This window comes from Thalassophryne amazonica, chromosome 11 (genome assembly GCF_902500255.1).
Source record: "Thalassophryne amazonica chromosome 11, fThaAma1.1, whole genome shotgun sequence".
NCBI classification, from domain to species: Eukaryota; Metazoa; Chordata; class Actinopteri; order Batrachoidiformes; family Batrachoididae; genus Thalassophryne; species Thalassophryne amazonica.
In genome coordinates, this window is record NC_047113.1 from 55,928,555 (window position 1) to 56,000,643 (window position 72,089).

Consider the following 72,089-nt stretch of genomic DNA (forward strand, 5'->3'; position numbering starts at 1 on the left):
TCACCATTAACTCTAATTTGTTTGTAGCCACTGAGATCATTTTGGGGCTTTTCTGTCATGATACAATCGAAACTTATCTTTTAATCCTTCCAGACATGCCTAAAACATCTATAAGCAACTCTTAGAGCTCCTTCACACATAATCGTAACAACAATCGTATACATGTAAAATTGTAGCTACCTCCAACGCCTCATACACCTGTTGCTACAACTATCTGTGCACACCAATGGCTGAAAGACAGAATGTGTGCTGTGAGAGCCCATTCAATCCCTCTCACGGCAGGTGTTGGCCAAATTCCAGGTGACAGACACGAACATCTAACACTGCTCGTTTGGCACTTTGAAAATGTATGGCCATTCATGCTGTCAGCACGAAACAGTCAGCAGACGATCACTTTCGAGCTGGCGGTGAAATTTGTCTCAGTGCTAATTTCTCGAAGACATGCGCAGTATCCAACAAGTGACAGGTGACAACATCCACAGGTGAAACAAAGCTGCATGAGTGCATCAGCATTAACCACCTTGTAATTATTTCATCCTCATGATGTACTCTTTTAATATGGCAAGATACATGGCAATAAGTAGCATGTGTTAGTTTTGAACTTTTGCATACACAATGTGGCTGGCATTGGATTAACAAAGTACTCACCCATGCAAAACATGGAACTGTATTTGTACCTCTTAATGCAATTTAATACATATTTGGAAAACTTTTCAATGACATTATGAATTGTGCAATTAAATGTAACCTCACTTGCTGAAACCCACAGCTTTGAGATGATGACATTCACAGTCCAGGTTTTGTTGTATATGCATACATAAACAATCATTTAAATCTGCTTTTCTAAGCATTTTTCAACATGCATCTCCCCCTTGCACGCTCAGATGCAGATAATATTTCCACACAAACAGACCTTATTGTACTATCAGCAAAAATCTTTTTCCCCTCAGATGCTCTGCGGCACAAATGCTTACAGAAAGTATGAAGTGATTGCATGGGCAGATGTCCAGATGAAACTATTACAGCTAAAACAGCCCAACCTTTCCATAGCACATGTGTCAAAATGGTTCTCCATCCTTTAGAACAGACGGACACACACATATGCACATAACCACGGGACAAACTGCATCCTCACACCTCCAAATGTGGTGACACTGCAGAATAAGGTCGAGAAAGATGACCCATAATTCATCACCCTGGACCTTGGACATCTGGTGCTGAGCACAACCTGAGAGAGGGGATGGTGCAGTATAACCATCACAGCACATGCATGTCTGTCTCTCCAGACTCTCGGAGCAATTGACTCATTAGCTCACTGTCGACTGTGTGAGTATGCATTATTCATGTGGTGGAAGGGCAAAGCAGGAAGGCTGTGGATGCACGTGCACATGTGCAGAGGAGGTGGCATAGGTTGTCAAGGGTCTCCTGAGAGGTTGAGACATGATGGACAAGGGAGAGGAAGGTTTGTTCATCAAGACATCAACAGATGGGCAGGCCGAGTGTCCACAGATGCACTTGTGTTGAAAACCTTCAGGAAACTAAAGGCATAACTGGTCCTTAAAGCTGCACTGAAGTCTGAACACACACACACACGCACACACATATATATATATATATATATATATATATATATATATATATATATATATATATATATATATATACGGGGTCTGTGAGAAAAGTATCTGACCTTTTTATTTTATGCAAAAAATATATGGATTTGATTCTTATGTTTTTACGTCAGCCAAGCTTGAACCTTCGTGCGCATGCATGAGTTTTTTCACGCCTGTCGGTTGCGTCATTCGCCTGTAGGCAGGCTTTGAGTGAGCACTGGTCCACCCCCTCATCGTTTTTTTTCATTGCGAGGAAATGGCGGATTGATTTGGGCTTTGTTCCATCAGAATTTTTTCAGAAACTGTTGGAGTGTCAGAGGACAAGTTGGGACATGCCTATCTCGGCTTTCAGTGGGTTACTAGTCGAGTGAGTATAAGAGAAATTGTGGAGAGGTGGGCATGTCCCAACTTGTCCTCTGACACTCCAAAACGGAGGTGTTCTTTGTGTCGCTCCATCAGCGAATCCGTCGTGACGCGCGAAGCCTCCGTGCGGCTTTCCATGACAAAATCTCTTGTTAAAAGTGAAATCTGCCGGAAAATGGCTGATGTCCAGCTCTTGTGATAACCAGAGAAATTGCACACGATGGTCCCGGATCCATACAGCCATCTGTTTAGAAATGAAATGGTCATTTCAGCCTGTCGATCGTGGCTTGGAGTGCGGCGCACCGTGCGCCATTGTGGGCCGTCCTTAAAGCAGTAGTAACATTCCTTAATCTCTGTGAAGCTCATAAAATTTTCACCGAAAGTCATGTGAATTTTCCGAATGGTTTCCAGCTGCCTGTCTCTAACAGTTTCTGAAAAAATTCTGATGGAACAAAGCCCAAATCATTCCGCCATTTCCTCACAATGAAAAAACGACGAGAGGGGTGGACCAGTGCTCACTCAAAGCCTGCCCACAGGCGAATGACGCAACCAACAGGCGTGAAAAAACTCATGCATGCGGCACGAAGGTTCAAGCTTGGCTGACGTAAAAACATATGAATCAAATCCATATATTTTTTGCATAAAATAAAAAGGTCGGATACTTTTCTCACAGACCTCGTATATGAGGGCTGTCCGTAAAGTATAGGTCCTTTTTATTTTTTTCAAAAACTATATGGATTTCATTCATATGTTTTTACGACACATCGAAGTGGACATGGTTCGAAAAATTAAGCTGGTTTTCAGTGAAAATTTTAACAGCTGGTGAGAGATTTTGAGGTGATTCTGTCGCTTTAAGGACTTCCCACGGAGCGAGACGTCGCGCAGCGCTCTCAGGCAGCGTCATCAGCCTGTTTCAAGCTTAAAACCTCCACATTTCAGGCTCTGTTGATCCAGGACGTCGTGAGAGAACAGAGAAGTTTCAGAAGAAGTCGGTTTCAGCATTTTATCCGGATATTCCACTGTTAAAGGAGATTTTTTTAATGAAAGACGTGCGGACGGGTCCGCGCGTCGGCTCGCAGCCGCCGCGACGCTCCGTCACAGGAAAAACACCTCTGTTGGAAGCCTTGAGGACAAGTTGGAACATCTCGAGCTGATAAACAATTTCTCATATACTCACTCCACTGAAAGCCATCAAAAGTCAACTGGATTTTAACAAATGGTTATCAACACGGAGGTGTTTTTCCTGTGCCGCCGCGCCGCGTCGGCTGCGTCCCAACGCGCGGACCCGTCCGCACGTCTTTCATTAAAAAAATCTCCTTTAACAGTGGAATATCCGGATAAAATGCTGAAACCGACTTCTTCTGAAACGTCTCTGTTCTCTCAAGACGTCCTGGATCAATAGAGCCTGAAATGTGGAGGTTTTAAGCTTGAAACAGGCTGATGACGCTGCCTGAGAGCGCAGCGCGACGTCTCGCACTGTGAAAAGTCCTTAAAGCGACAGAATCACCTCAAAATCTCTCACCAGCTGTTAAAAATTTCACTGAAAACCAGCTTAATTTTTCGAACCATGTCCACTTCGATGTGTCTCACAGGTTTAGAAAAAATTTTGATCAAACAAAGCGCCAGTCTCTCAGCAACTTCTCAGACAAAGGAATTCCGACGAGGGGCTGGACGACTCCTCCCACAAGGAGTGCTCACAGGCGAATGACGTCACCGACAGGCCTGGAAAAACTCATGCATGCGCACGAGGGTTCAAGCATGTCTGACGTAAAAACATATGAATGAAATCCATATAGTTTTTGAAAAAAATAAAAAGGACCTATACTTTACGGACAGCCCTCGTATATATATATATATATATATATATATATATATATATATATATATATATATATATATATATATATATATATATATATACAGTGAGGAAAATAAGTATTTGAACACCGTGCGATTTTGCAAGTTCTCCCACTTAGAAATCAGGGAGGGGTCTGAAATTTTCATCTTAAGTGCATATGTCCACTGTGAGAGACACAATCTAAAAAAAAAAAAAAAAAAAAAAAAAAAAAAAAAAAAATCTGGAAATCACAATGTATGATTTTTTTAAATAAAATATTTGTATTACTGCTGCAAATAAGTATTTGAACACCTGTGAAAATCAATGTTAATATTTGGTACAGTAGCCTTTGTTTGCAATTACAGAGGTCAAATGTTTCCTGTAGTTCTTGACCATGTTTTCACACACTGCAGCAGGGATTTTGGCCCACTCATCCATACAGATCTCCAAATCTTTCAGGTTTGGAGTTTCAGCTCCCTCCAAAGATTTTCTATTGAGTTCAGGTCTGGAGACTGGCCAGACCACTCCAGGACCTTGAAATACTTTTTACGGAGCCCCTCCTTAGTTGCCCTGGCTGTGTCATTGTCATGCTGGAAGACCCAGCCATGACCCATCTTCAATCCTCTTACTGAGGGAAGGAGGTTGTTTGCCAAAATCTCAAAATACATGACCCCATCCATCCTCCCTTCAGTACGGTGCAGTCGTCCTGTCCCGTTTGCAGAAGAGCACCCCCAGAGTATGATGTTTCCACCCCATGCTTTAAGGTTGGGATGGTTTTCTTGGGGTTGTTCTCATCCTCTAAATATGGTAAGTGGAGATGATTCCAAAAAGCTCTATTCTGGTCTCATTTGATCACATGACCTTCTCCCATGCCTCCTCTGGATCATCCAGATGGTCACTGGTGAACTTCAAACGGGCCTGGACATGCGCTGGCTTGAGCAGAGGGACCTTGCTGCCCTGCAGGATTTTAAACCATGACAGCATCATGTGTTACTAATGTAATCTTTGTGACTGTGGTCCCAGCTCTCTTCAGGTCATTGACCAGGTCTTCCTGTGTAGTTCTGAGCTTTCTCAGAATCATCCTTACCCCACAAAGTGAGATCTTGCATGGAATCCCAGACCGAGGGAGATTGACAGTCATCTTGTGTTTCTTCCACTTTCTAATAAATAATCATAACAGTTGTTGTCTTCTACCAAGCTGCTTGCCTGTTGTCCTGTAGTCCATCCCAGCCTTGTGCAAGTCTACAGTTTTGTCCCTGGTTTCCTTAGACAGCTCTTTGGTCTTGGCTATGGTGGACAGGTTGGAGTGTGATTGATTGAGTGTGTGAACAGGTGTCTTTTATACAGGTAACAAGTTCAAACAGGTGCAATTAATACAGGTAAAGAGTGCAGAATACGAGGGCTTCTTAAAGAAAATTAACAGGTCTGTGTGAGCCAGAATTCTTGCTGGTTGGTAGGTGGTCAAATACTTATTTGCAGCAGTAACATACAAAAAACAATTTTAAAAATCAGACATTGTGATTTCTGGATATTTTTTTTAGATTATGTCTCTCACAGTTTACATGCACCTAAGATGAAAATTTCAGACCCCTCCATGATTTCTAAGTGGGAGAACTTGCAAAATCGCAGGGTGTTCAAATACTTATTTTCCTCACTGTATATAGGCATCCGGTGTAAAACCTGTGCCAATTCAGCATGCAGATCCACCTTGGATTTGCTGTGGCCACCCTGAGTGCAAACAAGGGAGCAGCCGAAGGGACTTACTTACTTATATATATATATATATATATATATATACATTGGGTATGTGACAAATAAAGATTTTTCTAAGGAGTGATTTGATTGGACAGATTGAAAGGGGACAACAATTAGTGAACACAAAGAAGGTGAACAACTCCTACGCATTCTCACTCCCAACTTGTCACCTATTGACGTTTGTTCAGTATCGTGTCTTGTCATGTGGCGAGCTGGGTAGCAGGTTAACATACATGAATGAAATGTCTTTCTGATGACTCCTACATCACCAGGGAACATTTGTGATTGGGTTATGGATATGGTCATGGTTAGGGTTATGGCTAGGATTATGCAGCTCATCACATAGCGATGCAAAAGGGCTACCCAACTCATCACTTGGGTAACAGTTTAACATGCAGTAGCATAATGTAATGACTCCTGCATCACCAAGGAACATTTTACAGTGTTTGAGTTATGGTTTTTCTTTGCGTTATGGTTATGGTTAAGGTTACCCAATTCATCACATTGTGATGATTTGGGTTATGGTTATATTTAGGGTTACCCAACTCATCACATAATGACACTTGGTCATCTGCATCACTATGTGATGAGTTGAGAATGAGAAAATATTGAAACCACTCCTCTTTCATTGTTGGACCATCCATCCATTTTCTAAACTCACTTAACACATTTAAGGGATATGGGGTTGTTGGATTAGCCTCCTTCGTCTGAGCAAATTTACCCAATTTAATTAGCAATGTGCACTCAAACCGACCCCTAATGGATTGGCGACCATGGTGCAATTAACTGTGTCTGCCATTAAGACATCGCCCTGTAAGTCAAAGTTGTCTGAAGCATTTCCATTCACTGTGTATAGCATTGTGCCATTATTACCCACCAAATGACAACAAAAATGTTAACGTACGTATTTCTTGTTGTCATCTAATGTCTGTTTCTGTAGTTGACGGTGATGCCAATATGACATTCGGACAACCGTTTCCTACCTATAGCGTGAAACACAACATTAGCAATTGCATTTGTCTGTTCCTTCTTCACTCAAATGGCTGGATGTTTTGAAGTTTTGATGTCTGATATCCAGAGGAATCAGTGATAAATGATAATGTGAACACTCACATGATTGAAAGAGGTATCAGGAGCTGAAACTAGTTTGCACAAACTTCTGAACACTATACACTTTAAGAGCATTTGTTCTGGGACAACATGTGCTTGGTGTCTTGCCATTGGGCTTTGGTAAAAGCTGAATTTATCACAAAGCCCCTCCAGTATAGGAAGAGATGGATAGGAAGGTTTATTGTTTCTTTCCTCTGCAGTGCAAGTCCAGGAGAATAATGTGGATAATATCTTTTGAACGGACATCGTTCTCTTGTATTTGTGAGTTCTTAAGTATTGTTCGTAGATTGGTGGAGTCAAGTTTCTACCTGCAACAAAAACAGTTTGAACTTGTTCTCCAGTCTCAATACCAAATTACTTTCTAACTCAGTGTATGGTGCATGAGCCAAAAATTGCAGTACACAAAACAAATGAGTAAAGAAGAGAATGATGAGTGTTCACAGTTAACTTAGTTAACGACTGTAAGATTGAGTTTAAATCAGTGGTTTTCAAACTGTGAGGCACCTCCCCCCCAGGGAGTGCCAGAGTTTTTCGGTGAGAGGGGAGCACAAAAAAATAACTAAACACTGTTAACCACAAAAAGAAGGAGAAAAAAGGAAACAGAAAACATTGTTAGCTAACATGCCAGGAGCAAAATGGATACCTTTTTTGTGCATAAATCGGCCACTGAAAAGTTTGGGGCAACCAAAAAAAGAAGAAAGTAGAGGATGATCTTTGTTTGCTCCTCTCCGCAGTGCATCCCAGAGACTAAATCCCAGAGACTAAATATGTATTAAAGTTTAATTAATATTATTTATGTTAAAATGTGTTAGTTATGCTAAAGACATTTAAAAACAGAGATGTGTAAATATAAAAAAACGTTTAAAATATGACAAAAGGTAAAAATACAAGAATAGAAAGTTCTTTAAAAACACATTTAAAATGTTTGAAAAGGGTGTGAGAGAATAAAAGTTCTTCAAAAACATGTTTAAAATGTTTACATTGGCTGTAAAATTTGTAAATGTACAGACAGTTCCTTAAAAACACAAATGTGTTTAAGATGTGTAAAAGAATAAAAAGAAACCCACAAAGATGTATAAACTGTGTGTATGTGTGTCAGGGGTGCAGCTAATCATTTGTTCTCTGTGGGGGCTCATTCTCCCACAGTTTGAAAATCCCTGGTTTAAACTAACTGTTCTGAAACTGCACAGTGTATGAAATTAACATAGTTTAACAATTGAAATATGTAAATAAATATGTCTTGGCATGTCTACTATGACCCTGTTCAGACTGTGGTTGGCAAACCAGATTGAGCTGAATTCAGTCTGAATTGTTTTCTAGCCAGATAGCATCCAGACCTGTTTTTCAAATCCAGCTCATTCCACACACGCATCCAAACATAATCTGACTCAATATGATTTTGAGGCATGCATGTGTGTGTGCAGTGGTGGGCACAGTTCCACTAACTTTTTGTTAGCGGATTAGCTTTTCAGATAACTTTGAAAACCATCAACACACTAATTAACTTCTGCTAAATTTAGTTCTGATAACTTTTAGACCGCTTACATATTTTTGCAGGCATATTGAATAAAGCTTAATAGTTAAAAACTTTTGTAAAGTCTGAAATCAAAGATTTTAGTGCCTACTGGTTGCATGTTTTGTAGCAGACAGACAGCTATGAGTGGTAGAGCTCCATCCTCTGCAAGCAGAAAAGAGCTAACTACCAGAAAGGAAAATAGAGAAAAAAGATAATTTATTTTACACCATACAGACTTGCAATCATATCACACAAGTCATCACAGACAGTTTTGACTTATGGTTCAAATTTTAAACAAGAGACAAGTTATTGAAATTAACATCACCTCTGTCGTTTTATGAAGTGAAAATATCAGCTATATGTTTTAGTTTTAAAGTAATGCACTAATTTTGAAGGTTTTATCATTTACAGACATCAATGCTGCAATGCATTATGGGAAAATTTGTTTCCTGTCATTAGTGGTCGGTCAGTATAAAACACAAGTTACTGAAACGTGTGTGGTGGGTTTTACAAATAAATCTGCATTTGTAAATGTGTCATTTTTTTTCATTTGAGAAATAAAGGGCAATTTGAAAACTGAAAATTTTGTTTGTTAAGTGATTCAGCACTTTTAGCAAATGTGTGGCAAATGGCATCTACAGTAATTTTCAATTTCAATTTATTTTAATTTATATTGCGCCAAATCACAACAGAGTTGCCTCAAGGCGCTTCACACAAGTAAGGTCTAACCTTACTAACCCCCAGAGCAACAGTGGTAAGGAAAAACTCCCTCTGAGGAAGAAACCTCAAGCAGACCAGACTCAAAGGGGTGACCCTCTCCTTGGGCCATGCTACAGACATAAATTACAGAACAATTCACAGAAAGAATTCACAAAACGAATATACAGGAAATGCTGTTGGTGCACAGGACAGGAGGGTTTCCAGCACAAATACAACTCCCATCTCTGGATGGAGCTGCACCTTAAACAGAGAGAAAAAACAGAACCAGGCATCATCAGAAAGACAATAAATACAGTATAAATTGTCAGCATTAAACAACAAGAAAAAAACAAGAAATACTAAGTTGATTGCCGGCCACTAGCCCTAAGCTTCACTAAAAGACACAGTATTTAGGTAAAGTTGAGGGTGCGGCACGTTCAGTTTCCTAATAAATACACAGTAGATGGCAGTGTTCATGGCAGTGTGAATAGCAAAAAGTGCTGAATCACTTAAACAGAATTTTCAGTTTTCAAATTGCCTTTTTTTTTAACTTAAGTCACAGGGAGAGGAGTTACATCTACCACAGAGATCCTAAATTATGTAAAAAATTTTGGATAATTTGGACTTTGATAAATGCAGCCTGTATACTACTTAACTGAATTAGGGAATGTCTTACACAAGATGATGACGTATGAGTTCTGTCAGCTGCATATATCTTGGCATATCTCAAAAAGGTTTTCTTTAACCCTCTGGAGTCTTGGCTAATTTTGGGCATTTTTAACTACTTTTGGTTTTACATTCATAATTTACCTTAAAAAACTGTTTACCTGGCCTTGTTTGGTGTCATTTTTTTTCAGCACAACCTCACCTGTGTGACTTTACAGTTCTTTCACTCTGACATACTGCATTGAAATGGTGACCCAATATTCAACCGAAAACATAAAATTAGAGTCAGAAAAAAGTTAGGTTTTTTTTATTGTGAAAACCAGAAATATTTTTAATGAACCATTTTCACAACTTAGACTGTAAATATAAATTGTAAACGTCAAAAATATATGTAAAAATGTAGCATAAATAAAGTTATATGCAACAATTTAAATTAAAATGGAGGAAATGCTTCAAGTGTTTTTTGTGGCTATTTACATGCAATAAGATGCCATACAAATTATATTTGTGTCACTCAGAAAAACGATTCCTGTCCAATGCACATCATAAGCACCAAAAATTTGTTTGATATTCCACCTCAATATCTATGTGTGTTTTTCCCTAATTCCTTGTTTTTGTAGCATTTTTATTGGTATTGGTACAGACTGACCTGGCTGTGTTAGTGGCCAAAAAAAAAAAAAACTAACAAACAAACAAACAATAGAAAAAGGTGTCTTGGACTTTGGGGGGGGGGGGGTGCTTCTACCTGAACTCCTGTGTTCTCTGCCCCTGGAGCCTGCTGGGACAGTGTGCGTCTCCACCCTGTTGTGCTCCAGAAGAGCATGAGTCCTGGAGAAGATGGAATGAGAAGCGTGTGGTCCGATTCACTGTGCAGATCTGTGCGCACTGATCAGTGAATCTGCCTGCTCTCGTTCGTCCAGACCAGAACAATAAAGTCCACTTCATAATCAGATTGATCCCACACTGGTTCAGACTCTGATGATGCACTCCGCGCTTCGATCATCTTCATGCAGTTCAAAAAAGAGAGAGATTTGACGCGCTGTTCCAAGCAGCCTGATTACTTTGACACACTAAATAAATAAAAAACTACACCACACACTAACTACACACACTAAAACACTCCACTGAACACACTAAAACACACTCCAAGCATGGAAAATATCACAACTTTCAAAACTGTGTGCGTCTGCTTTTCGCTCCACATGAAACCACAATTTTCTTCTCTCAGCAAGTAAATTATGTGGATTGGGGATCAGTGTTTATTTGGTAATATATTTTACACCAGTGATACAGAAACATTTGTGTAGTTTTTTTACTTGTTTGCTGTTGCAGACAGAGACACGGAAGAAAACTCCCATTCGCAAAATGCGTGCGCACACACAAACACCCCACACTCACCAAAGTATAAGTATCTGCAATTCACCATTCATGGACTGCATTGTAAACAATTGTGTAAACTAAATGTTATCAGCCCTATTATTAAATAATTAATGGACTGCATTTATGGAAAACACTTTTCCAGATGATGGAGCCTCTCAGTGCACTTTATATATGCGCGCGCGCACACACACACACCTCTGGGATTACGGATCTTGCTCAAATGACAGTCACAAGTTTCCAGTCATCTACTCAAGCCTGCCTGTCTAACCTCCAGTCCACATCTTCCTTCATTACAACAGTACGGGGTCATCATTGTTGCATTTATTCTCCACATGTTCTCTACTGGGGACAGGACTCCAGGCAGGCCAATCCGGTATCCATATTCCCTTCTTCTGCAGCCTTTGTGCAGAATGTAGGTTTGCCTTGGTGAAAAATGCATGGACGCCCCTTGAAAAGATGTTGTCTTGAAGGCAACATATGCTGCTCTAAGCTCTAACTGTACTTTTCTCTATTAATGGTACCATCACATAAGTTTAAATTACGTTTGACAAAGGGACTGATACAACCCTATACCATGACAGACCTTGATTTTTGGACTTGTTGCTGATGACATTTTGGATGGTCCTTTTCATCCTTTGTTCAGAGCACAACACGTCCATTTCTTTCCAAAAAGATATGGAATATATATTTGTCTGACCACAGTACACATTTCCACTGTTCAATGGTCCAACCACTTCTGGATAATGTTAACATAAGGCTTCTTTTGGACAGTACAGTTTTAAATGGTTGTGGTTATGTCATGTGGTTATATCAGCTATTGATGATTGAAAGTGCTCCATGCAGTACTGCCTGAGGAATCAAAGATCACGGGTGTTCAGTTTAGGCTGGCACCCTTGACCTTTTAACACTAAAATTTCTCCAGTTTCCTCGAATCACTTAATTATGTTATACACTGAAAATGAAGAAACATGCATATCCCTTCCATCTTTCTTTGAGGAACATTAGTTTTAAAGAGTTCAGTAATTTTCTCACCTATTTGTTGACAAACTAGCAGTCATCTGTCCATCTTTCTCCCTCTCACAGTCTGAGCCTCAGAGACCAAGCATGGATACTGCTTTTGCACCAAATCATGATTACAATCACCTCTTGACATCACCTGTGTGAAAAAAAAAGATTTTTTTTTTTTTTTTTATATATATATACCTTAATCCTAAGCCTGAAGCCAATCTCAACTTTTCTGGAATGTGTTGCAGCCATAATTGCAGGAATGGATGTATATTAACAAATGAAATGAAGCTGACTGCACAAAACATGAAATATCTTTGATTCAAAATAAATGTAAGAATCACATTATTTTTTCAATCCATTCATGGCTAAAGAAGAATATGTATGCACATTTCTGACTTTGTGCACACACATGCACATGGTCTTGTGACTCCACACAAGCTTTTATGCTCTTGTGTGGAATTCCATCTATACATGGTGTATGTTAACCAGCAGGTCATTTATGCACCCACTCTTCAGCACATCACACATTTTATGCTCAGTTCTGTCACCATGTTTAATTGCTGATCAATGAGTTGATTGTTTAAATTTATAGAATGCCATTAGAATTTCAAGACTATTGAAATTTTATTTTCTTTGGAAAAGACGACGAAAAGACGTGGGATCAACAGTGACCAATTTTCTTTTATTACAGTGATAAAATGTCCTGATATATAAAAATTACATCACATTAGGGAGAGCTTGTGAGTTTGCACTTTAGAGATACAACTCTCTTGTGAGGGTAAAGCTAATTTCAGAGGCCTTTCTTGTTTGGGTATTTTACCGTGTGTGTGCACAATAACAGCACCCTGTTGGGGGTGGGAGGTGCACGATCATACAATCTTTACCCAGCACTTTCTGAATTACAAGGGACTTGTGCTGGTTGCACATGGCCCCATCCAAACAAATTAGTGGGTTAAAGGTTTTAAGACCAAAAGTAATTAACACTTAAATTAAAGTAACTGTGCCTGAGCTGTAATTACAATCGCTAAAACTGTAAACGTGATACCTGTTAAAACATCCACTGATTGTTGTTGAATCCCTGCATCAAATAGTCAGGTCCATAAGTATGTGGACAGTGACATAATTTTGTAAACTTTAATCTATAAATTAAACAATCCAGATGTGCTTATAGTGTAGACTTTTATCTTTCATTCAAAGGGTCTAACAAAAATATCACATGAACCGGTCAGGAATTACAGCCATTTTATATGCAGTCTCTACATTTTTAGAGGCTTAAGCAATTACAAATCATCACTTTTATAGCCAGTTTTCATAGGATCAAATAAGGAGATGGCTAAATGAACACTTCCCAACATGTCTTAGAGTTAATTTACACCAATTGTTAAGAAATACATGGTACTGTGTTGTAAATCTGCCTGGACTAATGTTGTAGGATCTGGAAATGTGAACATTAGTGATATTCTTTTTAGGGCTCAGACTATCAGGGAGAGTCAGAGTGCTGCTGGAAAAGAAAAAAGCTTAATTCTAGGCTTGACTTTCCCATACACCTTCTTGGCAAACTGTGGCTAAAATATGACATCTTAAAAAAAATGCGAAAATACCCAATGCTAAAATAACCTCGGCCATATGAGCATTGGGTTTTTATAATTTGCAATTGTTTAATTGGTATCACATAAAATTTATTTTACATTTATTGTTATTTACATTAATTATTAGAATCTTGTCTTGTAAATCCCTCCAGAGATGTTATCAGGTTACAAAAACAGCATTTCTAGTTTTAAAAAGTGTTTACTTCTTGTGAGCTTTCATATAATATATGACAAAGAGGTTGTATTTACACAGAAACAAAGCAGTTAGCAGCTAGCTAGACCAGGAAGTGACGTCGCCATGCTAACATCTGCTGGATGCCTTATAAATCACTCCACAGGTGTTTATTTCTCGCTAGCTTTTCCATAATATATGATAAAGGTGTTATATTTAGCCAAAAACAAAGCAAAGTTACCAGCTAGTGACATCACCACACTAACGTCCACAAGATCATACCATAAGAAAATAAGAACAGAATGCGACTTTTTAACCTCTTAAAATGTCTTTGAATTTGTCCAACGTCTGTGTCCCAAGAATTTTCCCTGTGAATTTGACAGCCCAGTCTCACGTTTTTATTTTCGTGCTCCCGTCACAAAATGATTCAAATTTTCGTGACAGGGTTTTTTAAACTCACTATTACTAACCCTACTCCTACCCTCAACCATAACCTAACTCTACTCCTTCCCCTAACTCTAACCATAAACCACCCCCAACCAGCCCGCTTCACTTTTAATTTCATGCAGACATCACACATTGTATTAGAATGAATTTGTACTGCCATGATGAAAATGAGGCGCTTTTTGTAACAATATCACAAACCAATAGATTAATGTATATTTTGTGCTGCTGAATCATGACATGCCATGAGACTAGGTTGGAATTTGAACACCATGGCAGTAATAAGACTGGACTTATGCCGAGCACAGACAGGCAGACAGATGGACAGACGGACGGAAGCAAAGCCTTCACAATGCCCGATGGGCATATTTGATGGCCAGGACACAGCAGGTTAAGGTGGGGAACATCACATCCAGCACACAGACAATCAACACTGGCACCCCTCATGGGTGTGTGCTCTCCCCACTGTGTTTCTCCCTCTATACAAAGTACTGCACCTCAGGGGACCCCTCTGTTCAACTCCTGAAGTTTGCAGACAATACCACCATCATTGGTCTCATCCAGGATGGTGATGAGGCTGCATACAGACAGGAGGTGGAACAGTTGGTCCTCTGTTGTGGTCAGAACAACCTGGAGCTGAACCCACTCAAGACTGTGGAGATGATAGTGGACTTCAGAGAAACCCACCATCACTGTGTCTACTGCGGACACTTTCCGGTTCCTGGGATCCATCATCTCCCGGGATCTGAAGCGGACCTCCCACATGGACTCCATCTGGAAAAAAGGCACAGCAGAGGATGTACTTCCTCAGACAGCTCAGTAACCTCAACCTACCCCAGGAACTGCTCATCGTCTTTTATACATCCATCATCCAGTCTGTCCTGTGCATTTCCATCTCCATTTGGTTTCCCTCTGCCTCCAAACATGACAGGCACAGACTTCAATGTGCTGTCAGGTCTGCTGAAAAAAATAAATAATTGGAGACAGCCTGCCCTCCATCCAGGACTTATTCTGGTCCAGGACCAGGAAGCGAGCTCTGCAGACTCCTCACACCCTGGACACACACTGTTTAAACTCCTCCCGAGTGGTCGACGTTACAGAGCTCTCTACATCAAAACAACAGACACAGGAATAGTTTCTTTCCACAGGCAATCACACTGATGAACAATTTAATCTGCCAAAAACTCACTAATTCACATATCTCATATACAACTTTAATCTGTTTGTCTGTTTCTCTTTTGCACACATTTTTTACTGCAGTTTATTTATTTTACTGTGAAGTACTGTTTAGTGCAGTGGTTTTCAAACGGTGAGTGCACCTCCCTGGGGGTCGCCAGAGTTCTTCGGGGGGGGGGGGGGGTATCATTACTGGTTCTTTTCGGGAGTCATTAAGAAATGATTCGATCCGATAGCATTATTGCTTAACGATTCCCTTATCGGTCCTTCAGAGTGGCCGTTGTTTTTGAGGGTGTTTTATTGGGAAAGTGATCATTTCTTTACACTGATTACAGACCCTGCAGTGGGTCTGTAATCAACTGCTTCTGTAACGGCTCCGCTTTGAACCTTGAAACAACGAAACAGTGCTTCTACCCGCTTCTTTGTTGGTTCATTGTTTTTCTGCTTTTCAGAAGTGACAAGTCCGCTTCTTAACCTCTCTCATAGCCATTTAAAAATGTCAATAGTGAGTCACTTTTGTGTGGATTAAAGTTACTAACTGGGACTCTTGTTGCAGTTAAGAGACGAGAATCGTCCTCCGTTCCGTTCGCACAGCTCCAGATGCTGCCCTAGTCTGGTCGGAATTAATAACTTTAAAGTGAATTACTGTTTAAATCAAATTACACCTCTTTTCAAACATAACACAGACAGACTAAAACTTTTTTTTCCCCTCCCAAAATCAGACGTCTTGCCTTCTTTATGAATTACATTGATGTTGACTTGCAGCACAGCCGGCTGCAAGAGCTCAGCTCATGTCTGAAAGGAAATGCTTTTGAGAAAAACTACAGATTTTGTTTTTTATTTATGTCCAGAGATCAAGGATCCAGTGACCAATTTCATATTTATTTACTTTAAGACTCAATAAAATGTTATTGACATAGAAAACCTGTAAAGCCTACTTTTAGTACACATAAAATTCACAGGTGGTATTGATAAGGGAATCGATAAAGAATCAGATTGATAAGCGGAATTGATAGATAAAATCTTACCAATACCATCCCTGTAAAATGTATTAGTTATGCCAAAGACATTTAAAAACACACAGAGATGTTTAAATGTTTTTTTTTTAAATGATGTTTAAAATATGACAAAAGATAAAATAGAAGAATAGAAAGTTCTTTAAAAACTCATGTTTAAAAGGCTGTAAAATGTGTAAATGCATAGACAGCTACTTAAAAACACAAAAAATACTTTTAAAATGGGTTTAAGATGTGTAAAATAATAAAAAGAAACACACGAAGATGTTAAAATTGTGTGTATGTGTGTTGGTGGGGAGGGATGGGGCAGATGTTCATTTGTTCTCTGAGGGTGGGGAGCTCAATCTCCAACACTTTGAAAACCCCTGGTTTAGTGAATATTCATGCATGCTCACCCAGAGAGAGTACAATTCAAACCGAAGTCAAATTCCTTGTATTGTTGTAGAATAAAGGCTATTCTGATTCTGTTTTTTGATGTTCGGAGGTTGCAGCTCGATTAAACCTGAGTTTACACTGCAAGTACATCTTGATCATTTCATTTCAACTCCACTGCAGCGGTGCACAGACAAAATTGCAAAAAGGGGAAAAAAAGACAAAAACCTGACTGTAAATGTGCCACACAGAGAGGTTATCAGCAGTGGCATTTTACATATTCTCATGATTTCTCAATCAAGGAGGTTGTGAGCAGATGAGATGCTGATATAAGATAAAGCCTGTAGATTTTGGCTCTTACCCCAGGACAAAGCGTCAGCTGTTGAACTCTGTCCAGCAGATTATGACACGACACCACGAGTCATGTTTGGCCTCATGGCCGGTCTTTGACATTTGCGGAATCGATAAGACTCACGGGGAACTACATTGTCTAACTTGACAGCGGACTGAGCAGGATGGTGTCTGCAAACAAAAGCTTGGGCAAAGAAATATCCTTTTGTTTGGCCCAACATCTCTTCTGCTGAATCATAGCGTTGATTTGTGTCAGCTGGCTCAGCTGAGCTCAAGGGTTTTATTAGCTTCTAATAGGTATGTCATTTGAAAATGACAAATCTGACAGCAATTTTACCCAGGGTATATGGAGCCACGGCTTTAATAGAGCCATTGGTCTGTTTGCACCAGACAAGACAGAATGCACAGGAGGTGCCACGTCTTTTGTCGTCTATTTTTCCCCCCACCGCTGACTTAAAGCAAACTGCAGTGCAGGAGCTTTGTTACGCCGCAAGGCAGATTGAAAGTGATTCTGTAATGGCACGTTGTGGAAAAGCAAAGTTCAGTACTTCTGTTGTAAGCCAGATCCTGCGCTTCTTTTATTCTCTCTAAGTCACTGACAGCATGTATGCATTGTGCTGCAGCTGTGCAGCTGAGTCACATAACAACAAGCACAAACACAAATTACGCCACTCCACAAGCAAGTTCTCCAAAGAGATGGCCTTTCAGTCTCAAATCTAACAGAAATCTCCACGTGTACCATATTTACTCCATTAAAGGCCTCCACCCTATTAAACGGCACCGCAAATTTTTTTAGCACATTGCATGTAGTGAAATTGTTAATTCCTGAGAGAACAGAGTAAAATGAAAATTAAATCTACCTAATTGCTATAAAATCTCATCACGTCTGCTCTGGTTTCCATGTTCCATATTTCAGACCCTTCCCTGTCATGTGAATGCCTGCAGTTTTTCTTTCCTGGAACCATTTTATCAGCTCCTCTTCAAAGTCCTGATAATGCACTTTCCTCCCCCCACCAGGCAGCCGTTTTACTGGACTAACCTAGCCTAACCAACCCTAGCCATTTTGGCCAGGGTTGCAAGCTTATCCTTGTTCCTACACCACTCCCAGACACGTTTCCTATTGACTAGGAAAATCTGAGCAGCATGGTGCTTCCCCTTCTCTTCTGTTTCTTTCATGACTTTTAGCTTGAATGCTGCCATCTAACTGTGTAGCAGCTACTGCATGTGAAAAGAGATTTGTTTTGAGCTTGCATTGCTTCTCTTGCATGCAGTATGCATGTCTATACATACCGTAAGGCCATATTGTGTACAGCATGCATGCAAGCATGCGCATGCAAACGATCATCTGTAAACACCCCTTCATAAAAACTGCAGGCCCCTGCGGCATTTAATAGAGTAAATGCAATATGTGAATTTGTTCTCTGATGTACAGAATTACATTTATTCTTCGACAATAAGAAGACACTGCAGCCATTTTAATGTTTAAACCTGTGTTTACGCACACGCTTTAATTTTCTATCTTTTTTTTTTTTTGGCTTGATCAGCTGCTGTGGATGGGTTCTACCATTATTATTCACTGTATTATTAAACTATATCTTTTTCTTCCTTGGCGGCAACAATCCATTCCCCCATGGGGATCATTAAAATTTGATCGAAAGTGAACTTAAAATCTATAATTTTAAATTATTCTTCCGCTATACAAGGCTGAGAAGAATCATCACTGTTGCAGCAGCAGCCTATAAAATAATCTACACAAAAATAATTATAATCTTGCTTCCATAATCTCTTTGGCACCACACCAGCACATAAAATTCATATTGCACACACTATTCTGCATGCTGGTTATTCATATTATCGGTTATGTTTAGCTGTGGACTGATTTTACCTTCCTATTAAAGTTCTTTGTATTATTCATCATCTTCAGTGCATTTTGCACTCTGCTACAATTACACGTCGCTTCTTGCAGCAAGCTCAAATATTAAAATTCATAAGTGGTTTCTTTTTTTAATGATGTGTCAGAAGAATCCTGCTTAACCAAATATTCTCCAAATCTCCACCCTGTCTTGTTCACTGTTGGCCATCCACGATGGCGCAGTGGAGTACATCTGCATTGCAGGGGGGCTCGACAGTCTGCCCTCTATTTCACATGTCACTGCTGAACACCTTTTACTCCCCACATCCGTCTGCAAGGTTTACCACATGGAAACCACAATGTGCTCAGATCTGGAGCAGCTCGCTCTGCAGATGCTTTTATTTGTCTCTTTTAAAGCGGTGATTGCTGCACATAAATGCACTTGTGGTCATGATACAGAAAAAAGGAAAACTGACCTCCAGACTGCGGTGTCTATCCTGGAGTCTGCAGGAGTTTTATAGGGTGGCAACAGTAAGCTTAAAGAAGATTGAAAAAAATCAAATTGCATATTGATGAAGTTATTACCTGAAAAAAAAAAAACAACTCATTACTGTGCATGTACATGGTTCAATGTTGCCTTCAAAAGAAACCAATATGCTGTCAGTGGTGGGGACAGCTAATGCAAAAATTAGCTTCCATAACTGAGTAGCAGTGGTGGGCACAGTTCAGCTAATCCGATAACCGAAAATTATCAAAGCTAATGTTTTTGCTAGCGGATTAGCTTGTCAGATAACTTTTAAAACATCATCGGACCAATTATCTTCCAATAAATTGAGTTCTGATAACTTTCAGTCTGATATCATTTTTTTCTGATGAGTAAAGCCTAAAATCAAACATTTTAATCCCTGTCGTGTGGAGATCAGTGGTTTTTGGCAGACTGGCTGTCACTTGCTGATGATGTCATCATTAAGCACAAAACATGATTGACCGGTCAACGCAGGGAGCATTGTGGGTAATGTAGTTCAGGTTCACTTTGGACGTTACACTGTTGCCATCCGCTCGACACAAAAACAAAACAGACTCATTTGAACATTATTTTATTTTATTTCTTTGTGGTTGACTGGATAATTTAATCACCAAGACTTGGTGGGAGAGAGGAGCTCTCACGACACAGCTGTGTACACTTTTCTTCACCATTTAGATACTGTTTGGATAAGCAGGATGGTTTATATGGATTGTTTCTTCAGATGAATCTCACTGAAACTAAGAGGTAAGAATTTATATTTACTACAGGTGTATTTTACTCTGCCAGTCAATGCATTCATGGATGTATTTCAGTTGTTTACACCACATGGTTTAAAGCGTGTGAAAAAAGTGGCAGCTTTTAGTTCATAAATGACGGTGTATCTAATACCGAGATAAACTGTGACCTTTAATACTGTGTTTTACTGCTTTTGAAAAATGATGACAGTGTTTGGGGTTTTATTTTTTACTTATTCATTTTTCATGTGTTCTTTGTGTTTGTGATCCTTGAATTTACCCAATTTGTTATTCAGGATTGCATAGCAAGGAACAGCACTCTGTAGAATAACCCTATAAAGAGGTGAAATTTTAATATGTTTAAGCGTAAATAGGGAGGTTCTGATTAGATGTCGATCAAGATATACAGTACATGAATAATTAAATGAACAAATGATATCAAGCAGTAATTTCCATTCAACATACCGTTTATTCACAGCACTGTATAAATATTAAGCAATAAATGACAGGAAAAATAACTTTAATATTCTATTTTATGTATTTACATTGACTTGACCTCTTGCTCCTCTAGGTGATGCCTCATGCAATGTAATTTTTGCTTAGTAGTGTATAGGCCACTCCCTCCAGAAATTTGTTATACCAGGATTTCAACAATTAATTCAACAGATAATTCAACCAGTGTACCTATATATTCCATAGATGTATCCATCTATCGCTTCCTATATGTACTATACATGTATAGAAGTTGAATTCTTTGTTAAATTAATTGTTGAAATTCCGGCATCGCAAATTCTCAGAGGGTCTGAAGCTCCAATAAGAACAAATATGTATATTTTGGGATTTCATAAATGTTTTTGACCATTAAAGTTTATACAAAAACATATGGAATGTAAGAGGTCCACTAATCATTTCAAAGTTCACTGAAAAGCTTATCTGCTAACAAATGTGTTAGCTTTGCTAATTAGCCTGATTAGCTAAACTGTCGCCACAACTGTCTGTTGATGTAGATGTATTTAATTTCAGACAGCTCAGTTCAATGCAGCTGTCTATTTATGCAGCACCAACTCATAGCAAAGTCTCCTCAAGGTGCTGCACGAGTAAGGTCAAGACCATAGACTGTATATTATGACAGAAGTCTCCGTGTCCTCACTCATATTCTTTTTGAAGAGCAGGTTTGAAGCTCAAGTGGGGTGGTTTTGGACATCACTGTCTTGATAGTGCTTGACTCCACCTAACAGCAGAATGACAAACAACAATGACGACAACAGCAGCAGCAGCAGTTGTCATGAATGGGGAAACTAGTCATAGATACAAAAAAAAAAAAAACACCTTTTTTGTATCAGGCTCTAAACTTATTTTGTTTTATTTTATTTTTTTGCTGTAAAGTTTGATATCTTAATATTAGAGTGTATGGAGAGTGAGCCAGCCTCAAGTGGCCATTCAGAGAACTGTTGGTTTTCTCATTTCTGCATTGGTTTGATTTTTCCACAGGGGAGGTTGCCACTTGGTCTAGATCTCATCAGCCCCCTGAGCAAGCACTTTGTTGACAGTGGTAAGGGCCCCTTCACACATAGTGTGAATTTGGTAGATTCATGCATAAAGTACACATGAAGCAGGAATCATGTGCAAAATGTGTAGCTGCCTCATACACCTGCTGTTACATCTATTTACACACACCAGCAGTTGAAAGATAAGAGTGTGCACAGTGCGAACCCGTCGATCCCTCTCACGACAGGTGTCAGCCACCTAACACCGCTCGTTTGACACTTAGAAAATGTGTGGCCATTCGCACTATTAGCACAACAACAGTAAGCAGACAATCACTGTCATGTTGGCAATGAAATTTGTCTAAGTCCCCCACGAATGTGGCACTAAACTGACAGTAGGCGTGGCCACCGACAGAAGCAGCTGTGGAGATCTGTCATTCTGGACATCCCAGCTGGACAACATGTACTGTGTTTGGATGGACATGGACTAACAACTGCCCACTGTGAGGTGTCTACTTGCTGTCATCACGTGGACATAAATAAAAACATATCGCTTAGCGACAGGCTGCAGGAAGCAAGCGCGTGCACGCTGCAGCCCATTGACAGGCTGCCCCCAGGTTGAAACGGACCGTCAGATCATAACACGCAGTGGGCGATCTGACTGTCACGTCACCCACATGAGCTCTGTTCCACATGATGTGTTGCAAGTCCTGTGGTGCGCAGGCAGGACACACGCCAGCAGATGTGGACATGATCAGAGCATGCTGCTTCTTATTCATGTCATTTCATGACTGTACATCAGTGACCATGTGTCATCTACAGAGGAACAGGCGGATCATATTTGTATTGCCCGCTTGATAAATACGGTGTTTTTATATAGTGTGCAGTTTTATTTATTTATTTAATACATCCATGTCCTTTCTGATATCAGGCAGTTTCCTGCAGCTTTCACAGGACAGCAACGATAGCTCAATCGTAATGTTTCTGACTGAAAATCAGAGCGTGCGGGTTTGATTCCCGTGGGTGGCATCTAATTTTTATTTTTTATTTTCAACCACATTGCGCAGCTGCTGTGAAATGCTGCTGTGTTCCCACGTGCACGGAACCATTGCAGCATGCATTTTTTTAATTTTTATTTTTTCTTCTTCACAGCAGCTACGCGGTGTGGTTACACATCACATAGCTGCTGTCACTGTGTTCCCGCGTGCACAAACCATCGCACTGGCATCGTGCATGCCTGCTCATCGGCGCAAGATAAGATTAGACACCTGTAATATAGACTGCATTAGTAAGCAAGGTTGGGTAGGATTACTTTGAAAGAATACATGTGGATTACGTGTAAGTATGTACATACATTTAGATTACTTGTAAGATGATTACTTTTGGATTACATTTCAAAGTAATCCTACCCAACCTTGTTAGTAAGTAAGTAATTGCGTTGATGCCACATCAGTCATTGAGATAGAACATCTCCCATAGCTCACTCAAACCTTGATGCATCTCCAACCACCCTTCCAAACTCATCCAGAAATGTGAGTTCCACAGTACAATGACTCCAGTATAGACTGCATGTGTTGTGTGGGCCGCCAGAAGAGGAGGTACTGCTGGCCCACCACCACCAGATGGCGCCCTGCTTGGAGTGCGGGCTTCAAGCACGAGAGGGCGCCGGAGCCACTGGGAGTGACAGCTGTCACTCTTCATCAGCACCAGCTGTCAGTCAACTCATCGCCATAAAGGCCGGACTGCAACTCCACCTCCTCGCCGAGAAATTAGCTACCTTGGAGGTAATTTTCTCTGCTGAACTAAACTTTGACTAATAGTCTGATCTCAGTTGCAGCTGTTTTCCTGTGACGGTGTCCTTATCTGTGGGATTGGCGTTTGGTGTGGACTGCGATGGCTTCGCCTCACACCCCAACCAGATAAGTGGTTTCACAAGGAGTTGTACGAGTGTGTGATTGGAGGTGGAGGTTCTCCCTCCTTACTGAACACAGACTGTGGGATTACTGAGTGTGCGTACTCACACTCACCTGTGCTGTTTCTGTTCTCTGCCAGCAGTACCAGGTCTGACAGCTGAAGACGGTGACCACCTGGGGACCCAGGACTTGGCGGCTCCGGTGTTCTTCAGGTCCGTTGGCGGTGAGGGCCGTGTGGGATCTGGCTCGGTTCTGGACGGGCGTCTCCTATCCTCAAGCCTGCCCACACATCACCCAATGTGTAATTGACTGTAGTCCCAAACTGATTGTCTGTATTCCGTTGTGCACAATTTTACAACATTAAATTGTTACTGTTTGGCTTATCCATTGCCCGTTCTTTTACGCCCCCTGTTGTGGGTCCGTGTTCCTACACTTTCACAACAGGATGCATATCAGTGCACCCATTCAGACATAATACCCATGAGTTTATCCCCCACACTTTCAAAATCCTTAGTTTTGTCAAAACCAACACTCACTAAGCATGCCCAAATGAAATCCAATGTGTCCTACTCAGTTGATTCACATCGGCTGAAACTTGCATATCAATAGATGTGATCCATTTTGTGATATAATTTCCCAACTCCATGAAAGGCTCCGATATGCATTTGCAAGATCATACCAATCTGGGTTTGGACATACAGCTGATGGACTCGCACACTACGTCCTCTTGTCCACAATGCACCTGCCCAGAAGCTCCTCCAGCTGACAAAATTAGTCTCAGTGACAAGACTGAGTTGTACCCACACAGGGGAGGGAAAAGCAGACTCACTGATCAGCACTTCATAGGAGAAACCTGGTTTTTATTGCAAAAATACATCAGGACGACCCTGGGATATGGTAATATATTTCCCAAAGAATCTGTGTGTAAGAATGGATTGAACCTCGAAATCTGGGACATGAGCATGTGTTACAAATGTAGAGACAGCTGAGTGCATTTAGGTCTCTACACAGCAAAATCACCAGTGTAAAATTAACACTGACACTGTCCATATAGGTCCACGCTGAGTCAGTGAGGAATATATAGACACTGACAGTGTCACTTTAACACTGTCGGTGTTAATTTTACACTGGTGATTTTGCTGTGTATCTAAACAATCTATAACATTACAGTCTTGAGGGCATTTGTACTGTCTACAACTCCATGTTACTATTTACACAGCATATATTCAAAGTAGTGTCAAGTAGGGAACAGCACACGAAGTTGTTGTATTTCATTCCTTAAATCATGGATGTGTTTTGGGTGTAACGTTAAATAAACCAATGGACTGCATTTATATAGCGCTTTTCCATCTGCATCAGACACTCAAAGTGCTTTACAATAATGCCTCACATTCACCCCAATGTGAGGGTGTTGCCATACAAGGTACTCACTACACACATTATATGAACACACACATGCAGACACGTGCGCAGATGTGTCCAGTGTGATGAAGCATATTTTATTTCCTTCTCCCTCATGAGTCCTCCATTTCTCATTGCCTCTGCCTTCCTCCTGTCCCTACTGGTGACAGATCCACATTAGAATTCATCCCTCATCATCCTGCCCAGTTATGACCCAGTAATAGTCAGCCCCTGTGGCCTCAGCAAATGAACAATAAAACCAAAGTCTTGCAACAGAGCTTTGGGGAAAAAAAAGGAGTCTGAATTTCACCCACACTCACAAAAGCATGCTGTTCTGGTCCATGAGAGGAAACAACAACAACTTTAGCCTCATGGTGATGACTTAATGTGTGCAATATTTTTGGTCAGTTGTACAGTAGTGTTCAGAATAATAGTAGTGCTATGTGATGAAAAAGATTAATCCAGGTTTTGAGTATATTTCTTATTGTTACATGGGAAACAAGGTACCAGTAGATTCAGTAGATTCTCACAAATCCAACAAGACCAAGCATTCATGATCTGCACACTCTTAAGGCTATGAAATTGGGCTATTAGTAAAAAAAAAAGTAGAAAAGGGGGTGTTCACAATAATAGTAGCATCTGCTGTTGACGCTACAAACTCAAAACTATTATGTTCAAACTGCTTTTTTAGCAATCCTGTGAATCACAACTAGTATTTAGTTGTATAACCACAGTTTTTCATGATTTCTTCACATCTGCGAGGGATTAATTTTGTTGGTTTGGAACCAAGATTTTGCTTGTTTACTAGTGTGCTTGGGGTCCTTGTCTTGTTGAAACACCCATTTCAAGGGCATGTCCTCTTCAGCATAAGGCAACATGACCTCTTCAAGTATTTTCACATATCCAAACTGATCCATGATACCTGGTATGCGATATATAGGCCCAACACCATAGTAGGAGAAACATGCCCATATCATGATGCTTGCACCACCATGTTTCACTGTCTTCACTGTGAACTGTGGCTTGAATTCAGAGTTTGGGGGTCGTCTCACAAACTGTCTGTGGCCCTTGGACCCAAAAAGAACAATTTTACTCTCATCAGTCCACAAAATATTCCTCCATTTCTCTTTAGGCCAGTTGATATGTTCTTTGGCACATTGTAACCTCTTCTGCACATGTCTTTTATTCAACAGAGGGATGTTGCGGGGGATTATTGCAAATAAATTAGCTTCACACAGGCATCTTCTAACTGTCACAGCACTTACAGGTAACTCCAGACTGTCTTTGATCATCCTGGAGCTGATCAATGGATGACCCTTTGCCATTCTGGTTATTCTTCTATCCATTTTGATGGTTGTTTTCCATTTTCTTCCACGCATCTCTGTTTTTTTGTCCATTTTAAAGCATTGGAGATCATTGTAGATGAACAGCCTATAATTTTTTGCACCTGCGTATAAGTTTTCCCCTCTCCAATCAACTTTTTAATCAAACTATGCTGTTCTTCTGAACAATGTCTTGAACGTCCCATTTTCCTCAGGCTTTCAAAGAGAAAAGCATGTTCAACAGGTGCTGGCTTCATCCTTAAATAGGGGACACCTGATTCACACCTGTTTGTTCCACAAAATTGACGAATTCACTGACTGAATGCCACACTACTATTATTGTGAACACCCCCTTTTCTACTTTTTTACTAATAGCCCAATTTCATAGCCTTAAGAGTGTGCATATCATGAATGCTTGGTCTTGTTGGATTTGTGAGAATCTACTGAATCTACTGGTACCTTGTTTCCCATGTAACAATAAGAAATATACTCAAAACCTGGATTAATCTTTTTAGTCACATAGCACTACTATTATTCTGAGCACTACTCTGTGCAAAGAAAATTTAAACAAGCCTAAAGTGTACAACATGAAGCTATGTGCTGAAACCAGGCATGATCACACAGTACCCGTGTGGAATCACAGCCAGAACGGAAGCATTAAACTACTGCTGAAGCATTAAATTACTGAATTACAGCAAGTAACAATTCTACAAATAATTTTAACATTTTGATCAATTAAAAACTGTAAACTTTTAACTATATTTCCTCATGTTGCAGCCATATGGTGCTGCAAGGAAATAATAATAATAATAATAACAACAACAACAACTGGTTTTCACATTCAACTTCACTATAATCATGTTTGGAGCTTGATTACTGAATAATTATTCAATATAGATTCAGACAAAAACAGAATAGATAGATATATTGACAAAATCAGCCAACATGTTGTGTGTATATATTTACTGTATACACACACACACACACACACACACACACACACTGGTTAATTTTGTCAACAAACTAAATATTAAATCTAAAATTTGGTTGCATACTTGATGTGGTGTATTCATGTTTTGTCTTTCTGCAATATTTAAATATAGGAAGAAATTGGTTTATCCATTTGTTGAAATATTTTAAAGCTTTTCAGAATCAGCCACAACTGTGATTGGCTGGTTAAAAGATGTGAGACAAATACCATGACGGGCTGAGATAATTTCATGATGGCTAGTACATCTTCAATCATGAAACATGCTGGGCAGTCACTACTGCTCAAATACAAGAAGCAATCTAATGTTTTTGTAATTTGTCCTATCTGTATCAAAGTTTTGATGCTACTGGCTGAAAAACAGGAAGCAGGAGATAAAGAGATGACAGACAGGCTAAGCAAGTGTGAAAACTAGTATTTCTTCCTAGTATTGTGTTACCAAACCACCAAATATTATGCCAGATGAAATAAGGAGCAGGTGATCTACAGAGGTGTAAGAACTACAGTTACAAACTGTGGTTCCAAAGCAGCCATAAGACAATGGAGGTAGACTGCAGAGGTGCATCATGTTGACTCCAACATCTGAAAAATGTGCATTGGATTAAGAAATATCACAGACTGAAAAGGAAAGCCAGGGGAGACAAGTGGAGCACTTTGGGCCTCATGTATCAACGTTGCGTACGGCGATATTTGAGCGTATATGGGGTGTACGCCAAAACGGCTGCGCTACTTGGCATTTATCAATGTGGTCGTTGGCGTACGCTGCTCTGAAAATATACACCAGGTCGAGAGGTGGCGTAAATTATACACCAAAATGAACCAGCGATGGAATCCACATAAAAATGAAGATGATCAACATGATAAACAGTGCCATTATACAAATCAATGCATATGTTACATAAATAACACTTTCCTGATTATACTACATAATAATCAATACAAATCCCGCCTTTGCGGGATTGTTATGGAGCACGATCCGTGGCCACAGCGCTGACTGCAAAGAAAGCGCTGCTCGCCTTTTTCTCCAGACTTCGAGCCCGGAGCCAGAGCAGCGCTGAGCTTAACTTCATGCGGTGTGATCATTGTAGACAATGAAACTGATAATAACAACTGTAGTTTCGTCATTCCGTGCTGCAACCAGGTTTTGTCGTCTCCATTCGGTTGTCACAATAAAATAAATACAGAAATACATTTTAAAAATAAAGAAATCTGACAGATTAGGCGTGTCTTATTAATTGAGCGAGCAAATATCCACATGTCAAGAATTATTGACATGTGAAAAGAGAATACAGTGGTCCCTCGCTATAACACCGTTCACCTGTCGTGGCCTCGGAGTCTCGCGGAGTATTTAGTCCAATTTTGCATGCCTTTTTTTTTTACAGTGTTCTGTGTTCTGCATATCTGTTTATAAGAATCTTGTGCCTGCTCCCAGACTACCAATAACCAGCAAAAATCTATTTAAGCATAAAAATTCAAAAAGAAAAAATAATATAGCACCTTCAACTGCACCACAGACTAAAACAGTTAAATGTGGTCTATTAAACATTAGGTCTCTCTCTTCTAAGTCCCTGTTGGTAAATGATATAATAATTGATCAACATATTGATTTATTCTGCCTTACAGAAACCTGGTTACAGCAGGATGAATATGTTAGTTTAAATGAGTCAACACCCCCGAGTCACACTAACTGTCAGAATGCTCGTAGCACGGGCCGGGGCGGAGGATTAGCAGCAATCTTCCATTCCAGCTTATTAATTAATCAAAAACCCAGACAGAGCTTTAATTCATTTGAAAGCTTGACTCTTAGTCTTGTCCATCCAAATTGGAAGTCCCAAAAACCAGTTTTATTTGTTATTATCTATCGTCCACCTGGTCGTTACTGTGAGTTTCTCTGTGAATTTTCAGACCTTTTGTCTGACTTAGTGCTTAGCTCAGATAAGATAATTATAGTGGGCGATTTTAACATCCACACAGATGCTGAGAATGACAGCCTCAACACTGCATTTAATCTATTATTAGACTCTATTGGCTTTGCTCAAAAAGTAAATGAGTCCACCCACCACTTTAATCATATCTTAGATCTTGTTCTGACTTATGGTATGGAAATAGAAGACTTAACAGTATTCCCTGAAAACTCCCTTCTGTCTGATCATTTCTTAATAACATTTACATTACTCTGATGGACTACCCAGCAGTGGGGAATAAGTTTCATTACACTAGAAGTCTTTCAGAAAGCGCTGTAACTAGGTTTAAGGATATGATTCCTTCTTTATGTTCTCTAATGCCATATATCAACACAGTGCAGAGTAGCTACCTAAACTCTGTAAGTGAGATAGAGTATCTCGTCAATAGTTTTACATCCTCATTGAAGACAACTTTGGATGCTGTAGCTCCTCTAAAAAAGAGAGCTTTAAATCAGAAGTGCCTGACTCCGTGGTATAACTCACAAACTCGTAGCTTAAAGCAGATAACCCGTAAGTTGGAGAGGAAATGGCGTCTCACTAATTTAGAAGATCTTCACTTAGCCTGGAAAAAGAGTCTGTTGCTCTATAAAAAAGCCCTCCGTAAAGCTAGGACATCTTTCTACTCATCACTAATTGAAGAAAATAAGAACAACCCCAGGTTTCTTTTCAGCACTGTAGCCAGGCTGACAAAGAGTCAGAGCTCTTTTGAGCTGAGTATTCCATTAACTTTAACTAGTAATGACTTCATGACTTTCTTTGCTAACAAAATTTTAACTATTAGAGAAAAAATTACTCATAACCATCCCAAAGACGTATTCTTATCTTTGGCTGCTTTCAGTGATGCCGGTATTTGGTTAGACTCTTTCTCTCCGATTGTTCTGTCTGAGTTATTTTCATTAGTTACTTCATCCAAACCATCAACATGTTTATTAGACCCCATTCCTACCAGGCTGCTCAAGGAAGCCCTACCATTATTTAATGCTTCGATCTTAAATATGATCAATCTATCTTTATTAGTTGGCTATGTACCACAGGCTTTTAAGGTGGCAGTAATTAAACCATTACTTAAAAAGCCATCACTTGACCCAGCTATCTTAGCTAATTATAGGCCAATCTCCAACCTTCCTTTTCTCTCAAAAATTCTTGAAAGGGTAGTTGTAAAACAGCTAACTGATCATCTGCAGAGGAATGGTCTATTTGAAGAGTTTCAGTCAGGTTTTAGAATTCATCATAGTACAGAACAGCATTAGTGAAGGTTACAAATGATCTTCTTATGGCCTCGGACAGTGGACTCATCTCTGTGCTTGTTCTGTTAGACCTCAGTGCTGCTTTTGATACTGTTGACCATAAAATTTTATTACAGAGATTAGAGCATGCCATAGGTATTAAAGGCACTGCGCTGCGGTGGTTTGAATCATATTTGTCTAATAGATTACAATTTGTTCATGTAAATGGGGAATCTTCTTCACAGACTAAAGTTAATTATGGAGTTCCACAAGGTTCTGTGCTAGGACCAATTTTATTCACTTTATACATGCTTCCCTTAGGCAGTATTATTAGACGGTATTGCTTAAATTTTCATTGTTACGCAGATGATACCCAGCTTTATCTATCCATGAAGCCAGAGGACACACACCAATTAGCTAAACTGCAGGATTGTCTTACAGACATAAAGACATGGATGACCTCTAATTTCCTGCTTTTAAACTCAGATAAAACTGAAGTTATTGTACTTGGCCCCACAAATCTTAGAAACATGGTGTCTAACCAGATCCTTACTCTGGATGGCATTACCCTGACCTCTAGTAATACTGTGAGAAATCTTGGAGTCATTTTTGATCAGGATATGTCATTCAAAGCGCATATTAAACAAATATGTAGGACTGCTTTTTTGCATTTACGCAATATCTCTAAAATCAGAAAGGTCTTGTCTCAGAGTGATGCTGAAAAACTAATTCATGCATTTATTTCCTCTAGGCTGGACTATTGTAATTCATTATTATCAGGTTGTCCTAAAAGTTTCCTAAAAAGCCTTCAGTTAATTCAAAATGCTGCAGCTAGAGTACTGACGGGGACTAGAAGGAGAGAGCATATCTCACCCATATTGGCCTCTCTTCATTGGCTTCCTGTTAATTCTAGAATAGAATTTAAAATTCTTCTTCTTACTTATAAGGTTTTGAATAATCAGGTCCCATCTTATCTTAGGGACCTCGTAGTACCATATCACCCCAATAGAGCGCTTCGCTCTCAGTCTGCAGGCTTACTTGTAGTTCCTAGGGTTTGTAAGAGTAGAATGGGAGGCAGAGCCTTCAGCTTTCAGGCTCCTCTCCTGTGGAACCAGCTCCCAATTCAGATCAGGGAGACAGACACCCTCTCTACTTTTAAGATTAGGCTTAAAACTTTCCTTTTTGCTAAAGCTTATAGTTAGGGCTGGATCAGGTGACCCTGAACCATCCCTTAGTTATGCTGCTATAGACGTAGACTGCTGGGGGGTTCCCATGATGCACTGTTTTTTTCTCTTTTTGCTCTGTATGCACCACTCTGCATTTAATCATTAGTGATCGATCTCTGCTCCCCTCCACAGCATGTCTTTTTCCTGGTTCTCTCCCTCAGCCCCAACCAGTCCCAGCAGAAGACTGCCCCTCCCTGAGCCTGGTTCTGCTGGAGGTTTCTTCCTGTTAAAAGGGAGTTTTTCCTTCCCACTGTCGCCAAGTGCTTGCTCACAGGGGGTCGTTTTGACCGTTGGGGTTTTTCCGTAATTATTGTATGGCCTTGCCTTACAATATAAGGCGCCTTGGGGCAACTGTTTGTTGTGATTTGGCGCTATATAAATAAAATTGATTTGATTTGATTTGATGAGGACAAATCCTGCTGTTGGAAGAGATAAGGGTGGAGCCTACCCCCTTGCAGTGGACAGTGGACGAAATGTCTGACTGTGCAAGAAGAAGAGTGAGGAAAGCCACCAAGACACCCAGACAACCCAGAAGAAGTTATAGGCTTATGTGGCTGTGATTAGAGAAACTGTGCACAGAGCAAATGTTGCCTTTTGCATCACCGCTCGTAGATCCATGGTCGAATAGAGCGGAGAAGGATATTCTTTCACCAAAACAATCAAATCTAGGCTTGTTTGTAGCTGCAAAGAAAACCTGCACCCTCTTGGCCCTTTCTAGAATATTTTGGACACCACTGATCTACCCCATGCAGATTCACCATAGAGATACTGTTTGTATTTTTCCGTAATTGATGTAAATAAAGTTCAAGACATATTCAGTGGCAGCTTTACCATCAGAGATTCTCATCCACAACTACCACAAAAGAGGGGGCAATACATGGTATTAAGAACAGGGGTATGTAAACTTTTGATCAGGGTCATTTGTGTAGTCTCTGTTGTTATTATAATTTAAAAAGCGTAAACACAGTTGTTTGACAATAAATGGCTTCATCCAACCACTAACCATGAGTGTTATCATTCATATTCTCTGAAAAATGGCCAAAAAAAAGTAATATTCTGCCAGGGTATGTAAACATTTGAGCGCACTGTATTATTATTGTTGTTATTATTATTGGTAGTGTTAGTATAGTAGTATAGTCGTAAATATTATTGATATTATTGTAATAATCTTTTTTAATTATAATATGGTTTCATTGTCTTATGCCATTTTAAAATCCATTTTTCATTTATCTGGGTCACTGTTGTTTGTTTGATTTGTAAAGCACAGCTCCTTCTAACCTGCAGCTATGAAACTCTCATTATCAGCTTTGCGCCATTGTATTGGTCTTGGCAATATTCAAAAGCAACAGGAGAATATCAGTTAGAATGCTCAACTTTAAAGCCTTTCCTGAGTCATTCTATCATCTAAGAAATAAGAAAGGCACAGAAATCACATTGCGGTATTGTGAGCAATGTGAGCAGTTCAGCAAAGCCGAGGTCTTCTAATTGGCAGCTGAGCCTCTGTGTCGTGATCGAGCCTGAATCTGTTGATTGTGCCATAAGTGTGAGGACATTCACTCACTTACTCACTACTTGCTTCATTTCAACTGAAGCAGTAAATGCCTGCAATCCTACTTTGATTCTTACAAAGATATACTGTATGCTGTATACGTTTGAATGGGTGCCATGGAATGAAATATAGCTGTTTAATAGTGTTGCCTCCAAGTAAACAATCTGACTGGAGGGAAAACAGGTTTTAGACTTTTCCAGCCATAAAATATACATGTATGAACTTGTCAGACCATGAAAATACAGATCATCCAGCTGGTAAAGGACGAACAAGCTAAAAAATTTAAGTACAGTGGTCCCTCGTTTATCGCAGGAGTTACGTTCTAAAAACAGCCCACGATAGCCGAAATCCGCGAAGTGGCCAGCGTTATTTTTTACAATTATTATAGACGTTTTGACCGTTGGGGTTTTACATAATTATTGTATGGCCTTGCCTTACAATATAAAGCGCCTTGGGGCAACTGTTTGTTGTGATTTGGCGCTATATAAAAAAATTGATTGATTGATTGATTGTTGCCCAGAAGAGAAAAGAGCGCCAACAACTACTCATAAATGTGTTTGTCACACGGAAACAGACACCTGCAGCCAGGTGTGAGTGGGAAAAGGCGTGGCGTCAGGACGCAGAGGCCCGATCTGTGAAATACTGGTGAGTCACTATTAGTAATTTCTTATGTGTCCGACCTCGTTCGTTGATCGTTAAAATTAATTTGTTAGTTCTAAATGGCATCATAATTATTTATAGGAAAACGTTCTATTTTTATTTCTCAAACAAATGTTTGGCCTGAAAACAGTTTGGTATTATTTTCCTACTAAGGTTTGAACTTTGAGAGTGTTTACACATGAGAGAAAAGTGAGAAAATGTTCATGCCTGATTGAGAAAGTGTATAAACTGTGTAGTGACGGGTTTTACAGCTTTGAAATGTCTATAATAATTGTAAAAAATAATGCTGCCTAACGTTGCGGGAGGGACCACTGTAACACTTTATTGATTATATACTACAAAACAATTGATACGACAGCCGCTTTTGACGCTCTATTGGCACGCGTCGTGATTGGTGGAGTTCTTTTTCATTGCCGTCTTTCCGGCTTCCATGTCGTAAAATGAGGGTGTGTCTGAAGCAAAGTCTGAATATTTATGGGCGTGTTTATTATAATTACGATCGTTTCCACCCGCCGCATTTATCAAGATCACGTCAGGCGTATGCCAGAAATGGCCAGGTGCGCACTGCTTGATACATGTCATGGTGACTTTGGTGTATTTCAAGTTTACGCCACAAGTGCGCAACATTGATACATGAGGCCCATTCTGTGCACGCTTTGATGACACTTCCACCTCAAGCATTGCTTTGCTAAGTGAAGTGGAAACCATGCCATTGGTGTTATCGAGGACTGATGTATGTAATGTCTTTAAAACGATGAATCCACGCAAACCACTTGGCACAGATGGCATTCCAGGTCACACCCTCAGAGCATGTGTAGATGAACTAGTTGATATTTTCACTGATATTCTTAACCTCTCCCTGGCTCAGTCAGTAGTTCAGGCATTTTTCAAGGACACCACCCTTATCCCTGACCTGAAGAAAAATAAAGTCAGCTGCCTTAATGACTATTACCTTGAGGCACTCACATCTGTTGTGATGAGATGTCTGATCAAGACACATATTATATCTACTCTGCCTGAGATGCAGGGACCCTGTACATTTCACCAATTGGCAAAATAGGTCACCCAATAACCTCCCTCTCCACCTAACACTTGCCCACCTGGAATAGAAGAACATATAAGTGAAATGCTTTTTACTGAATATAGTTCAATACTGCCATTCCCTCCCACCTAGTGACCAAGCACCAAGAACTAGGATTCAGCTCTGGCTTTTGCAGATTTTCTAAGAAATAGAGACCAAATGAAGCAAATGGGCTCCAGTAGTACTTCTAAACTCACACGCTCCCTCAGGAATGCATGCTCATCCCCATCCTGTACCCCCTGTTCATGCACAATTACATGGTCTGGAGGCTATCATCAAGTTTGCTGATGACACCACTGTCCTTGGTCAAATTACTGACAACGATGAGATGGAGAGAGGAGGTTAGAACCCTGACTTCCTAATGGCAGGGCAATAACTTACAACTGAACATCAGCAAAATGATAGTGATGATTGTAGATTTGAGAAGGAAATGAGCACACAATCCCATCTGCATCCACTGTATGATCGTGGAAAGGTTCAACACCTTCAGGTACCTTGGAGTGATCATTTGAAATAGTCACTTCAAATGGACATTTCTTGTTCCCCCCTTTTTAATATTATTATATTTAAGCAAATATTGGAGGAGTGGGGTACAATTAGTTATATCTAACAGCTAACGTTAGCTTATCTAGCAGGCTGTAGCAATGTTCATCGTAGCTTACAAAATAGTTGGTTCTTTTGTGTTTGATAACCCACATTAATTCATACTTTTGTCCACATTTATTGGCTTATTAACAGCTTATTTAGCTCTTCTACTATAACTAGCTTATTTTCGTTATTTACAATTTAATTTTACATGGTGTAGATTTTTAATGATTCATCAGTTTATGTGTTTCTTTAAAGATATCAACATATAGTACCTAAGTTCTTAGGTTTCCATTTGATAGCATAATGATTATACTTTTTATTTTCCTATAGTATGCTAACAGAGTTACTTTAGATAGATACCAGTACACTCACACACTCATAGCTTCTGTTTCTACAATAAAATACCAGATTTATAGCTTAGCCTACTAACTATATTTAATTTTACTACTAGTCTACATACTAAATTACCTATACTACAATCTTCTCCTGAGATGTCTTATCCTTCTTATGTCTTATTTATCATATTATATATTCCTTTTTCTTGAGCCGCTTGGGTGGGTAGGGAGAGTTCCCATGGGATAAAAAAAGCTTTTCAACCTACCATCCCTGGTTCTCAAGACCAGGCACCTAAGTGGCTCTACTCTACTCTTTTCTACTCTCCTTTTTTACTCTTCCTTTTTAGATATTTAGATATACCTTTATATATTAGCATAGTTCCACCTTAGAATTGGAATATAATATATAAGATATACCTTACTGAATTTTCATGTAAAGGAAAATGGCTTCCTCTCAGGACTCAAGAGGTTCAAGTGTGGACTCCAGGATGTAATTCCTTCCAGTAAATCATGCTGTAGCTGATTCTGCTCACCTTTTGTTCATCACTAGGGGTTGCACTACATACAGTAGCAGAAAACACAGCATGGAAGAAACAAAGATGAAGCCACCTTGGTAGCATAGCAGAACTTTCGCCATTCTGAACAGATAGTATAGTATTAAAAAATCGTGGACTGAATGTAAAATTCACACAGGTAAATTTATCCATTATACCCCCTACCAATGCATAATGTTCCAGTGAACAATCCCATGAGAACTTTGCGGCAACCTTTGAACTTCAATGACAGTTTGTAGACCCAGAAGAAGCAGTGACAAAGCTAAAACTCGACCTATTTATGATGTTAAACTGACGCATGAACAGGTGTTCACGCTACATTTAGATTGAATTAGGGGTCCATGTATCGGCTTAGTCGTATCTATTACTTTAAAATGGATTTTCAATTGGTATTGGCTAATTTTTACACTCCTACTACACGTACATCTCCTTCTTCCATTGTTATTATGGTAAATGTTGGTAAATGTTGTATACATGCAACAATAATTCCTTTGAGGAAATTCAGCAGTCAATGCACAACCTAATTAATAAACAGTCTGACTGTTTGCTTATTGGGATACTGCTGCTGTTTAAAATCAAATGGTGAATGAGTACTGGAATGTCCTATAGAGCTCTGTGGATATATAAAGTAGTGCATTGCACCATCCATAGCTCTCAAACCATCAAAGCACGAACAGTGCACTCCTATGCAGAAGACAGATGAGTTACATGCAATCTGTCTGTCTCACATGGAATCGCAACATGCACTAGAAAACGTGTAAATAGGACACAGTCAATGGCATCTTGTTTTCTGTGGCCGTTGTTTGCCACAGCAGAGCTGGATTATGATTAACTCAGCCAAGATGCTGCCACATGGGGAGTGTTTGAAAGGTGAGAGGAAAGTTGTTGCTGTGTAGAAACCAGTCGGACTGCAGGCTGCCTGGGGACTTCACAGGGATCAATACAGGCAGGACGACAGCCGTGGTCTTGATTAAAAGTGACTGCTACATCTGGCAGGCTCGGACATTACTTTCCCACTCAGAGTCCCCGGGGTGAAAGAGCATGAAGTGACAGGCCTCAGTCAGCCCTCCATTACCACCTTCCTCCGCCCCTTAGGTAACAACAGGATAGGGCAAAAATAGGCTGATGAACAACCCCAAGGGAGAAATGTTGAGATAAAATAAAAGTGGCGCTTGTCTGTTCTCTTATCTGGCCTTGGTTGAGGGAGTGTGTCGGTACATGTGAGGATATGGCTGTGTGAGTGTTTTTTTAATTGTGTGAATGCATGGCAACAAATGCCTGTGCAAGACATAAAGGTGTAACATAGGTCATGGATGGGTTGAAAAGAGAAAAAGCTAAAAAGCTTTTGGAGAAATTACAGACATTATGGCATAAAAACTCTAATAAATGCAAACCTTTGATAATCGTTCCATTGTATTTTTCAGATGCCATGACAATCACCCTGTTTTATATAGCTACACCTGCTTTTCTTGACAAGTCCCATTCATACCCAAATACAAAGGTCAAGAATCATCAAAAGGGAGGTTGTCATTAAATGTAGTCATTGTGCTGGTGTTTTTAATCTCTGTGCCAGGAGACAAAATGTGTATTTACTACAGAGCAGTGTGAATCCACTCACATGTGCACAGCTTTTATTAGAGCAATAATGTACAGGCCACATGTCACCAGTCAAGGTTTTGAGTGCAGATGGAGCTCATGTGGCGCAAAACAACTAAAGTGTGGTGGTGTTAACCGTGCTGCTGGTTGATGTAAATCTCTACAGTGGCTAGTTGTAAATAATTACACACACAGTTTGCCAACAGTTTCCTGCATAGATAGCTAGATACGGTGCATCTGGAAAGTATTCACAGCGCTTCACTTTTTTCCACATTTCGTTATATTACAGCCTTATTCCAAAATGGAGTAAATTCATTTTTTCCCCTCAAAATTCTACACACAATACCCCATAATGACAATGTGATTTTTTTTTAGATTTTTGCACATTTATTAAAAATAAACAAACAAACAAACAAACAAAAACTAAGAAATCACATATACATAGGGATTCACAGCCTTTCCCGTGAAACTCAAAATTGAGCTCAGGTGCATCCTGTTTCCAATGATCATCCTTGAGATGTTTCTACAGCTTAATTAGTGTCCACCTGGGGTAAATTCAATGGATTGGACATGATTTGGAAAGGCACACACCTGTATACATAAGGTCCCACAGTTGACAGTGCATGTCAGAGCACAAACCAAGCATGAGGTCAGCAGCAGGAGCTGGGAGACTAGTCAGGATTGAGGGAAAGATGAATGTAGCATTGTACAGAGACATCCTGGATGAAAACCTGCTCCAGAGTGCTTTTCAACACAGACTAGGGTGACAGTTCATCTTTCAGCAGGACAATGACCTTAGGCACACAGTCAAGATGGAGTGGAGTCAAAGGAGTGGCTTCAGGACAACTCTGTGAATGTCCTTGAGAGGCCCAACCAGAGACCAGACTTGAATCTGATTGAACATCTCTGGAGAGATCTGAAAATGGCTGTGCACTGACGCTCCCCATCCAACCTGATGGAGCTTGAGAGGTGCTGGAAAGAAGAATGGGCAATAGTGCCCAAACATAGGTTCACCAAGTTTGCGGCATCATATTCAAGAAGATTTGAGGCTGTGAGGTTGAGGAAAGGGTGTGAATACTTACGAGGTCCGTTAGAAAAGTATCCGACCTTATTATTTTTTTCAAAAACCATATGGATTTGAATCACGTGTGATTACATCAGCCATGCTTGAACCCTCATGGGCATGCAAGAGTTTTTTCATGCCTGTCGGTTACGTCATTCGCCTGTGGGCAGTCTTTGAGTGAGGAGTCGCCCACCCTCTCATCGATTTTTTTCATTGTTTAGGAATGGCTCAGAGACTGCTATTTGTTTGATAAAAATTTTTTCAAAAACTGTAAGGCACAACTGAGTGGACACCATTTGATAAATTCAGCTGGTTTTCGGTAAAAATTTTAATGGCTGATGAGAGATTTTGGTCTGTTAGTGTCGCTTTAAGGACGGCCCACGGCGCCTGATGGCGATCTGCGCTCTGAGGTGGCATCGTCTCACTGTTTCAAGCTGAAAACTTCCACATTTCAGGCTCTGTTCACCCAGGTCGTCGTTAGAGAACAGAAGAGGTCGGCATGAGGAGTTTATGCGGACATTCCACTGTTAAAGGAGATTTTGTAATGAAAGAACGTGCGGGCAGAGTCGCATGTCGGGCTGGACCCGACCGCGGGGGTCGCGACAGGAAAAACACCTTTGTTGGAAACCTTAATGGACAAGTTGGAACATGCCCAGCTGTTAAACAATTTCTCAGATACTCACTTGCTGAAAGCCATCAAAAGCCGCCTGAATTTTACAAATGGTTTTCAACACGGAGGTGTTTTTCCTGTCGCGACGCAGACGTTTTTGCCACGTTGTCACGGAACCGACTCGGCAAATTCGTCCGCACGTTCTTTCATTACAAAATCTCCTTTAACAGTGGAATGTCCGGGTAAACTCCTGATGCCGGCCTCTTCTGAAACTTCTCTGTTCTCTGACAGCGACCTGGGTGAAGAGAGCCTTAAATTAGGATGTTTTCAGTTCTAAACAGCCAGACGGACGCCACCGCCGACCGTGCCGCGCCGATACCACTTTGTGGGCTGTCCTTAAAGCGAAAGAAACGCCGAAATCTCTCATCAGCCATTAAACTTTTCACCAAAAACCAGCTGAATTTCTCGAATAGTGTCCACTCGGATATCCCTCACAGGTCCTGAAAAAATGTTGATAAAGGAACGTGCGCCATCTCCAGCGGCTTCTCAGACAAAGAGATTCCGACGGGCGGGGTGGAGCACTCCTCACTCAAGGCCTGCCCACAGGCGAATGACGTCACTGACACGCGTGAAAAAACTCACACATGCGCACGAGGGTTCAAGCATGTCTGGTGTAATCGCACGTGATTCAAATCCATATAGTTTTTTTTTGTTTTAATAAAACTGCCGGTTAGTTTTATCACAGATCTCGTATGTGCATGTGAATTCATTTGATTTTTATTTGTAATAAATTTGCAAAAAAAAAAAAACAAAAACAAAAACTTTTTTTGTGTTGTCATAATGGGGTATTGTGTGTAATACAAACGATCACAAAAAATAATCATAAAAAATCAGCACAAATTGTTTTATTAATTTTTGTTTTGTCTGTTAAAGTGTTTTATATATTGCACTCCTGAGTTAGTGATCTGATCAATTTGAATTTATTATTATTTATTGATTTATTTAATTTAATTTTTCAGTATCAAATGGCAGTCGGTCAAAAAATGTTTATAGTTTAAATAAGGGGGTTTTTTTCAAGCAAAGTGATGCAATTTAAAATTTTTTCTGTTAAAGACTAAAAACAATGTTAATAAAGTTATTCTTTGTTGTAAGTTGATCTAAATTTCTTTCTTTTTTGTTTTATGTGTGTATGTGAATTCTTCGATTTCTATTTTTAATAAATTTGCAAAAAAAAACTTTTCATGTTGTCATTATGGGGTATTGTGTGTAGAATTTTGAGATTCAAAAAATTAATTTACTCCATTTTGCAATAAGGCTGTAATATAACAAAATGTGGAAATAGTGAAGTGCTGTGAATACTTTCTGGATGCACTGTAGATAGATAGGTAGGTAGATGTTGTTTGTACATAATATATTGGCTTCTGCAGCATGGACGTGCATGTCGGCACAGTGTTGATCAATGTGCGCAGTTGAGGTTGCACAGACAAATCGATCAGTTGACGTTAGCGCTCTGCAGTGATGCTTTGAGCTTGCTACTCTTAACACGATGACTACTTGCTGTCAGCTAACAGATAATTTTGCCAGTAAAACAAACTTCGTGGAACACATTTCACAACTTATATTGAAATTTTGATGTCCGAATTTTACAGTCCGCATTGACAGTCTAAGATGCTAATGAAGCAGAAACATTTCACATTCCTGTGATCCTTCAAACCAACCAACAGCACCCAGAATACAACATAATGGCAATGTTTTAAATGGCAGTATGGGGTTTTTAACTGCTACCATTCAACTTAGTGACTTACTGTTTGGAATTACTAATGGGATTTGGGCACAAAGTGAAAATCCATCATCAACATCTAGGCACCAAGGTCTCTAGTGTTATGTAGAGGGTGATAAACATGATGGAAAAGAAAAGCAAGGGCAGCCTACTGATCAGAGAGAAGAAACACGGCTGCTGTGTGTCACTGTTGATGGATTATATGTCGACCATGTGTATTTTTCTTGTAATGCAGAGCAAATAAATTTCTTGCCATGTTGTTTACGAGATATTTACTTGCTGTACATAATAAAATAATGTGCTTCAACCATTTCCTGGGGCTACTTTTGTTATGTTCAGCAATCTAAGTATCATAAATAATAAGTAATATAATAGCATAATCCAAATTTATTGCAGTGGCTGTTATTTATTCCACATTTTATGAAGTATGTGGGAAGAGTCAGTGATCAAGAAATCCAAGAAAAGCATCATCTCAATGTGATTTGTTGTCCCATGGGACTAACAGCAACACAGACCAAACAAAAATGGCATAATTCATGGTTAATCTGCAACAGGTATCATAGACTAAATTAAATGTGAAACCCATAAGAAATGTGCAGCAGCTGGGAAGGACAAATCAGTTTTACAAATCCCAAAACCAATTTACAATTCCATCACATTCAGCATTTGGTGCATTCCCTTTCAGCCAGAATCTGTCATTTGTAAATTTGTATCGGGACGTCTTGTAAAAGTGTTCTGCCGTTGTAAACGTGTTTTTGCCTACCATAACTGCTGCAGCGCTAATGCTAACAGTGTCCTCTGTTTAGAAAATGGCTAACATTGCTCCTCAAGTACCGAGGATAGCAGGAATCTATCTCACACATCCACAAACTTAAGCTTTTAGGGCCTATTCACACATAATACGAATAAGTACAAATCAGGACAAATCATGGCAGAAAAGCTAGTGTGAGCGAACAACGAAAACACTGAACCGACGGGCAGGCGTGCATGATCCCACTGCTATAGTTTTTGAGGGTGTGCACAAGCGTGCACGAAAACTTCGCAGTGAGAACACAATGCAAGCAGCTGAAGCATGTCACCACATCGTGCAGCTACTGTGAAAAAAAAAAAACATGCCACCCACGGGATTCAAACCTGCAATTTACAAAAGCTCTGATTGCCAGCCAGAAAATTTACCACTGCTCTACCATCACTGGCCTGTAAAAGGTGTGGAAAAATGCCTGAAATTAACAAGGACATGGACGTATTTTACAAAATAAAACCACACCATAAAAACACCACATTTTATTGAATCCATCTTATCAAGCAGACAAGTATGAACCGTCTGCTCCTCTGCAGATGACCCGTGATCATAGACGTACAGTCATGAAATAACATGAATGGAGCAGTGCACATCTACTGGCCTGGTGTGTCCAACTGGCCCCGTGTGTGTGTCTGGCCCAAGATGAGTGTCTTCTGGACCGTGTGCTGCAGGACAGACACCACATCATGTGGAACAGAGCTCACGTGGGTGACGTGACATTCAGATGGCCCGCTGCATGTTATGATCTGACAGTCCATATTACCTGGGGCAGCCTGTCAGTGTGCGTGCTGTGTGTGCTCTCCAGCCCATGGCAAATATTTTTATGTATTTCCACGTGAGGACAGCATGCACACACACACACACATGCGTGGCCATCAAAACATGGTATGTGTTCTGCAGCTATGATATCCAGGACCATAGATCCCAAAGGCTGCTGCTATTAGCAGCCAGCCACACCCCTGTCCGTTCAGTGCACAAATTAAGGTGTCAGTCTGTGATCAGATGAGAGGTGCCTCACCTGCGGGGGGGGGGGGGGGGGATACGCAAATCACATGCATGCCATGTGTTGGGGAGAGCGGGGTGAGTGCGCAAAACACACGCACAGGTGTTATGGGGGAAGGCGGCTCTCTGGCACACCACATGTGTACTTGGCAATTTCACAGTCGTGGAGGCACTTAGACAAATGTTACCGCCAGATCAAAATATACAAAGGGTTTAATGCTGTTGTCCGTGTGGAACCTGATCAGAGCGTCTCAAATGCATTTCTCCTGTAGTGACCTTTACCCATAATGCACTGCCGAGACAGCATGTCCACACTAAAAGCTTCAAAATTAGTACAATACTTTAAAACTAAAACATATAGCTGATATTTTTACTTTATAAAACTTCAGACGTGATGATAATTTAAACAACTTGTCCAAAATTAGTTTGGTAAAAATTTTAACTATAAATTAAAACTGTATGCCTCTGGATGACTTAGGTGATACTGCCGGCAAGTTAGTATGGTGTCTAGAGAAATGTTTCTTTTTTTACTTTTTTCTCTTCTGTGACTAGTTCTTCTCTGACTGCAGAGAATAGAGTGTTTTTTCTAGGAATGGGCAACGAAGCATTGTGAGGCTTTTGGATCTTCTTCCTGATTCAGGGCTGTGAAATGAATATTGTGACATCCGAGGAAAATTTGCAGGGGGTCTGGGGGTGCAGCGTCCAGGAGCTGGGGTCTAGGGCCCTGTGGGGCCCCAGAATTAAATTTTTATCTAATGATACTTTTTCAGCATCTCCTGCAAGAACAAATCTCAAAATTAGTGCAAATTAAATGATCCTACATTCAACCTTTTATTTGAACTGTCAATGATGATGTTGAAATAACAGAATATGACATGGAAGTCTGACCTGGAATGATTTTCGACTTAAGACTTTTACTTCCTCTAGATAGTCAAGTTTGATCGTCTTCTCGGCACTCCGCCAGGGTCGTGTTCCGACCCCGGCGCGGCCGATCCGAGGACCTCACTAAACCATCCAATCGGTAGTAGCGACGGGCGGTGTGTACAAAGGGCAGGGACTTAATCAACGCGAGCTTATGACCCGCGCTTACTGGAATGATTTTCCTTATAATTGTAAACCAAATTATGCATTAACTCAGAACAATTAAACTACATGAAATTCATGAAGACTGAAAAGTAAAAAGTCTTATAGTAAAAAGTCACTTATATTCTTGTGTAGATTCATGCAGCCTAAATCCATTCAAAGCCACAATGTCTTTTTTTACAATGAAAGAAAGTCTAGATTAGTGAAAAAAGGTCACATAATCTTGTCTAAAATCCTGTTTGAACAGCAGAATGTTTATTTTCCAGGAAGAGAAAAATTCTTACCGTGTTTCCTGACAGCACAGTTTCACTTTTTCTTTTATCTTTCAGGTGTGTTGATGAAGCCAGCGACAATTCCACGGATTCTTGTCCTTATCACACTTTTTCAAACAGTCTTTCTCGCCATCTTCTCTCTCTGTCTGATGTCTCTCCATGACACAGACATGCTGCACAAATCTTCTTTTAAAAACTTGAAAGCTCTAAAAGTTTGCGATGTCCACATGCTAAGTTTAGCTTAAGCACAGGAACCTCACAGCGTCGCCGCAGCAACCAACCAGTCCTGCTTTATGACAACTGTCGTAACAGCTATGCTTTGAGTGGCATTTTTCCTCCGCGAAACTCTGCGGATCCGAGGAAACTGATTTGTATCTGTAACACACAGATCAGTGTCCGCGGACTTATAAAACTTACACGATGTCGTGAAAAGTTTATGTGTAGGCTCTCAGTTGTCCAGGTGGTATCCATAGTAGAGAAGCTTGAATCTTCGACCGGACTGGGTTGCTTGACGCGAGGACATTTCGCTTCAAATCGGAGAAGCTTCCTCAGCTAAAATTCTTGCTCTGGAAGTCTGACTTCTGTCTGACTCTTGTAGAGAAGAATAAACAGAAGCCAACAAAGCTGGAGTTTTTAACCTAACCAGACCCCTCCTACTGAGAGGCAGACTGCTATAGGCTAGTGACTAAACAATAGCTCTAATTAGCAACTATTGTGCTGTAGTTAGCACACCTAATGGCAGGACAGCTGTCCCTCTAATGATGGGATGGATGCCTTTCTGATGGCTCCCTTGATGACATGAATGACTCATTACCATGAACAAAAGACTGAAACTCCTTTGACCTGAGTACCCCATTGTAAACAGGGGATAAAGTGTGTCTCAGACCCCCTCCCCGGTTAAGGCTGGGTTTCAAACGTTTCACAAGGAATGCCTCCTTGACCCCTCTCTCAAACCATTTCTTCTCTCTGGCTAATATTTTATTTCATTGTCTTACTTGATTATTAAAGAAATCGAATATGTCTACCGGATTGTTTCTTGTCTATCGTTTCTTTTATATGTACTAATTGCAAAAGAAGGCAGTTTCTCTACCTATAGCCTATAGTTTAGGGTTGAAACTATAGCTGACAAACTCCAAATAGATGATGTTGTCATGATGGGAATGAGTTCAGGGTGGGGACTGCACTTTTAGCCCATTGGCTAAAAGTGCACTCCAATGGGCTAAAAGTGCACTCCCCACCCTAAAAGTCCATATAGGTGGCTTGTGGAAAAGTACTTGTGCTATATACAGTAAAGTGCTACACAAATTTATCAGTGTGGAGGAAATGTGGAATGTGCTTGTGCAACAAAGGGTGATATTGGGGTAATGTGTTGACTGAGGAGTGTTTTGTGGAACAGGGTTCCATTTTTCCAAATTTTTATTTCAGAAAAGTATTTGTTCCACAACAGTGGGTTTAAAATGGTTTCTCTGTTTCTTTACAATTTCCCCAGCCTTGGAGAAAATCCTCTCACAAGGGACAGAGGAAGCTGGAGTGCACAAATACCGCAAGGCAATCTCATATATATGAGGATATACCTGCTTGTGTGCAACATTTTGGTGTCTTTTTATCCATTGGGACAGCAGCATGTTTCGGACCTCTACCAGCATATCAGTGATGTACGATGTTCCTCACGTCATTAGTCACGTGGTGGACACAAGCTCCAACACACCGTGTTGGACCATATTGCATTGAAAGGAGTGATACAAGCGTTGGTGCATCGGTATGATTGTCACATCCTTAGGTTTTTTCCTCAAACAGCTCTCCTTTGTCTGCAGAGAATACAATTGTATGTCTGCTACAAAACATTTAACAGATAAGCACTGAAATCTTTAATATCAGACTTAACATTAATGCTTTATTCACCACGTCTGCAAAAATATGTTAGCGGTCTAAAAATTATTAAACCAAAATTCATTGGAAGATAATTGGTCCGCTGATGGTTTTCAAAGTTATCTGAAAAGCTAATCCGATAATATAAACATTAGCTTTGATAATTAGTTGTTAGCGGATTAGCGGAACTGTGCCCACCACTGCTTAGGTGACAGAATGAAGCCCACAAAAAAAGCACACTGCTGCAGTGAAACAATATAAAGGTTCTATCATACTGTGTGGCTGCTTGGCTGCCTGTATATCAAAACAAAATCATAGTTTTACTAATGCATGTTAGAGCAAAATGTGCTGCCCAGTGTCATAGCTTTAGGCTTGACCTGAAGGTCTTAGGTCTTTCAGCTGGACAGTGACTCAAAGCACACAAAAGAGTGGCTTAAAAGGAAATGAAAAACTGGCCAGTAATGAGTCCTGACATAAATCCCCTTGAAAAAGCTTTGGACAGAGCTGAAATCTGCTTTGCAAAGAGACTGTAAACTTGAACACACATATCAGTGAAGAGTGGCAGTAACTACCAATAGATGGGTGAAAGAAGTCTCTACATTAGGTCACAAGAAATATATAGAGGTTGTTGTCAAAAGTTCTGCATCCAAGCACAATGGACAACAACCATTTTGCTTCCTAAATACTTTTGAGTATTATAATAAACCTGCACACTGTTGATGCGGAAGGCTATAAATTCCACTCAGTATCCAGGGTTTTATATTTGAATCTGTGACAGACCCTCCACAAACTTGCAAACAGACTTTGTTTGAGTGCAGCAGGTATTTGAGCAGAAAAATATGTAGAATTAATGAGATTCACAGTAGGACTGACATTCATTTAAGGTGGAGGTGGGATTACACCAAGGATGAGCTCTGAGTCCTTTCTTGTCCACAATGTTGATGGACAGGTTGATGAAGATCAGACACGGACCAGGCGCCACGAGGGGGCGTTTGGGGGTGACGCCCCCTCACGTCATCAACCCCGCCCCCTCGGATGTGACAGTTCTCAAAAAATAAAAAAGAAAGAAAAAGAAATACTGGAAAATATAGGAAAATATTAGTTATTCAATATTATTATCACTTTACAGGGGTGTTGCTGGGCCGGTATCGTAGATTTACGTCGACGGTACCTGGCTTTACCCGCCCGCTATGCGTAAAAAAATGACGTCATAGCGTGCGCGCAGCCCAAGGACTGTCCGCAGAGGGAAAAAAAAATACTGTCTGCAGAGGAAAAGATGAAAATGCGAGAAGTGTGTTTTGGTCCCAATATGGATATTCCAGATGATTTTCTTATGGATAACACGACAATGAACAGCAGCTAAGGCAGCCAGGTTGATGAGGACGCACTGGCTAAATTGGAGAGCAGCGCGCGCCAGCTAGCCGACACAACAAAAGTTAAGTGAGCCAACTTTTTATGTACGCGTTACGTGAGGTGTATCTCAGTAAAAAGTGATAATAATGCAAATAACATGCTGTTGTCGTGTGGCATGCATTTTCTTAGTCCCTCCATTCATGGCCAGTTGCCCGCAATGACAGATATTATAGTTATGTATTGTTGTAAATATATCTACATGAAAGGTTTATCTTTGACCCGTTGTGTGACTGTCATGCCCAATTGCGCTGTTTGCGCTTGTGATGGAGGGCTGTATATGAGGTTATCTACTGTCTCGTGTCGTTTCTCAGATCAGTTATTGGTTTGGTTTTGTGGTATGCAGGAGATCACTTGACCGAGGGTCTATACGTTCAAATAATAATTAAAAAAATACTGTCATCACTCTTTACTCTTAGTCAGTCGGTGTAGCCTAAATACACGAGCTTTCCAGGTGCGCACCCAATTCATTACGCGCGCTCAGAGGCATTACGCACTTTTTTTTGGGGGGGGGGGGCGCGACCCCGGCCCCTGTGATAAACTCATCACCCCTTAATATTTTTTTCTGGCGCCGGGCCTGATCAGACAGGAGTCTCCGTGGACTATGATCTTTGGAGATGACATTGTGATCTGTAGTGAGAGCAGAGAGCAGATTGAGTCAAGCCTGGAAATATGGAGATACACTCTGGAAAGCAGGGGAATGAAAGTCAGTAGGACAAAGAATGAGTTAATGTGTATGAATGAGAAGGAGCCCAGTGGAGGTACAAGGAGTAGAAGTGGTAAAAGTAGATGAATTTAAATGCTTGAGGTCAACTGTACAAAGAAATGGAAAGTGTGGTAGAGAGGTGAAGAAAAGAGTGTAGGGTGGGTGAAGTGTTTGGAGAAAGGTGGGAGGGGTGATTTGTGACCAAAGAATATCTGCAAGAGTGAAGGGGAAAGTCTTCAGGACAGTTAGTGAGACCAGACTATGTTGTACCCCTTAGAGCCGGTGGCACAAACAAAAAGACAGGAGGCAGAGCTGGAGATGGAAGAACTGAAGATGTTGCGATTCTCGTTGGGAGTGACAATGACAGAGAGGATTAGGAATGAACATATCAGAGGGACAGCTCAGGTGAGTCGTTTTGGAGAGAAAGTCTAATCTGGCAACATTCTACTGTACCAACTGCCTCCTTGGTGACTGGACTGAGCAATGCTCTTCTAATTAATACAAGGTTGTAATCATTTCTTTTATTTCTGCTACCTGTTTACACTTCTGTTTGTTTTTAAGTGCAACAGCTGCAAAATTTAGTTTATTATTTTACTCCTGTGTGAATCCTAGTAGTGGTTAATGTTTTCATTATCAGTTAGCTTGCGGTAGCTTTTGCTACACATTTAGATTTTCTGGTGCACAATTTACATTACATTACACTTTACATTAGTCTTGCACAATGTTGACAGAAAGGGTGGCCCTCTTAGAGAGCCGTGTCCGTAAGTTAGAGCAGCTTCTGAATTCAGTGGAATTAGACAAAATGGGCACTCCAGACGAGCTTATTCCTGGGCCAGAGCACCCAACATTGCCTCTCACCTACAAGAATAGTCAGCCAAAGGAACATGACACTAGATATAACCACATAGTTAGTTATTCATGCTGGCACCAATAGCATTAGGACGAGACACTCAACTGTCACAAAAATAAACATAGATGGGACTTGTGTCCTCACCAGAAAGATGTGTCCACATCAATTAATGGTCTCTGGTATCCTCCACTCTCGAGGTAATGATGACGCATTTAGCAGGCTGATGTCGTTGAATAGGTAGCTGGCCCAATTTTGTAGACAGCAACGCTTTAGTTTAATTGATAACTGGTCTTCTTTCTGGGGTCACTGTGGCTTGCTGATGCTGGACAGCCTTCACCCTACTGGGGAAGGTGCTGCCATCTTATCTGCAAACATACATGGAGTTCTACAGGGAGGGTAACAAAAGGACTCTACAGTAAGGCATGGAGCAAATGATTAGAGACCCTACAGGGCCTATGATTAATGTGGTTGTGTGTTGTGTAGAATCCACTTTGGTGATAGTGCAGTCTATATGGCAGGAAGGGAAATCTTCAAGTTGAGACTGTGGGCTGTTTCTGCAGATGTACACATAAAAAGCATACAGGGATATGCTTTGCAAACGTACTTCCCATTACTACATTGGATGTTCCTGCAATGTCAAATATTCCATTTCTGCTACCTTCAGCTCACGTGGAACTTCAGAAAACCTAAACCTAATTTTAGGTATCTTATATATTCCTCTGGAACCACCCCAAATCCCAGTAGTCAAATTGTCAACCAAACTGAGGTCCTTAGTTGGGTCTCATTAACATAAGGTCATTGTCCTCAAAATCACTGTTGATAAATGATCTAATTATGGAACACCACTTAGATATGATTGGTTTATGTGAAACCTGGCATAAACCTACTGCTGTCCTCCCATTAAATGAAGCCTGTCCACCGGCATACACATTTAGTCACGTCCCTCGTGATATGAAGCAAGGCAGGGATTTTACTCTAATTCATAAATTTGGGTTTAGCTTGCTGGCTGTAGGGGGTCTAAAATATAATGAAATTGAACATCTGAGTCTTTGCTCTGCCAGGATACTATGCATACCAAGGTCAGAAGAATACAAATCAACCATTTATTTTGTCACCGTAAACAAGCCCCAGTCCATATTCTGATTTCTTAGATGAATTTGGGAGTTTATCTCTAATTGGCAACCCGTGCAGATAACATTCTGATTGTTGGTGACTCAACATTCATTATAAATAAGCCTCTGACCCCCTCTGCAAATTATTCTTTGACATTATAGATGTATGAGGATTCCAGCAATGCATTCAGGGTTCGACACACATTAGTGAAAATACCCTGGATTTAGTCCTTGTGCGTGGTATCGCTGTCACAAATATTGACATCATGTGTCTTGCGTCAGTGGTCTCAGATCACTCACTGATTAAGTTTACAGCCTTGTTATCTGGTTTACTCGAAAGAGATCCTTATTTATCATTGCAGCGACACATCAACTCTTCAACTACAGCTGAACCTGGAGCCAGACTGCCTGACATTTTAGCATAACTTTCAGAAAATGACCATTCAGTAAATAGCCTTGTGGCCAACTTAACTCAGTGGTCACAACCACACTCGACATGATTGCTTCACCTACATTAAAAATTGCCCCCCCCACCCCCCTATCCCCCCCCAACAAAAAACAAAAAACAAAACACCTCTCCTGGTCAGTGAGTACTTACGTGGCCTCAAGCATAGTCTGGAGGTCTAGATGAAAATGGCGTAGTTCAAAAACTAGAAGTATTCCACCTCATGTGGCATAATGTTTTTCTCGGCTATAAGCATGTACTACTGGCTACAAAGTGAGCCTACTACTCTGATTTGATTAACAAAAACAAGCACAGTTCCTAGTTCCAGTTATTCATGCACCACCACCTGTAAGTCACTCTCCATTTACAGCCCAAGATTTCTAGTTACTTAAAATAAATAAATAAATAGATGACATTAGGTTAAATATATCCCAGCATGCCTTAATCTGGCCACTACACCCTGTTATTGAGGTGGGTGCCATCACTGAAACATTACCTAGATTTGCCGATTGTGATATTTCACTGGGTGTACTGACAAAACTTGTAACATTTGCTAAAAGCACCTACACTGTTTGGCCTACACTGTTGGAAATTATTAAACTTGTCACTAACCTCGGGATCTGTACCTAAATGTTTCAAATCTGTAGTGATAAACCATTACTTAGGAAATCTAATCTTGACCCTAGTGTATTGAAAAATTATAGTCTGATATCAAACATATCATTTTGTTCTAAAATTCTGGATAAAACAGTTTCACAGCAGCTCGTGGACCACCTTGCTGAGAGTAATCTCTTTGAACCACTGCAGTCTGCATCGAGAACATGTCATTCCACAGAGACAGCGCTCACTAAAGTCGTACATGATATTCAGAATCAGAATCACCTTTACTGTCATTGCACAATAAACCAGCACAACAAAATTTGGCTTGTACACTCCTCAAAAAGCAATGCCCACTCTCACACATAACTTACCCAACCACATCTCACATGCACCCCATCCACACCCACCCACACACACACCCACCCACACACACATACTTCAGTAAATATTAAGAACATCAGGACTTACACCTCGGTCTGATATTTCCCCATACAGACCTCGCAGTAGGTTAATAATCCTTTATTATTTACTTGAAAATCCAGAGTGGCAATTATTTTTATGAGAAAAAAAAACACTATTTTCATATTTGTTCAAATCCAATCTGGCTTGGAGGAATCCAGTATTTTAATTTGGATGTCAGGTGTCACATGAGAAGAATAGTGTAATCACAGCCAGTCACATTTGTTTCTAACTAATTCCACTCACAAGCACTTCATTTACTTAAATACAGTTGTGCTTTCTCAGAGCATTGCCTAAACTGTTACTAAGCATCCACTGGGATGCAGCGTGTGTGTGCATGCTACACACACACACGCTCGATAAACCCCAAGTTCTACTCAATCTCAGTCACATAATACGCTTTAAAGCGAACAGGACAACCTGCAGACTCAGCTGTGTGGGTCATCAAAATGATTTAAACTGAGCAATCCATTTACCCCAACCTCAAAGCCGGTGTTCTGGAGACCCCGTTTCAAATAGGCCCAATCCTTGCCAATCTGCTGCAATCAAACCTCAAGTCAGGCACAACGTATACGTACACTATACATTTGTGTATCTTCCAGGACTGTGCTGCTGTCAAGATGACAAAAATGCATCGCCTTCCTCCTGCAGCCAAAACCCAGGCTTCTAATTACTTGCAAAATGCCTCTCCTTTTGTTTTCAAGTATGACAGGAAAACTACACCATATCTTATTTCAGTTCCTATAGCGGAGGGCAAGAATGAATTAATCACCATGTCTTTGAGAGGAGCCAGCGTTGTACCTGTAAGTCTGCATTATCTCTTCTGTGCATCCCTTCCCCCGTTCAATCACGCAGACATTAATTAACGCTGCGCTGATGAATATAGTTCTCAACCAGACGCTGATAGTCGTTCAATGTTGAACGAAGCATCCGCGTTACCCGCGACAAAGTGTCTGCTCATTTGTGAGCACGCCACCAGTGCAGACGTGATCACGACACCCCTGATGAGGTGATACGACTGCAGCATTTTCACCGTTCTCATTAGTGGTAATGCTCTGTATTTACATGACACCGTTAAAACAGGTGACGGTTGTGCATTTGCCATGTTGCGTCTCTATATTCTTCGCTCAGAGGTGATCAGCTAATTTGACTTCCTTTTATTCACAATGTTACGTGGGAACATCGAGAGCAGCGATATTGCTGGAGTGATGGAAGATTAACACCTACCATGGGAAGCTCTGCAGCTTCAATCAGCTCAATAAACCAATTCCCACTTTATTCATGACTGAATGCATGTTGCTAGTGCAGTCTTAATATAGAAGTTTTGAGGGGGGAAAAAAGTTTAATTTCATCTGTTGGCAAGTGCTTGAGCTAGTTTTCCTGCCCTCCGGTAAACTGTTCCACCGCCTACGGGGACGCGATCATGTCAACCACCTTGTCACCAAACACTTAAATTTAGATATATTGGCTTTGCTTGTGGCTGTGTTCAACATTAGAGTTAATTTTGAATCCTGAAATCCAGCACAGAGAAAACAGTGGGAGGATCTATATTATGGATTTATTCATTTATATTTCATAATGTCATTTCAGAGGGACACTGGCAAGACATAATTCATTTCAGAAAAAAATTGAGGAGAACATTGATAAACTTTAATTTAACCCAACAATTTTTCATCCAATGCTTTCCAAACAGATTTTATAAATTAAATGTCTTGTCTTGATTTTGGTGTCAAATTATTTCTATACAATACAATTCAGTATTCTGCTGTACAAACTTTACATTCTATTAAAGGGAGAGTTCACCTGTTGAATTAGTGAATAAAGACTATCTGTGGTCAGGTTTCTATTGCAGCGATGTGCAAAATTAAAGCAGAATTTTTACAAAGTGGACAAAGTACAAATCGTCTGCATGCCCATTGTGGGATGTTATGTGATTGAAGTTTGTTTTTCCTCATCATTCCAGTCTCCCATTCGTTATAAAATGCTGATGTTTCTATCCAACAATCTGTTGGTTCAACAAGTAATGTATACTTGTACGCAGCTCTGTCTCTTCCCCATCTGTCCACACGCTGTGTTTTTTAGGAAGTCATGTGATTTGTGTCATATCGCATGACCTAAATGCAACAGATGTGTTTCCATTTCAACTTTGCAAAATATTGTTTTGTCACATTGCCTGAAAAATCACCCCATGTGAGGGTACAAAATTTTTTGCCAATATTTGAGTTTTTTTTAATTCACGTGTTTCCATTAGTTGTTTATTTTTTTTAGTTTGCAATTTTGAATTGCACTTTTAGAAGTGTAAAGGAAGTCTGGCTTGTATATTATACAAATAATGAATGTTTATGAGTTCAGTGTTATGCATATTTTATGGAGGTGAAAGCTGGAACAAACCATTTAGCCTCATTGAATGGTATGTTCCAGCTTTCACCAAATTAAATATTCCTTCCATTGAAAGAATGTAAACCATCATTATTTGTTTTATATAACAGCTAAAATAGATCCTTGTCATTTGATATTTTATTAATTTCTAAACAACAGAAAAGGGACTTACATTTTGGTGTTCCACTGCTGCTAAAGCATGGGTTAAAGTTCTCTGTCACCACGACGAATTTCCGTCATTTGGAAAATTTAACCACACATACGCACGTGCACATGGTGTCATGCTTGTTTTGGGGCCGAAATATTATCTCATTGTCTCACTGTCAAAGCAACATCCCATTCTGCGCTAATCAAAGCAGCAATGTCAGCATGGACTGCGGAGGAAGGGACTGTGTGAATTTTCCTTCCTCTCCACTCTGTTTACTGCTTGCCGTGAGCCACGGTCTTTCTCCCTGTCTTCGTGAGAGCATTGGCAGACACTCCCCATGTAGAGCGGGTTGTGGCTTTGCTTTGAACCAATGAAGCATTGTTCCAACTCACTGCTACGATGGTTTGTTGTATTATTTCACTTTATCTTAATTTTCCCCACTAAAACCCTAAAGAGCATATGTCTGTGAGTAATATTTACCTTTTTTATATTAAACCGACCTGTTATGGTCTTCTAAAACAGTTGATAGATGTATTTTATAACTTAAAAACGGGACCAATGCTAATGCATTAGCATGTCTATGGTGTTTTCAATGTTAAAGTTAGCATTAAGCTGTTCGCATCTCATTCCAGTTTGTGTGCATTTCTTTTCTGTATAATAAATAATTAATGGCTTAGCGTTGTTGTCGTAAAAGAGTCAAATGTATTACGAATTGTAATATTTTTTATTTTTATTATATATTAATAATAATAATAGCAACAACAAAGTATAATAACTAATATTGCTACATAACAATTTTAGAGCAACAGACAAAAAGAACCTGATAAAACAAAACACAACAGAAAAGGTAAAACCAACTAACAATGAAAATAAATAAATAAATATAGAAATAAATTAACTGTTTCCTGTGAACACTTCATCCCTGTTTTATTTAAGTTTAATGACAATTTGTTTCAGTCAAACTACATCTAAGCTGTGTTTCTACACAAGAAAAACATAAAATGCAGTAAACTGCACATTTGTGTCTTTTTCATGAAAATAACTATATTACATATTACACTTTAGTCAGGCCTTTAAAATACTTTTGTGGACTCTTGCTGTAATATGTTGTCAGTGGTTGAGATAGTTGCTGTAGGCATCTAAAAATGCTCATAATCTGGTGACACCTGATGGAAATCTCTTTGTGGTGTGTTGGTGATGTATGTATGTGTAAAATAAAACAAAACACTACTCCACGTATGTTTCTGATGAGAATATAACATCATAACTTTATTACAAACTCAAACGTTGATGTTGCGTGACAAAGGCCTTTTAATAATAACTCACTTAAAGAAATAATGGCAAAACTCACATGTAAGTTAAAAGAAAAACAAACAACAACAACAAAAAAATGATTAATCGATTACTAAAATAATCGTTAGTTGCAGCCCTTGTTTTATGAGTGACGCATTTTACCAATTAAATGTGAATACACCAGTTTTGAGTTTATCAGTGCACATGCGTTTTCAAAACTGGTGACAGTGTTACTTTGTGCACAGCAGAACAAAGTTGTCAGTTGATTTAAGCCCTAATTTTGTATTTTATTGACTGTACAGCGACACAGCACCCATTTGGTGCATTCACCGGATTAGAACAAATCAAAATACTACAGAAGATAAAGAATTTTTACTTGACAGTTTGAAGTGAGTTTTCTTTGTTTCAGAGGACTTCATACCCATTAAAATTCACTAGAACATACAAAATTTGACTTGCTCTTTTAAAGACATTCTGGGGGAGCACCCCCAGACCCCCCATAATCAATAGTGTGTTTTTACTTCACACTTTGAAGTGACTTTTATTTGTTTCAGAGGACTTCATACTCATTAAAATTCACCAGAATATACAGAATTTGACTTGCTCTTTTAAAAAATTTCTGTGGGAGATCCCCCAGACCCCCATAGTTTGAAGTGAGTTTTCTTTGGTTCAGAGGGCTTCATACCCATTAAAATGCACCAGAATATACAAAATTTGATTTGCTCTTTTAAAAAATTTCTGGGGGAGATCCCCCAGACACCCCCATAATCAATACTGTGTTTTTACTTCACAGATTGAAGTGAGTTTTATTTGTTTCAGAGGGCTTCATACCTGTTAAAATTCACCAGAATACACAAAATTTGACTTAGTCTTTAAAAAATGTTCTGGGGGGGTGGCACCACCAGACCCCCAGAATCAAGACTACACCCTGCTCCCCACCACCCTTTTATGTACCTTTATGTTCAGGATTTGTATTCTTTTTATGCTTTTTCTCTCTCTCCTTAGAGGCTATTTAAAGTAGAGTTGTATGCTGCAATAATGTGTTTATTGTATTTATTGAGGAAAAAGAGTGTGTGCCCCCACTACGCCACATTTTAGGGAATTGCTGGCATTGATTTTTGCCAGGGAAAAAAATTCAGTCAGATGAAAATTTATTGCTTTAACCCATGTACTAAAGTCCAACACAAGCTTTAAATAGGAGACCAAATTGTGACTTGTAGTCAGGTGATACTGTGTACTGACTTCATACTTCCATAAAAAAAAGACTTTGTGTAGTTCCTCAGTCCAGCCAAAAATCATCTCAACAGCTCTCTGCCTCTAGATGGCTCACAGAGGAGTGGATTTTTGTGTACTATGTGTGTGTTACAAGAACTAGCACAGTCAGTTAGCTCAATCAAATCGTCATCCTGCTTGTGTCGTTGTCCCGCGTGTGAGTGATTCGCACGTGCACTCACACAACCGGGACAGCGCTTGTGCGGGCGTGTACTACCGAAAAAAAGACTGACTTCCTCAGTAAGTGAAAAATATCACGTCAGAAATGAGTCCAGCTTTTTATTCTAACGTCCAACTAACAGCCTCCAGACGGCTTACAGTGCAGTGGATTTGTTTCATTTGTGCATGCAGAGTGCAATGGTACCAAACGTATGGAACCAAATTTGCACTCTAAATGCAATGCAACACAAATGGGTCGAATAATCCATGTCATGTGACATACAAAGCACCAATCAAATGACAAGGATCCACTCAGCCTTTATATAAACATAACTATTTTGCAACCCATATTTGTTAATGTGCACTGTCTTGCACAAGTGACTTGGAAATGTATATCTCAGCAACCAATTCCCCATGATTCTTGCCAAAATAAACACTGACGGGGACTTTATATATCAACCTACAACTGCACTTTATTGTGTTTTGTATGTTTGAAAATTTTCTGTTGTACTCTATTTACTTGCTCTCTGTTAGTTAGAATGGCCTAAGCAGTTGGTCACCCGCGTGAGTCTTGTCTGAGGTGTCTTCCTCAAAAAATGCCATTTTCTTTACCACTGTTGACTATGTGCTTGCTCAGGTGGGATGGTGAGTGTCTTGGGGTGACTTATGTTGTAATTTGGTGCTATATAAATAAATTGAATTGAACCATAAGCTTAGATGATGATTTAAAGCATATATTGATCAACAAATATTTGTGATTGTTTGGTATGTATGAATTCATAATGAGGGTACACAGAAGTTATTTGGTGACGTCACACAAAGTTGCAAACACCATACAGACATATGTATACTGACTTGTACATTTATATCGTGGTGTGTAGTGCATGTACGGTCTGCATCAGCCTTCTGATGCCTTTCATTTATTTATTTGTCCCTTGCAGTCAACATGAATTAAACAATAAAATTTTGGAATGACTAAAACATTACATCATGACACTTGGAACGAAATGGAAAGCAGAGAGATTTGGAATTTGTGGACAGCATGTCCACTCATTTGAGTCAAGAGGAATATTCCACTTTTCATTTAGGACACTGAATATTTCCAAACACCAAGGATTCTAAATGACCTAAAGAAAACCCTGTGTGTCCTCAGGGGAGTCAATGAAGTTTGTTATACTCGCTAACACCTCAAAACTGAGACACACCTTCCAACCACCCAAAAGAAACAGTTGAGCACTGCCAGATCCTTGTCACGAGGGCCAAGTCGCAATGTGTGTGTTATGTTGACAGCATTAACATTTTTTAATAAACACCTTGAGGAGCTTGTGACAGCAGAAGGCATCCTACTTGACATGCTTCCTCCCCAGGCTCACTGAAACAGCTGTTGGAATCACCCAGACGTGGGCTGTGAAGCCCTGATGGCATGTCTAGCCCCCGCACATGCACCCGACTGAGAAACACACACTTTATTACATGCAAAGTCTCCCATGGGTGCATAATACCTTTAAACATGGCTGATTGCTAAACAGGGGAATTACAGTTTTGTTCTTTGGGCATTTTTTAAAATCTCCAGTTTGGGGCTAAATATGTATGTATGTATAAGGTACTTGTGTTTCAATTAGAGCAGCCGCACTGTAATTTATCATCCTGTAAGAAGTGTCACTGATATGCCTGGAATGAGTGCACTTCCCAGTAATAAAGGTATGTTACCCTCAGAATATATTTAAAAAGTTATATGAAACATACATAGACTGTATATGTACATACACTGGACAAACCCTGCATGACGTCACCCATAGGTTCAGTAAAGAGACTCGGAAGAGCAGTTTTGAAGCCACAACAACAACAACGACAAAAAATGTTTCTCTGGGTGTCACCATGATGGCAATGCTTACTCCGCCTACGTTTATGCCAATCCATAATGTGTAAAGAGGTGGAATATTGGTGAGACACTACTTGACCTGGGCAAGACAAATGGAGCCCAAACATGGCCCCATCTCAGAGTTATAGCAATCTTAAGCTAACAGGCTAACCTTGATTTGGGTGTTTTATTCAATCATATTTTTGGGGACTGAGCAATAATTTTTGTAATGGGTGGAGTTGCTAGGCTGGGTCTGGGTTATTAAAAATTATGATCGTCTTATATTCTGAATAACCATGGATTAACTGGACCTGACATCATCAAGCTACTGATAGCTGCTACAAGTGTTAAAGTCATTACCATACAAAATTAAATAATGAAAATTGCACTTTACACAAATCCTGGAGCACAGACTTCTTACAAGTTTTTTTCGGACAATTATCCACACAACAAGCCATATTATTACAGATATTTGTAATAAAATGCTTTGAAAAGAAAGATACAATCCCTCCACAACAACTAGCCTCTCTGCCAGCCGGTCAGAGCTCAGCTCAGTAGCATCCCGCTAGCTGTCACTCAAAGTTACATGCCCCTAATTATGCAAAACTTTGCAGCATAAAATGTCTTAAACTAAGGATTATAATACTCCCTGCATGCAGGAGTAATGTTTTCAGTCTTGTGTGTCTGTCCACGTGTGAACAAAAAAATAACACAATCAGTTTAGGACCAAGCCTGACTTTGATTCATTCAATCAGGCTTGGTCCACATCGGTTTAAAATTGTTTGCGTTATTTTATTTACATATGGATAGACACACAGGACTGAAAATAATGCTCCCACATGCACAACCATGCATGGATGTAACTAACAATAACACTCTAGATATTTATTGCTGACATTTTTACATAAGTTGGTTTTGCTCCCCCCCCCAAACACACACACACTCCCTTTGTTTTGTTACACGTTGAACATTGTATCCCAGTTTGATGTATTGGAATTTCAGCAGAAGTTAAATCAAATTTGATCCTCATCATTTCCCAAAAAGATCTTAAAGCCAAGAGCAATCAGAGATTTCTGACATCTGCCAATCCGGATTCGGATCACCTCCAAAATTCAGTGGTGTCTTCCATGCCCTATTATCTATCTGTGTTGCAAATTTGCTGAGAATCTGTGAAGTAGTTTTGATTTAATCCTTCAAAGCCTATGTAAAGTCAAATCTTGCCAATTCCGGATCTGGTTCACCTCTAAAATTCAGTAGAGTCTTCAATGCCCCAATATCTATCTGTGGTTTAATTTTGATAAGAAACCGAGAAGAAGTTTTGACATAATCCTTCAAGTCCTATATAAATGAAAATCTTGATCCATAATCTGGATCCGGATCACTTCCAAAATTTAACGGAGTCTTCCATGGCTTAAAACTCAATGAGTTAGTTGAACTCAAACCATTTGAGGAAACCGATTGCCTTTTGAGTTTTCCAACTTAAATAAAATAATTTAATTATTAAACTTTTAATAACTTAATTTATAGTTAATTAAACTTAATACGTAAACATAAATCTAGCTTATTTTTTCAATAAAAAGAGACAAATAAACATCTGCCTAAAAACAACTGCATTATATTTTTGATTTTTTTTTTTTTTGATGCATTCTTTGTTTTACTTGTTGACAAAAATCTGCTTTCTAAAAAAAAACAAAAAAAAAAAAAAAACGAACAGAACTTACAGTTTTTCATAATGGTATAAACTCAGTTAAAATGAGTGAATGGAATGCACTGGAAATACATCACCAACACTTAAATGCCCCCCAAAATTTAATGCACTTAAAGGAACTGAGTTGTTATGACAACAGTCCATTTTTGAGTTAGTTTAATTAATGGAAAGAGTGACTATAAACTTTTTCAAAGTTTGAGTTACCAGCTTGGGACTCCGACGAGGGCGGTCGCATCTCCTCCACTCTCCCTTATCTCTGTTCTCTGCCTTTATCCTTCAAGTCCCTATTTCACCAGACTGTGAATTCCTCAAATTATATTGGATACTGGATTTATTGGACTACTATTGGATTAATCATGGAATTTGTTGTGTGGGCCGCTGAAGAGGAGGTACTGCTGGCCCACCACCACCAGAGGGCGCCCTGTCTGGAGTGCGGGCTCCAGGCACCAGAGGGCGCTGCCGCCTCACAGGAGCAGCCGGGGTGACAGCTGTCACTTATCGCCTACGACAGCTGTCACCAATCATCTGATCAGCAGTGGTATATCAGCAAGACGACATCTCCACCTCTTTGCCGAGATATCGCTCTACCTAGGAGGTACAGTACTCAGCCGACTGTGTTGTCTTTTTGACATTAACACTTTGTTACTTTTGTGCGTTAAATAGCAGACATTCTTCCGACGAGAGGTGGAGGTGGTTTTCCCGCCATACGGGTTGCTGGGTGCAAACGCACCCACATTTAACTGTTTTTGTTCCTCGCCAGCAGTACCAGATCCGACACACGGAGGCAGTGGCCACCTGGGAGTTCAGGACTTGGCGGCTCCGGTATTCCCGGGGTTCGGTGGCAGAGGAAATCGTGTGGTTCCGGTTCTGCTTTGGACAGACGTCTCTTATCTTCGAGCCTGCCCACGTGACACATTTTGTGAATTGACTTCTTTGTCTATTGTTGTAATCTGTGGTGTTTGTTGTGCTTATTCACAACAGTAAAGTGTTGTTATTTGACTTTCTCCATTGTCCGTTCATTTGCGCCCCCTGTTGTGGGTCCGTGTTCCTACACTTTCCCAACAGAATTGATCAGCTGGTCTCTGAATGCTATTGACACCATTTTTCTACAAGAAGGTCAGGACCGGGGGATCCTACCTGCCCAGATGGAACGTATCCTGTGGGCTATGTCCTCGACTCCTGGGGGTCTTGGCGCCTTTCTCCATTGAGGACGTCGAGGATTTATTCATTTTTTATCTCATGGTAGCAGGGCTGGTACTTTTTGGCTTATGTGCTGCCCTGATCTACCGGAAAATTGGCAAGACAGCGGCATCAAGAAACACGGCCCCTCGCTTGTCCGTCATGATTAACGAGGTGGGCAAGGCAGTGCATTCTCAGACTGCGATGACTCTTGAACTCAGACGCAAATTGGATCACATCTTGGAGCAGATGTGTGCCTTGTAGTTGAAGCTGAAGATTTCAGAGGCCGGTGAATATTCTTAATTCATAATTGGGATTTGATTGTGCAAGTGGAACTGTTAAAAAGTGATTTCACTGCTGTAACCATAACATTACAGGCTTATCAAGCCTGAAGGTCAAATTGCCCGACTGTGTCCTCCAGAGGGATTTGTTTCAGCCTAGGGAACATTGGCTGTTTCTTATCTAATCTCACAAAGACAATAAACTGCTTTTCACAGGACTGAAGCATGTTCCAATACCTCCCCCGATCCCCTCCTTCCCCCATCAACACCCACCCTTTCCGGTGCCTGCTTATCGTCATGCCTTCTCCCTTCGGCGGGGGCTGTGCAGTTTTAGCTGTAAGTCCACGCCCCCCCAAGCTGATGGCGGCGCAACTCAGGATTGCTGCCACTTGCCTCAATTTGGATAACGGACTTCTTCAAACTTATTGCACATAAACAATGTCAAATGTGTATGTGTTGCCTTTAATTCTGATGAGTGCCATTATTACGGTAACCAAGTAATAATTGTGGACTAATTACTGTCTGAGGTAACTGGAGTGTAAACGTAATTTCTCCATTGTGAGATCAATAAAGTATATCTAATCTAATTTAACTTAATTATTGTATTAAAATGGAGTGTTCGGTTTAACAGTAGTGAAAATGTTATCAAAATCTGTGCAGGAGGTTTGACGCAATCCAGCTAACAGTAATCCTTCAAAGCCTATATAAAGTGAAACTTGATCCAGAATCTGGATTCGGATCCTGATCTAGATAGTAAGTCCCTTCCGGCTGCCTCCCTTGTTTGCACTCGGGGTCGCCACAGCAAATCCAAGGTGGATCTGCATGTTGAATTGGCACAGGTTTTTATGCCGGATGCCCTTCCTGACTCAACTCCACAATACATGGAGAAATGTGGCAGGGGTGGGATTTGAACCCGGAACCTTCTGCACTGACACCAAGTGCATTAACCACTTGTCCACCACCCCCAAAATTTAATGGAGTCATCCATGGCCTAATATCTATCTGTGGTGACAATTTCATCAGAATCCATGCAGGAGTTTTGATGTAATCCTGCTAACAGACAGACAGACAAATAAATAAATACATGCCAATGATTTTATTACATCCTTGGTGGACGTAATAATGTATAACAGCTTCAAAAGAAGTGTAAAATGTCAACCTAAATGCAGCAGCATATTACAAAAAAAAAAAAAAAAAACATACATTATGATGTTCGTCCACATCACAGTCCACCATAGGTGTAGCAAAGGAGGAGGGGCTCCATGCACGTGCAGCATAATGGGTTGTGGCCATGTCTGTGCTTGGCATGGAGATAAACTTGGGTTGTTGTGGTTACCCGCACATGTGAAGTGGAAGTAGAGCATGCAGATACCAGTCCTTTCAAAGGGTGCATCTAATTTATTTTGGGCTTTCACATGCTCCCATACAGTCGATCATCCGTGTCCTCCTCATCCAGCATGCTTTTCTGTACAAGCCTGACTCTGAAGGAGTTACAGCTATCTGTGGATGCGGTTGGAGAAATTTGGCATTTGGCAAATTTTGTCTTTCTTCACTAGTTCCAGCTCAGTGGTAGCATGGTTCAAAGAAGGACATACATACAGACATGAAATTTCAGCTGCAATTTGTCAAAAAACACAGAGGACTTTGCCTGTTTCTGAAAAATCATTTAAGTGATAATTCACTGAAGGGTACTCATTTCTTTTACACTGTATAAAAAGTAGTTTGGAGGACTCAGTCAAAACCACATATGCAGATATGCAGCCTTGAACTTTTTGAGCATCCCAAAAGATGCTTATTTGCATTTTGAAAAGCTTAATTCTTTCAGAAATGAATGTTACTCCCCTTGATATCTGGAAAAAAGACAAACAGCATTACCTTGTGTTATTATGTTGGCCGCATGATTCAGTCAGAGATTCTTAGAAAGAAATATCAAAAATGTCACATTGAGCATCTCTTCTTTGCACCATTTGTTTTGGCATTTTGTTGTGTTCACAAGGATCTGGATAAGCAGCAGAAAATGAATGAATGAAAAAAACTCAATAAACTTGAAGGTACTTCTTCCACCATCAGTTCATTTTGGTTTAAAACTCGTACAAATGTTTCTCAGTGAAACCATGCCTTATTCAACTCTTATTCACCTGTTATACATCCCCTTTGGTTCTCTGTTTTAGTAAAATCAATCCATGTGTGTCCATGTGAGCAGAACTCCAATCTTGCATATGAAAATTCAGTAAGGTATATCTTATATATTATATTCCAAATCTAAGGTGGAACTATGCCAGTATACAAAGGTATATCTAAATATCTAAAAAGGAAGAGTAAAATAGGAGAGTAGAAAAGAGTAGAGTGGAGCCACTTAGGTGCCTGGTCTTGAGAACCAGGGATGGTAGGTGGTAGGTGAACATGCATTAAAACTTTTTTCTATACCAACTTACTCCAATTGGACCTGGAGCCTATCTCAGCAGTCAAAGGGTGTGAGGCTGGGTACACCCACGCTGGACAGGACTCCAGTCTGTCGTGGGGCCACATATAGACAGGCAAACACATTAACACACACCTACGGTCAATTTAAATTTTCCAGTTTACTTAGCCTGCATGTCATGGGGAGAACATGCAACCTCCACACAGAAAGGGTGGGAAGCGATCCCATGACCTTCTTGCTGTGAGGCAATAGTGCTAGCCACCATACTGCCCATGCAAAACTCAGTAGGTCCAAAAACCCAATATTTAAGTTGAGGTCAGCATGCACTTGGCACTCAGCAAATATGAACAAATGTGAGCATGCCATAGAATTTTGTTAATTTTCTCATGCTTTTTCCAATAAATTCCCTTTTTGAACAACATTTCTCCTCATTTAAAATAAACTGACTTACTGGGTTTTGCATCTGAACCATTCAAATGACTCCTCAAAAATTTCCATGACCATAATTTGGTTATATTATGGTTTTAAGTAATTTAGCAAGCATAAAACGATTGCAAAACGCAGACCATAACTCGTGCCAAGGCAATGCCAGTTATCACTTTCACACTAACATGAAATATAATGCATTTTCATCCATGCATCCATCCATTTTCTTCCGCTTTATCTGGAGTTGGGTCATGGGGGCAGCAGCTCAAGCAAAGCCGCCCAGACCTCCCGATCCACACATACCTCCAGCTCCTCCGGGGAAACCCCAAGGCATTCCCAAGCCAGCCGAGAGATGTAGTCCCTCCAGTGTGTCCTGGGTCTTCCCCGGGGCCTCCTCCCAATGGGATGTGCCCGGAACACCTCTCCAGCGAGGCATCCAGGGGACATCCGGAAAAGATGCCCGAGCCACCTCAACTGACTCCTTTTGACGTGGAGGAGCAGCGGCTTGACTCCGAGCTCCTCCCGAGTGACCGAGCTGCTAACCCTATCTCTAAGGGAGCGCCCAGCCACCCTGCGGAGGAAACTCATCTCGGCCGCCTGTACTCGCGATCTCGCTCTTTCGGTCATGAGCCAAATCTCATGACCATAGGTGAGAATCGGAACGTAGATCGATCGGTAAATCGAGAGCTTTGCCCCCCTACTCAGCTCTCTCTTCACCACGATGGTCCGATACAGCGACCACATCACTGCAGATGCTGCACCGATCCGTCTATTGATCTCATGCTCCATCCGTCCCTCACTCGTGAACAAGACCCCGAGATACCCAAACTCCTCCACTTGAGGCAAGGACACTCCACCGACCTGAAGAGGGCAAAGCACCTTTTTCCGGTCGAGAACCATGGCCTCGGATTTGGAGGTGCTGATTTTCATCCCGGACGCTTCACACTCGGCTGCAAACTGCCCCAGTGCACGCTGAAGGTCCTGATTTGACGAAGCCAACAGAACCACATCGTCCGCAAACAGCAGAGACGAGATTCTGTGGTTCCCAAACCAGACCCCCTCTACACCCTGGCTGTGCCTAGAAATTCTGTCCATAATGCATTTTCAATTTACATAAAATTTTTCAAATCAAATTGCATGTCAGGTATCACAAGTAAATGTGTTGGTTTAACAAAACTTACTGATTTTCCATGTCTGTTATTAGTTGGCATCAAGATTCATGATAGTAGGGCAGTGCTGCCACCAGATAGCACGAACGCTATATTAATGTTGTTGTTGGCCATCTCGCCCGGCACCATCTTTGTGCCACTTGTGTACAGGAGTAAACAAACTGTTTCTGATCTAAATCTTGGCAGATATAATAGCATTTCTTGAAGAAAACACAATATTTCCTGTATACTTATCATACTTAGAAACAGATTGGTTACCTTTAACAAACCCCTAACTATGTAGTGTACATGACATGCAAGCTGCAATACATGCATGCATGACTGAAATGATGGTAGAAGAATGAATGTGAATGTGAACTGGCCATTTCGTAGGACCTCACAAGCCTGGAATTAGTGCTTTTCATTACTGATGGCTTATAGGCTGACTGTCTGGCTGCTGGCTGGGGTCAAAATAAAATGATGTGTTTGCCAAAGGCAGTGAAGCTGGGTCACAAGGGACTAAATGACCCAGTTATGAAGAGTAGGTCTTATCTTCCTCTCTGATTCAACCTCTTTTCGAGCAAAACTAAGGACATATCCAGGAAAACGTAAGAAATATAAGCCAGTTTCACTTTCCACTCAACTTAATGGAGAAAACAGTCTACAAAGTGTTTGATAGTTAAACTGAAAAAATGATTCAAAGCTTTGGCAGCTGTATAATTTGCTGTTATCAGGATTTCATAGTGGCAACAGCAACTTGCCTTTGAGCAAAAGCTTCATTTTTGGAATTTGTACAAAGAGCAGACTCGAACATCTAAAAACTATGTCCCTTATTGATTAGACCCCCACCTGGGATCATGAAGCCATCACCATATGCCTTTGTTTAATGTCGCCTCTGAGAACATAAGCTTGAAATGAGCTTGGATTATGCTTACTGCGTGGAATCACAACTGTTGTCGCCATTGCCAAGCTTTAATCAGACAAAGAATTACACAGTGTCTCATATCACTGTTTGAGGGTGAGGAGATGAAAAAAAAAAATGCTGGTATTTAATGGAAAATTCATTGTTGTGACGGGTTTTAACTTGAAAACCGATTTTCCAATTTTCACTGAGGCAGCAGTATTGCTTTGTCACATTGGCATATGTGGATAAGAACATGGATTATAAAATAGTAGACAATATGACAACTGTGATTGATAACTTATTAGAATGTATAACTATTGAAATATGTGAAGAAAAAAGCAAAAGTGTATTAGTCAGCTGTATATATAGAGCACCAGGATCTTGTATTGAAACATTCACTGACTGTATGGGAAAAATGTTCTCAAAAACTAATCAAAAAACTGTGTTCATTTGTGGTGACTTAAATATTGATCTGCTCAATCCAAATAAGCATAAAATAACAGATGAATTTATCAGTATAATGTACAGTATGAGTTTATATCCAAAAATCACTAGGCCAAGCAGAATTACATCCCATAGTGCTACCTTAATTGATAATATATTCAGCAATGATATTGAGAATAACACTGTGAGTGGATTATTAATCAATGACATTAGTGATCATCTACCAGTTTTCATCGTTTATAATAGAAACCATCGGCGGAATCAGCCAGAGGAGAAAATAAAATACAGGCGAGTGCGGACAGAGGAAAGAAAACATGAACACACTAAAGAAGGATTTACAGGAGCAAAACTGGGAAAAGGTATACAGTGAAAGTGATGTTGATAGTGCATATGAAACGTTTTTACAAATATTTACATCATTATATGATAAAAATTGTCCAATTAAACAAGACTACAGAAAACAAAAAATCCAAGCTGGATGACGAAAGGGTTACGAAATGCATGTAATAAGAAAAATACACTGTATAGAGAATTCATAAAACTAAAGACTAAAGAGGCAGAAAATAGATATAAGAAATACAAAAATAGATTAACTAATATTATACGGGTATGTAGGAAGGAATATTATAGTAACATATTATATAATAACAAAAACAATATTAAAGGAATATGGGATATATTAAATAGCATTATCAAAAATGGTAATAAAAAACAGAGTTACCCTCAGTATTTCATTGATAATAATGTCAAGAAGGAAAATAAGGATGAGGTAGTCAACGGTTTTAATAATTTTTTTGTAAATATTGGACCAAGCTTGGCAGAAAAAATTTCCGATTCCCAACCTGAGGATTGGGATAATAATCTCATAGAAAGAAATCCCTGTTCAATGTTCCTCACAGCAGTGGATGGAAATGAAATTATAGACATTGTGAATAATTGTAAATATAAAACATCTACCGATTTAAATGAAATTGATATGGTGGTGGTAAAACAGGTCATTGAATGGATTGTAGAACCATTAACATACATCTGTAACTTATCATTTCAAACCGGTAAATTTCCCAATCAAATGAAAATAGCTAAGGTTGTGCCACTGTATAAGACTGGGGATAGACACCACTTCACAATTATAGACCTGTTTCTTTGCTTCCACAATTTTCCAAATTATTAGAAAAGTTATTCAATAATAGATTAGACAAATTCATAAATAAACATAAATTACTTACTGATAGTCAATATGGATTCAGAGCACATAGTTCAACATCACTTGCATTAATATAATCAGTTGAGGAGATTACAAACGCCATAGACCACAAATTACATTCAGTTGGAATATTTATAGACCTGAAAAAGGCTTTTGATACAATCAATCATGACATATTAATCAATAAACTTGAACAGTATGGGATTAGGGGGTTGGTGTTGCACTGGGTGAGAAGCTACTTAAGTAACAGAAAACAGTTGTGAAGTTGGGGGAATATACATCATCATGCTTGAACAATGCTTGTGGCGTCCCACAGGGGTCAGTATGGGTCCAAACTGTTTCTAATTTATATAAATGATAGTTGTCAATGTTTCCAAAAATATTAAATTAGTATTATTTGCAGATGACACAAGTATTTTTTTGTTCAGGGGGATTTGCAGGAGTTACTGAGGAGGATCAGTATAGAAATGGGAAATTGAAAATATGGTTTGACAGAAAACAAATTATCATTAAACTTAAGTAAAAACAAAATACATGTTATTTGGCTATTGTAATACAGACATACAGGTTCAGTTACAAGTCGAGGGGGTAGATATTGAAAAGGGTACATGAAAATAAGTTTCTGGGGGTGATAATAGATGATAAGATAAACTGGAAGACTCATATAAAACATATACAAAGTAAACTGTCAAGAAGCATTTCAGTTCTAAACAAAGCGAAACATATTCTGGACCACAACTCACTCCGCATTCTTTACTGCTCACTGGTTTTACCATATTTACAGTACTGTGCAGAGGTATGGGGTAATACTTATAAAGGTACAACACAATCACTATCAGTAATGCAGAAAAGAGCTATAAGAATTATCATAATACTGGCTATAGAGATCATACAAATCCACTATTTTTACAATCCAAATTCTTAAAATTCACAGACTTGGTTCATTTTCAAACAGTACAAATTGTGTATAAAGCAATAAACAATTTACTTCCAGCAAATATTAAAAATATGTTTTTTAACAGATCAGGGGATTACAGTCTGAGGGGGAAATTTAATTTAAAGCATCAGTGGGCACGAACAACATTAAAAGGTTCTGTATTTCTGTCTGTGGGGTGAGGATGTGGAACAGATTGGGAGTGGGGCTCAAGCAATGTCCAAGCATGAACCAGTTCAACAGCGGTACAAAATATGTTTTTTTCTAGGTATAGGGAGGAGGAAGGGTAATGAGGGTTAGGGTGTTTTTGTTTTTTGCTTCGGCTTGTAATATATATGTATTTTGTATGTAAGTAGGTATGTGTAGGTGTATATTTATGTTTGTGTATATATATGTGTATATATGTGTATGTATATGTGTATGTATGTTGATGTGTGTATGTATATATATATATATATATATATATATATATATATATATATATATATATATATATATATTGATATCGGTTTAGGTGTGTAGGAATCTATGTGTATATGTGGCAAAGGGTATTACTGGTTGTGGGGAAGAAGGGGTAGGGATAAATAAGCTGATGCTTCACCCTACCCCTTTTCGGACATGTTGGGTACACAGTAGGAACTTTTTTGTTGTTGTCTTTACTGATCTATCTTGTAATTATTGTTGTATCAAATGTGCGAAAAAATAAACAGTTTTCATTCATTCATTCAGTTTTCATTCATTTACTTAATTTATTTTTATATCGCTGTGGGGGTGGGGTTACAATAGTACTATAACACACAATCTGATCGGCATCACAAAAGGTGAATTAATCTGTTAGTGTGTGATTAATTTCCATAGTTTTCAGAGTATAAGTCGCACTGGACTATAAGTTGCACCTTTTTCAGAGATATGAGATCTTTAATTTGGGATTTTTCAGTGTAAGGTTTTTATTACTGCCATTTTGTCTTTTATTTTGGAGTTAATGTTGTTTAGTGCTTTGATTCTTGGGAAAGCTGTATATAAACAGTCATTATAATTACGATTATTGATAACAAACTTGTGATTTTTTTCTGTATATGTCACACTGGAGTATAAGGCTCAGGGCCTACCAAAGTAGTAAAATGACTTATACTCTGGAAAATACGGCACTTGAACTTGTGATGTTATCATGAAATTCAGGGAGACGCTGGGGGAGGGGGTGTTGTGGTTAGTGTTCGTGAACTAAACTTGACTGAATCATGAAAATGTAACACAATTCGTGATGTATCACAAAAAAAATAAATAAATAGTGAGACTGGGCTGGTAACACATCTGTGCAATCAAGAAAAATAATTCTGGAATACCACTTGTACAGTTGATTCAGGAATTTCATTACACAGATGTTTACTACTGTGGGTACATACAATACCTAATATGACAAGAGTGGCGGGGGGGGGGGGGGGGGGGTGTTAATCACTGAAACAATTATCAACCTAGTCAACATGAGTATTACTGATGTTTTCAGGTTGTGTTCTTACAAATTTTGGATTGCCTATGCACTCAAAAGATACATTTTTGTGACTCCAAAGTCCTACACTTTTGTGATCTCCTTTGTCTCCATGTAACTACGTTTGTATGTACAGGTTGTTCCCCAGATATGGTAAGAACGCCTAATGCAATTTCAATCAAACTTGGCAGAATCATTGGGCCAGTGGGTCGGCAGAAGTAAGTTGACTTTAGTTAAGATCAGTCAATGGCTTTCTCACCCTATCCCCTTCATTTTCGGACACTTATCTGGAGCTGGGTCATGGTGGCAATAGATGAAGCATCTCAGCCAAGACATAACCATAAACATAACCCCTCCATTGTGTTCTTGATCTTCCCGAGGGCCTCATCCCAGTTGGACATGTCAGGTAGACCTCCCCAGAGAGACAATCAGAGGGCACCCTCCCCACGTGCCTGAACTAACTTAGCTGGCTCTTTTCAATGCAAAGAAGCAGAGGCTCGACTCCAAGTCCCTCCTGGATACTTGAGCTTTTCACCCTGTCCCTGGAAGGATGAAGTTGGTGAACTTGACTGATTGAAAAATTATGTAACATTTTTGCTACAATCCTGAAACTTTGAAATGTGGGTGTTCTCTGAGTATTCTTGATCTAGAATCTAGATGTAATATTATAACAGCCAACAATGAAGCTATATCTGAATATGCATATTAG

General features: G+C 39.9%; 1 long non-coding RNA gene across 1 annotated transcript; it reads right to left on the reverse strand.

The window, feature by feature from the left end:
- Positions 1-27,166: 27,166 nt before the first annotated feature.
- LOC117520241 lies at positions 27,167-44,426 on the reverse strand. The gene is made up of 3 exons (XR_004563581.1): positions 44,239-44,426; positions 36,743-36,747; positions 27,167-27,178 (listed from the first exon to the last, which is right to left on the reverse strand). It is a non-coding gene; the product is annotated as an uncharacterized LOC117520241 (long non-coding RNA).
- Positions 44,427-72,089: the final 27,663 nt, after the last annotated feature.